This window comes from Candoia aspera, chromosome 2 (genome assembly GCF_035149785.1).
Source record: "Candoia aspera isolate rCanAsp1 chromosome 2, rCanAsp1.hap2, whole genome shotgun sequence".
In the NCBI taxonomy this organism is placed as follows: domain Eukaryota; kingdom Metazoa; phylum Chordata; class Lepidosauria; order Squamata; family Boidae; genus Candoia; species Candoia aspera.
In genome coordinates this window covers 254,735,800-254,800,107 of record NC_086154.1, presented here as the reverse complement: position 1 = coordinate 254,800,107, position 64,308 = coordinate 254,735,800, and the positions used below count along the sequence as shown (strand labels likewise).

Here is a 64,308-nt window from a genome sequence, read left to right as displayed (position 1 = left end):
TCAGAAAATCGAAATTCTGAAATAGAAATATGTTTTGCGCTGAGGCTGGCACCTCTCTATCTGGCACACATTTTAAGAATTACATCATAATGGTTTCCCGGAATTACTCAAAACCAAACTTTTGCTCTTTTGCCACAATTGTTTTGTACTGAGGTGCAGTTATAAGGTAAAGGAATCAATTAGAATTTTCAAAGGAACTTACATAATTAAACATGCAATGAATCTGTTTCATTCACATTTCTCTGCACCTTATTAATTGGTTGAGTTTAATGCATATATTGAAAAAAGTTGTTTATTTCTGCTTAATCTCTTGATAATTAAAAAAAATACTGAAAATCTGTAAATAGTATGCACTTTGCTTTAAAAAAAATTATTTGCATCTTTTCAAAAATTGATTTAATGTCTTCTGTTCAAATGAAAAATGTATCCTGCTGATTATTTAGCTTTTAAAAGGCTCAGTTATTACTTCTGCTGGATCCACAGTTGAGAAAATATCTTTTATCAGGAATGCTCAAAATACGGTATGATTTCACACATCATTAGAACAGTGGCAGAAAGGAATAATATATTTTGCTTGTACTGTGACTTTTTTATACTGTGGAACTGACATGGCTATCAAAAACATTCTTTCCTTTAAAAGCAAGGGAGAACATTTCATTTTTTGTTGTGAGAAAGAAGGAATGTGTATAAATGAAGGAAAACTAATAAGAAAGCAATGTATGATGTTTTATATTAATAACCAATATTTCTAGCATCAGCCATCTTCAAATATGGTTACAATTTTAGCTTTGTGGCCTGGGTTGTGACTGCATGTAGTATTTATTGGGCAGGAGTAAAAACATTATTTTGCAGCTGAACTGCATGTTCAGAAAAATATATATAATATAACACAATTGCTGAAAAAAAGATGCAGATTTAGAGATGTCAGTACTTTCCTTTTGTTCTGCATTGCTAGCTTTAAGTAGAGATGACACAGAGGAACAGTTGAAGAAAATATATTCAATACTTTCAGGTATTTAGGACATGGTCTGGAAACAGCAAAATGAAAAAAATTGGGAACAAATGTTCTGAAGTATTAATATACCTCAATCATAGCAGAAAAATGTAAACAAAAAAACTTCTTGAGCCTAATTCAGAATTTGATAAAATGGGCACAGTATCTATCAGTTTATGATTTCCTTTGCTTTGGCAATTTGTATTTATATCCTTGAATAATTTAGTAACAAAATTAACCAAATTATTATTTATGCATGTATTGCTCTGGAGGAATTTTCTGTCAACCAGTGGAACAGGTTGCCATATGGTGGCTAGTTCTCCTTCACTGGAGGTCTTCAAACAGAGGCTGGAGGGTCATTGATCAGAGATGTTCTGGTGGGTCCCGCACTGAGCAGAGGGTTGGACCAGATGACCTGTGAGGTCCTTTCCAATTCTAATGATTCTATTAGCTCTGTTGGCTCTGTTGTTTGTCTTCTTTGCTCTCATAGCTTTGTCACTGATTCCCTGACTATATCAGCCAGCTTTCTACAGTACCACACTTTTCAGATATACCGGATGTCAAGGCCCATCACTTCCACACTGAGCAAGCGTAATGGAAGCTGAAATCTAACAGCAGGAAGATTGACAAAGAGTGGTGTGAGAAGGTGGGACAGATCCTTCAGCTGAATTCTGGATATATATGCTGATTAAGTAGGCTGACCATATTTCCTTGAGACAAAAACAGGACATTGGGATGGCAAAACGGGACAGGGCTGGGCGACAGGCTGGATCGGCAGTCAGGAACTTCTCCGGTTTTCTTGGGCTGGGAATCTTCGGATTCCTTCGTTTGCAAGAGGCAAGGCTGGGCTGGAGAGTCTAGCGAACGGTTGTCCCAGACAAGCCGTTCCTCCTCTGGCTGTGCTTTTACTTTCTTTTCTTCCCGCCCTTTCAAGGCAGGAACCAATCGGATCGCCCTTTGATCACCGCCTATCAGCTGATCCTGTTTTTTTCTTTTTAGGTTTCCCGCCGGGTTGAGCTCTGTGGCTTTTTTCCCACCGTTTCTGCTGAGTTCCCCCTCCTTCCACTCAAAGTCAGACTGCATTCTGACAGGTTTGCGGGAACTTTCAAATTTTTAAGTAAGGTTTTTAAGAAAATGGGACAAAATGGACATTCATATTAAAATGACGGGATGGTCTGGAAATGTTAAAAGAACGGGACTGTCCCATTCAAAATGGGACGTATGGTCAGCCTATGATTAATCCCAACCCTAAGGAAGGAGCCAGAGGAAAGCAGGAGGTGGTCCCATTCAAAGAAAAGAGTCAAGTAAGGTCCTTCATTTGGTGGAGCTGTGATAGTAGTTAGTGTTGATCCACCATTCCAAAAGCTGCTCAGGCCATTGGGCTGATAACACTTATAGCTTTCTGTCTAAAATAGACAACAGAATTGGAGATTGATAAGGCATTAAAAGTTAAAATCTCCTTTAAGTACAGCTTGACTTTTGATAACTTTATGGACAAGCCCATATAGTTTCCTTGGCTGGAAAACAGAAGTAGTTAGCTACTGCAATCTTCAGGGATTTTTTGTTAAACTTCTTCTTTTTAAACTTATGGTCTCCCATCCAAATACTGATCTTGCATAGCTTTTGAGCCTGAACAAGGCCATTCATGTCCAGCCACTCCTTAGTGGGTCATAATTGAGGGTTGGGGGAAAACTGCATTTAACTTAGTTACAAATTGTGTACTGTAGGCTACTTGAAATGAAAGTCTTAATGTGAGGAGGAAGTAACAAAACATTAATTTGCACACCCAGCTTCCTCCAGAGAATTCTGTCTTTCATTTTAGGGGGAAATTCCCTCCTTGGGAGGGGGATGAGAGACATGTGTGTAAGCACATTGTTGACTTGTCAAATGCAGAAATAGAGATTCATAAATTGGGAATCCAGTCCTTGGAGGTAGTGGCCAACCTTATTGGGATCAGAAATGTTTAGTTTTGGGATGGGAGACCCCAGGAAATCCCAGGCTGTAGATTATATTAGGGAGTCAAGAAACATTCCAGAAGAAGGCAATTACCAACCAATTTCATAGGGTTGCCAAGAGAAATGCACGGAGGTATGTTCATGAAGTTACCCATCACTAAGCTTGATTCAAAGGAAACGGCTTTCTTATTCTTGCTACCTTCTGTTGGCGTTGGCTACATCATCCTTGGTTACTTGTGCATTTAAATCACCAGCTGTCTGTTAACTACATATCAATGGGATTTCCGCGACCCATCAGGCTAAGCTGATGGGGTTGCTAGCATTGAAATGACTTCAGCGCTTGCCTCCAGCTTCAGACACACACAGAGTTGATTTATAAATCATTTTATTTGGAAACAGAGTCCATGAGGAGGGTCTTCTTTATCCTGCAAGCACCCTGAGGCTCACTTTGGTTGGGCAGCCTTCCAACATGTTGGCATTGAGACATCCAACTTTCCCTATGCTGTGGTAATGCCAACACATCTAGAAGGTGCTAAATCAAAGTAGACTGGCTGGTGAGTCTAAAGCTTCCTGCATGATTGCGGAATTGAACTGTATCAATTGGGGTAACTCTGATTGCTGTACTGTGATCAGAGTTAGCCCAAATAGATACAGTTCAATTCTACTGTAACTACTACACCACACTACCCTGTTTCTTTTTTAAAAAGCAATGAAATAAAAACAGAATTCACTCTCTTCAATAGAAAGGTGTTCTCAGTTTGCTTTGTTATGATGGATAACTTGACACACTAGAAGCCTAATCTGAAGATGGGCGAAGACCTCCACTTCCATTTACCTTCAAAGAGTTTTGACTCCTCTATGCATCCCTTCTCTGGCTCATGTACTGAAAAACAGAGATGGAGAGAGAAGCATCTCCAAAGACGGGATCTGGCTCCAGAATTTTCCTGTAAGAGCAGGTCAGATGATACTTGCATTTGTGATGAGCACTTGAACCTTCTGGATGTGTTATGTCCCTCTCTATTACATTTTGTAATCATACTGTAGTTGAATCCTGGAAAAAATAATAAATCAGACATGAAGTTGTGGGCATTTAAAATGAATAAGTGACACTGCTTTGTACAAATCAAAATATATATGTTCTTAATTAAAATATTATTGTAAATACGTATATGCATCATCACTACCTTAAATGTTTATATACTGCCTTCAGACCAAGTTCTCCAAGTAGACTTTTCTAGGAATGCTCTGAAAGCTTTGAAGTTTCAGTTTAAATCTTGTTCATAGAACACACAATACACTATTCTTGAACCGAGAAATCAGTTGCATGTCAGCACTTTATAGGTTCAAAACTTTCAAATGCCAATAATTGACAGAATGTGTGGCATTTTGTTTCAGCTCAGAAGAAAAGCATCTCATTTTACCAGATGATACTGATTTGTAGGTTTAACATGTCTCCTGAAATGGCTGCAGTCCCAAAATAACTGATTTAAGTATTTCTCTTTCAACAAAGCCTTTGCCCTTTTAGTCTAAAATATGTGTTCATATGCAGCCTGGCCACTTAGCTTTTACACATTGTTCTTGTCTTTCTGTTGGATTCTGTCTCTCTCAGGAAGTATAAATTCTGGACTGCAAAATTATATCCCTTTATACCAGTATGGTTTCTGTCATGGAACTCTGAGAAATGCAGTTTGTAGAGTTCTTTTGGAATTCCCTGTTTGAAATTTCTGGGCTTGACTTCGTTGGACTTGCCCTCTGCTTGTGTGGAATGATGGCTAAAATAATTATAGAAGCTTCTGCCTGCTTACAATATATATTTCATATTGCAACACAGCATATTTTGCAACCATTAGGTGTTACAGTGAAAGGCAATGCATTGTATACAGTCATCCAATGTGCATGGGTCCATGAGTTCAATTCCCGGTAGAAGGTTTGAATTCCATAGTAAGATCTGGCTGTGCACATCCGACCAAGTTCCATATAGAACAAAACTGGTCATGAACTGCCTTCTGCTGGTCAGTGTAAGTACATTTTACAACACATCACATTTTGCAACAGTTACTATTTATTTATTTAAATGTATTGGCCATCCAGCTCAAAATGCAGCATGCACAGATTTTAGACTGTAGATACTTTTAGACTGTAATATGTGCACTTTCAGACAATATATTTTCTTAGCTGAGCATTTTAAGTTCTTTTTTTAACTGATTTTAAGGAAGGAAAAAGAAAACATTTACAATAATGCTACTGAGTGGAAATCTTTCTATCAGGAACCAGAATTGTAGAATGGGAAAGAATCACAATGATAATCTAGTCCAGGGTTCCTCAGCAACTTTAAGATGTGTGGACGTCAACTCCCAGAATTCTGGGAGTTGACGTCCACACATCTTAAAGTTTCTAAGGTTGAAGAACCCTGATCTAGTCCAATTCCAATTAAACCTACACCTTCATTTCTCTGCATGTATGTAATGACTGCCTATCCAAAACAACTATCAGACTCACACAGGACTTCTGTGGAAATCTAATTTAGTGATGAATAGTATGCAGGATCACAGGCAAAGCTGTGAATACCAAAAGCACAGGATTTCTCCCAATTAACCTACAGGCAATCCCCCTAAAGTCAGTACAATTCCATTCCCTTGCAGGCGTTCCTAACGGTTGCTGGCTGTCTTCTGGTAATGTCCTTGACCAGTTAAGATAGCCCAAACATGCATTCCTCTAGACTCCCATCATCCAGCTTGCTGCCTGGCACCAAGGAGGAGTAGCAGCCCCCTCTTGGAGAACAACATGTGTCAGCACCAGCATGGCATGGGAACTTGTTGCGATGTTTCAGTAACATTGGAACAGGAACCATGACAATGTATTCATCAGCCCCATTCTTAAAATCAGACCACCTTCATTCAGATCTCTTACATCCTTCCCCTTTCTCTTAGTTTCACAGTCATTCAACATACCATATTGCTTTTTCTTCCTTGCTTTCATTTATTCATTAATTCATACTCTTTACCCTTTACTTCTCTTAGATTTCAAATCTAAGCAATTTTCTATATACTGTGGTCAGCACCAGATGGACCCACTGATTTTGACTTCTGTTGTTCATCATGGCTTTGATCACCTGAGCCTTTCATAAAATATTTTTTATGGCTGTATTTTTAATTGCATTTTTAAACAGTATGAATAACAGCAACCAAGAACAAAATGGAGACCCATCATTCTACATTTTGCAAGGAAAGTTCTATACTTCAAAAGCTAAAGAACGCAAACTAAAAACAACAAAAACATAGAGTAAAACAATGCATTTACAATGCACTATTTTTCTAGAGTAGCAAAGTAGTAGTTACCATATTTATATGTACGATTGCAGTTCGGTTTTTCAACAACAAATCAAGTACTTGTACAGGGTCACACTGTCCAGTTGCCTCTCTGTTCAAAAGCTGAGAGTTGACACATCTGGTTAACCAACCTTTATAGTCTTTAAGAGAGCCAGTTTGGTGTAGTGGTTAAGGCATCAGGCTAGAAACTGGGAGACTGGGAGTTCTAGTCCCGCCTTAGGTACAAAGCCAGCTGGGTGATCTTGGGCCAGTCGCTTTCTCTCAGCCCTAGGAAAGAGGCAATGGCAAACCACTTCTGAAAAGCCTTGCCAAGAAAACAGGGATTTATCCAGGCAGTCTCTGAGAATTGGACACGTCTGAATGGATTAAATAATGGATCAGAAGACAGCGGTGGTGATAGATGTAGCGGTGCCAAGTGACAGCAACATCAGGAAGGAGTATGAGAAGCTGGAGAAGTACCAGGGCCTGAAGGAGGAACTAGAGAGGATGTGGAAAGTGAAGGCCAAAGGGGTCCCAGTGGTGGTAGGGGCACTTGGGGCTGTGACTCCCAGACTGGGAGAGGGGCTCCAACAGATCCCAAGAACAACATCAGAGCTCTCTGTCCAGAAGAGTGCAGTGCTAGGAACAGCTAAGATCCTGTGCAGAACCCTCAAACTCCCAGGCCTCTGGTGGAAGACCCAAGGCTGAGGAAGACACATACCACCCATAGGGGTGAGAAGGGTTTTTATAGTCTTAAGAGACCCACAGTATTATTTGCACTGTAGCTTTGGCATAGCTCCTGCTGTGTCAAGGGGCTGTAAATGTTTCCCCCATTGCACTTCATTGCAGTTTAAAACTGCAACTGTGCCTGGACTGTATAGTTTACTCCGAAGTACGTTCCACACCGTGGAGGCTCCTGCTGGACTAGCATGAATAAGACTTTGAATGGGCACCATCCAGTCTTTTCTGATGGCAAAGAACCACTATCAGAAATGTTTCATGGGGAATGGTTGCCTATTCTAAAACACCATCAGACTCATGAGTGTGAATTCAAAGATACCTGATGTATTAAAGAATAGTGTGCAGGATCACAGAGAAAGCTGAGAATGATGAACGCGCACCAAATTCAAACTAAAAGCCCTCGGTGCAAACGAGATCCCTCCCCCTGTAGAATCTTCTCAAGTCCACAATCCCAGGCGCTCCTAACGGTTTCTGATGGTCTGAGGGAAAAGGCCTTGAACAGAGAACATAACCCAAACACATTCCATTGTCCTGATTTCACATACAGAGCTTGGCACAAGGCCTCACAGCAGCTCCCTCCCAAACAGAAACGCGCGTCAGCGCCATGGCTTGTGAAACGTTACGATGTATGAACTACATCGGATCAGTGAACATGACAGTAAGACTGTCAAGCACAACGAAGATGAAGATGTATATGGAAAGAGGGTAGAGGGGGAAGCTGCTGGCGTTTATGGGGGTTTGTGAACATTTTCCTGTAGGAGAGCATTTTCTTCTGTTTCATATATGGAGGGAGACGCTGCTGGCCTTATGGGGCAACAGCGGTGCTTCAAAGTTTGAAATTTGAAATGGCGATAGTTCTGCATAAATGTGACCTAAAACATGATCTGTTCTCCACACACATCCTAGAACTAGATATAGAGAACCCCATTAAACAAATGAGTCAAAACCATGATATTTGTTTAACATTCCACCATCAACTTCACGCCCTGAAACAATTGCACTACCTTCACCAGACACAGATGGTGTATAAAGTGTTGGCGGTGGCACAATTACTCTGACCGAAAAGTCATTGGTAGTATGAACTCTTACCCGGACATTGCAAATACATAAAGCGAGATTTATGGTTTAAAGCAGTGTTTCTCAACCTTGGCAACTTCAAGCTGTGTGGACTTCAACTCCCAGAATTCCCCAGCCAGCATGGCTGGCTGGGGAATTCTGGGAGTTGAAGTCCACACAGCTTGAAGTTGCCAAGGTTGAGAAACACTGCTTTAAAGTCTCTCGCAGATCGAGTCAAATGCAGTTGAAGCCAACTATAGCTGAAGCCAACTACAGCCTATACAGGACACGTGCCAAGCTTCTTTCCTGTTCATCTGAAGGACTGCATTCATCATCCGCGAATCTTCTCATCCCCTCACACGGCATTTTCGTAACCCTCCAATCAGAGGCCTCCATTCCGCCCGCTTCCCCGGTGGTCCTATCCCAAAGTAGGGGTTTTTAGAACAGGCCGTGGATTGGCTGTTTCGACAATCCGTGATTAGCGTATTCAAAATCTTCTGTCCGCTCCGTCTCAGATCTCCGGGACAGAGACCGGAGCGCCGGGATTGGCGAAAGGCGACGACTCGCTGACGTTGCCCGTTGGCCAAGCCTCCTTGTCACTCAGCTAGGAGTGGACCGCCTCCTGAGGTGTCCCTCCCTGCCTCGACCTCGAGCTCTTCATTCGGCGCTGGGGCGTGGATTGAGGCAGTCAGTGGCAAGGTATCAGTAGGTCTGGTTGGGAACAGCCTCGCTAAAGCCCAGCGCTGGAACAAAGAGGTGGATGAGGAGGTGTTAACTCACTGTCTGGTAATTATTTGTACGATTACAATCAAAATTCCTACCTTGCGATGGCTCTTTTAAATATTACCGCATGTGTTTGCATCCTGATTAACTTCCTTTTCAGCATTTCTTTCTCCCGAAGGCCGTCGTTTGGCGTCTAGCATCCGTTTGGGGCAAAGGATGTAAGGGGAAAAGGTCCTTCTGCTTTTTAGGCTGCGGATTTCAGCTTGGCCCTAAGGTCCAACCCAGGCTGGGATTAGTTAGGCTTGTCCTAACAGTCACCTGATGACTTTCAGCAGGCTTAAAATGGCATTTGGTTGGTGGTGACTTGCTTTCTCTTTCTGAATCCTGGCACTGCTGCTCAAGAAGCCCAGTGATGTAGAAAGCAGGTTGGGTCTCCCGGTTAGCCTTTCCCCACAGATGGGACTACAGCTCCTATCCCTTCAGCCAGCTTTTGGTTGTGATTACTATGGTGATGGGAGTTGTGGTCCTACACAGCTGGGGCTGTTATTAGATTGGGGAGGTTGTTGTAACCATCAGTGCTCAGGAAGGCTTATCTTCTCCAGGATTTTAATTTTTTTGTAGGGAGCTCATCTCAAAAAAGTAGGCTATGTTGGACTTGGTTAGTGCCGGGAGTGGAGGCCACCAGGAAATCCAGACTGGGAAGCCACTTATGTATTATTACCAAGAGAAATACATGGATGTGTCCATGAAATGCCAAGTTCAGTTCAAATAATATTTTTATTCAAATAAGAGTTCATATTGTTAGAGAATAATGGGTGCTACGTTTAGGATAATTGGTGGTAGGATTAGATTAGACTTTAATTTTCTCTTGGGGAAGGCCTGTTCAGCATGGTATTTTGCGCTCTCCTTTAAAAACCAAGAAATAATTCCATGATGGGGATCAATTGCATTCTTGCAGGCCACTTATCGATAATCTAATATACTTCCTTGGCTTGGCACATCTTCCTAAATTTATTTATTTATTTTATTTTTATCCCGCCTTTATTATTTTTACAAATAACTCAAGGTGGCGAACATACCTAATGCTCCTTCCTCCTCCTATTTTCCCCACAACAGCAACCCTGTGAGGTGGGTTGGGCTGAGCGAGAGGGACTGGCCCCAGGTCACCCAGCCGGCTTTCACGCCTAAGGTGGGACTAGAACTCATAGCCTCCTGGTTTCTAGCCCAGCACCTTGACCACTAGACCAGACTATCTTCTTTAGGAAAAAGAGAGAAGCCTTTTTTTTTTTAGTCATATGGCATAGCAGTCTGGTTTTCATGCTGCTTTTTTTCTTGCTGGGAAATCCTTGTGAGGTCCAGCAGCCAGATGTGTAGACTGTTTAGCTATGACAAGTCACGTTGCCCAGGGTGCACCACAAGGAGGCTGGACTACATTGCGCTGAGTTGGGCTGAGAGAAAGTGACTGGCCCAAGGTCACCCAGCCGGCTTTCATGCCTAGGGCGGGACTAGAACTCTCCTACTACGCCTGATTGGCTCTTGGGCTGGGAGGGAGGGACTGGCCCCGGGTCACCCAGCCGGCTTTCAGGCCTAAGGCTGGACTAGAACTCACAGACTCCTGGTTTCTAGCCCAGTGCCTTAACCACTAGACCAAACTGGCTGTCAGAGACAATACTATATGATGTAGATAAGTGAGAATGAGAAAGGCTCCCTGTCTGTAAATAAACAAGTTTTATGGGAGTTTCACTTAGTTTAAGAAATAATCTGAAGTATCATGTAGAGTTGATGGCAATTGTTTTTGAAATGTTGTCGTTGCTATGAAGTGGTTTGCTTATTTTTGCATGTACAGCTCTGTCCGTTAGCAGTTTTATGTCCCAGCTTTTGTCCTGAAATGAACCCATATTTCAGTGTAAACACCAGGAAAGCAGATTTCAAACTCGGAAACCGTTCCTTTGAGAATGCTGTGCTGGATGCAGTCATATATTTTCTTTCAGAGTACAGTAACTTTAAGAATATTTGTAAATTCAAGAATTCAGTGTCTTATTTGCATTAGTGCAATGGAAGGAATGAAAGAGAAAGAGAAAGAATTAAACTTTAAGAAACCATTACAGAATGATAGTCGCATAATATTCTGTGGAAGTGTGATGTCTGCATAAGAACAGTAATTTAAAAAATTTTTTTAAATAATTTTTAAAAAATCCTTGTGGCTTACTGGGATATAATTCTCCATCATACCCTATACAGTATGATTATTGCAGTGTTTCTGGCAACTTTAAGATATGTGGACTTCAACTCCCAGGATTTCCTAGCCAGCCATGGTTGCACTGAATCTTTGGTTCGACGTCTCAGATCTGTTGTCGTACCTTTTGGTAGAGATTTCTAGTTTTGGACCTGTGATCTTCTGCAGACAGAGGTTTTGCTGTCCTTCTCTGCTGCAGTCACTTCCTATAGCCCAAAGGAGTTTCTTCACGTATGAGATGGTGGGCTGCTATTTCTGTATTTTGGTTGGGGGGTCCAGTCTCTTTCTTAGACTTCGTTGCTTGGCTTGTTTGCTGGAGCCACCTACCAACTGATCCATTTGCCATCTGGTAGGGGCAGAGAGCTTTTAAAGCATGTAAGCTGGTTGGCTTGTGGTTGGCGTGGAGAATTCCATGCGGTGATAACAAGTCAGGCTTATTACATAGCTTAGCTACCACATTGCTTCCTCTTCCATCTCCCACTCTGGGCATTGGAAAGAAATTTGATATGACATGGGTAGCTATTAGGACTGCCCTTCATGAGACATTCGGCCTCCTATTTTTATTTTCAGGATATTTGTTTCTTTACCCCCATTTGAAAAGATGCATTCAAGGACTCTCTTATTGGAAGAAAAGCAATTGCGGCAGAAAAAGGAATGAAAGGAAAACCTTGCCCTTTGATGTATAGTCTCATCTACAATTTGTAAAGAATAAAAAATGAAAAGTGACAGCCAGCTTCACGGGTCAGGCCATATTTGCACTTAATAAGCCTTGATTCCTCAGGATTACAGTCCAGTGTGAATGCAGATTCATTTTCCAGATGTGTTTTTCCCCACTTACTTTAGTAGATAACTAAATCAAATTGGGATAGCTTTATATGTTATCCAGCCTGGAATTACGGAATACTTTGTCACCACAAGGATTCATATGACAACAAAACACCTTGTTTTAAAGCAGCCAAAGGTGTTTTTTTTTACCCCTGAAAGGAAAAATGCTTTCTTCCTCGTGCCTGTAATGTATTTTGCTCATCACAGGAACTCAGGCTGTTGAAAGCCAGAATGAAGGGCAGTGCTGGATTTAGATGGTGTCTTTGTGATCCTCCTTAATCCAAATGCAAGCAGGTGGTAGATGGATTGGATTATGTGTTCCTTTGTCTGACACATCTGGAGGCTGAAGCAGTAATTTGAAACATCACAACTGAAAAAGGCAATTACCAGTCTGCAGATTTGTTCATCTGTTCAATGGAAAATGACACACAGAAGAGACAGTCTCCTAAATTATGGAGTTGTTTGCAGTACTATATATTTACTATATAAATATACTATATATTTCTGATGTGATCCTCAGTCTTGGATATCCATATCTGTGTTAGGGACTCTCTTCTGCTTTCTTTTAGAGGCAAATGTTTGAAGGAGTTGCAACGATCATCCCTAATACCCAGAGATAAATCATGTGTGCCTGTGTGCTTTTGAAATGAGCCATAAAGTGGTAACCGATACCTGCTTGGAAATTGTCCATTTAATAAATTACAGCCTGTTTTATCTCTGCTTAAGTGCTGAGCCACTATAGCTGGGGCCTGTTTCTTCTCTGGCTTGTGAAGGTCCATTTATTTTAATAAAAAGAGAGGGCACTCCGTTCTGTGTCTCAAGCTGCTTGTTCCAAAAAGCGTGAAGTCATTCCTCATGGGCGTTTCTGGTGTCTGTCGAGTAGGCCAAATTCTGCCTAAGTCTAGGTTTCACACTGCAGTCGGGAGATCCCATGTGTGACTACTGTAATAGAAACATTAAAAGGCCCTCCGGATAGAAATGTAATCTGTTTGGAAAAATCGTTTACCTTTTCCCTGACAAACTAGTTTTCTGCATGAAGGGAATGATTGGTTTGTTTCCTCAGAGAAAAGGGCTTATTTGCTCACTGGTTGCCTCTGTGAGGAATTATTTCAAGAGGGAGCATCTGATTGTGTGAGCCCCCATTACAGACCAAAAGTCGGAGTGGGACAGATGGGTTCTCTTCTCAAAGGACATGGGAGAAGGTGAAGGATTTTGTTTTGTTTTTTTGCACACACACAATGTTGCGCGTGAACAGAGCTTTCTTTCTCCTCTGGGGCTTTCAAAGAGCTGGAAAAGCTAAACAAGTTACCTACTGGCTTGGCTCCTGGTTGGGAGGGAACCTCGTGAGTTTAGCAGCATTTCTCAGGGTGAGCAATTTGGTGGGAATTTCTGCCTTGTTCTACCTGCTTCGGGTTGCCCTGCTATGCTTTGCCCTCTTCTCTCTGCTTGAAGTTTTAACCCTGAAAGAAACCCAGCCTTTGGCAGGTGGAAGTTCTCACTTTCTGAAGCTGGCTGTTGACCGCACACGACCTTTTTACCTACTATTTTATCCGTTCAGTCGAGTCTGATTCTTGAAGATTGCCTGGACAAGTCCCTGCAGTTTTCTTGGCAAGGTTTTTCAAAAGTGGTTTGCCATTGCCTGCTTCCTAGGGCTGAGAGAAAGTGACTGGCCCAAGCTCACCCAGCTGGCTTTGTGCCCAAGGCAGGACTAGAATGCACGGCCACTTGCAATTTCCTTCTAACACATTTTATCAAAATGTATCAGCTTTTGTGGGTTGTTGTATAGACATGACATTTTTACCGACTCAACAAGTTGCAATTGCAAAAACCCAGGAGTTTGGTAGCACCTTCTCCGACTAAGAAATGTTATTAAAAGGCATTTAATAACATTTCTTAGTCGGAGAAGGTGCTACCAGGCTCCTGTTTTTTTGCCACTGTAGACCAGTGTTTCTCAACCTTGGCAACTTGAAGATGTGTGGACTTCAACTCCCAGAGTTCCCTAGCCAGCCATCTTCAAGTTGCCAAGGTTGAGAAACGCTGCTGTAGACTAACACAGCTCTCCTGTAATGTCTTGCAATTACAAAGCAATTGTATGTTAAATTCTCTGCATGCAGGACAAGAATGAATTTAGAAGCTCGGGCACAGTTCTAGTGATTTGTGTAGAAGCCCCAGATGTAGCTATGTGATGCAACTTGCATGTGGCGTCCCACTGTGGGGAAACATTTGCTTCTAGATAAGTGTCTTTATATAGTGCTCCTGATGAGTTTGAATTGGCTAGCTGCCTCCTTGATAAGAGATTTTTCTCATGGAAACTAGCTATCGTTCTTGCTACGGGCTCTAAAGGAAGACGGTCTTCTGAATGCCAAAAAGTATAGGCTGTGGGAAACCCAGAGATGAATCCTGACTCCAGTGAAACCACTAGTGTAATAGAAAGGATGTTGTTTTTGTGGGCCTGCTATGTGGCAAGATCTAACTAGTGTCAGCTGATTTTGGAAAGCCAAGCAGGGTCGCACCTGCTTATACTATCATCCCAGGATTGTAACCTGGATTGTAAAGTAAAAAAAAAAATACTGCATTACACCAGAAGACAATACAAACCAGCTCCATATTGTTGGCCAGTGTTGGGCTTCAGGGTTTAGTGACCCTGAGCAGTTGGAGATGCCAGCCACATTTGCTGGCATATCATCAGGAAATCTAGACCACAGTCACTAAACCCTGAAGGCCATCACTGACAACAGAAGCTGTGAAAGCCTACACCAATATTTGGTTCCTTTTTTAAAAATTACTTTTTATTAAAAATTTTAACAATGGTAAAAGAGCTTCTTTCCCATTTCTTCAAAAAGCCTTCGAAATTTCTCCAGTGTAATACCTTTGTCTGTTGTTTTTGCAAGTTTCACTGCTGGTCATCAAATTTAAAAGCAAGAAAGAAGCTTTTCTTTTCTTTCTTTCTTCTACCTGGAATCTTTAGTCCCCTCTAGTGTGTCCTTTCTGAGAAGATGTACGGTTACTGTGGCCTTAAATGTGGAGCTTCTTTGCCCCCCAAAAGGAAACATCAAGGTGCATTGTGGGTAGGCATTGTGGCTTTATGCTAACTTTCCTTAACTTGATGCTATGCTGGGAGGTTTGGAAGGTTGGAGAAAGCTCTTCCATGCTTGGCTTTGACACTCCCACTGTTGAACATGCCCCTCCCCAACTCTACTTATGCCTCAGTTTCCTCTTCATGGTCTTAAAAAAGATCAACATCACTTCCCTTGGCAAGTGCTGTCAGTCTCTGTCTTCTCCCTCAAAAGAGGAACCCTTCTTTTGAAGCAGAATCTGGATTTTTTTTCCTTGCATCAGCCTGAAGGTGGAAGACTTGGTTGGAGGAGGGTGGTGTGGGGATGATCTGGTTACCCCGCCTTTCCTCAGCAGCACCCCACTCTTGCATGGGAAGAGGGCTTGTGGAAAGCCTCTGGGGTACCTGTGGATGAGACTGAGAAGAAAAGCTGCAAGCTGGATGGAGAAGCCTCCTAGGCCATGTGGGACTTGCAAATTCTGAACCTCTTGGTGACTGCTAGGCTCCCTAGCCTACTTTATTTTTCTGAAATTTGCTTTGTTTTAAAGAAATGAATGGGAAGCCAGTATGTTAAGCACCAGCCTAATTTCTGGATCCCAGGAAGGTTGCCCAGGTATTCTTGAAAATTACAATAGTGGGTGGCTCAGCCCAGTGCTTTATTTGAGGATGAGCCTACCTATTAAAAAGGGGGTACATGGATTGGAAGCAAAAATAAACTGGGTTGGCTAGGGAGTGGCAGCAGAGAGACACCTCATGAGTTTTCCTTTTGGTCAGGAGTGTGATATATGCATTCCCTCTCCACACTGCATAGCAACTATATTGTGAGAATACCCATTACATGCTCTGGACATAACAAATTCATTCATCAGCCCCAAATGGTCGCCTTCCCTTCTGCTAGTGAATCTCCACCAAATCAGTGTTGTTTAATAACTCCAACAGTGGTTGTGTAAACGTTGATTGATTATCTGCCATCAAGTTGTTTTCAACTCCTAGTAACCACATAGATAGATTTTCTTCATGATAATCTAACCCTAACCTGGTCTTTCAGGTGTTCCAACAGTGTACCCATCACCACTGTAACTGAGTCCCTTCACCTAGCTGCTGGTCACACTCTTCTCTTTCCTTCCACCTGTCCCAGCATAGAGCCTTTTCCGGAGAGCTAAGTCTTTGCGTAATGTGCCCAGAGTAGGATAATTTGAGCCTGGTCATTTGTGCCTCAAGTGAGAACTCTGGGTTGATTTGTTTGATGATCTGTTGGTTTGTTTTCTTGACAGTCTTCTTGAACACCAAAATTTAAAAGAGTCAACACTCTTCCTATCCTCCTCCTTCAGAGTCCCATGTGCAAGCACACAGCGGTAGAAATATTGTCAATGCCAGGATATATGAGGTGGGTCAGGGCCCCATCTTCTTGAAAATCTGCTTTTTCCAGATAAAGAGATTCCTTCCATTTGCACAAACGTTATTTCTCATGGCTGCTCCACAACCACATTCAGTGGAAGGAGCGAGGACCTCATGCCTATGGACCCTCCTCCTCATAGTGGTTAGACATTCCTCAGATATTTCATGGCTGTAGAAAACCCTGTATTCCTTATGAAGACAGTAGAAGTCTATGGCCTACCCCTTGTACCCTCTTCCCTGTTCCAGTTGTTCTCTGTGCAGCCCACCAAGTAGTTAATCAGAGACAAAAGGTAACAGTGACAGCTTGGGTGCCCACTTGGGCTACATGGAAAATTTCAGAGGGCTGCGGATTGCCTGTAGATGTTTTATCCATGGAGCATACTAGGGCAATGCGAGGCCTTTGAAAAGAGTGCTTCATAAAAACTGTTAGCATGAGCAGAAGATCCCCAACCTGCCAATGGTATGGTAGAGACGTGTAGGGAGTAAAGAAGATGATCATGACAGAGTTATTCAGGATCCACTGTCTAAGCCAGGGTTTTTCAACCTGGGCCTCTTTAAGATGTGTGAACTGCAACTCCCAGAATTCCTCAGCCAGCATCTAACCCTAATCTATTAAGTCCAGAGCAATGAGAGAACATTTGGAAGTGGCTTAGGCAGAAGCCTCCCTAATTCACTGAAATATAAGGAGGTGCAGGAGCCCAATCAGATTTGCAAGTTTCTGTTATTATAGCCAATCTCAATAAAAGTAGTTTTAGCCTACCTGTGGAGTTGATTTCCTGGCCTGGTTTAGCTAGTGGGGCCGACAAGATGCTTCCTTGACCAACCCACAAGTGTTCACCATGTCTTTTTGACCACAGCTTTCTCCCAACTTCCCCTAAGTGTGAACATCAACTCTGAGAATTTCCAGCCAGAGAATTCTGGCAGTTGAAGTCCACAGAAGATGCTAAAAAACCAAGAGTAATTAAGATTTAATGAAAAAATTTCTCCACAGAGCTTGCTGAACACTGCACTTTTAGGAAGGCAGAGTTGGGCATGCAACCCTGGCAAGATTAACCAGACATTGCATAGTGAAGATTAAGATGGGGTTGGGGAGGTCTAATCAACTGAACATTGGCAGCAGGCATTAACGTTCTCCCACAGAGTGAATTGGGTAGCTCTTAGGTGGGCAGCAGATGGCAAAGCACTTGTGTTCTTTTTCCCCCAGTCCCAACTTGGGTACCAACTATTCCAAAGTGAAGGTGCTCATTAAAGCATTTTGATCCTAAAGAAGTGTGTGTGGAGAGGTGCTAAGATACTGAAATAAAACACATTTTTACCAATTACTGTAGAAGTAATTGATCTGATTTCCTTGTGTGGCCAAAACAACAACTGAAAATTAATTTTGATGCTCAGTAAATTGGCCAGATTCATTATTGTTTAAACAGCATTTATTTTAAAAGGGAGATGGAAAGAACACTGATGGTTAATTAGATCTACAATAATGGTAGATTAGATCATCCCGGAGCCAGATGGCGCTTGAACCATTTCCTTTGTGCTCTCCTCTGCAGGACAGAAAAGCAGTTTGGATCCAGAGATGGTTTATTAATGGGAGAAAAGTTCAAATTAATTTATGAGCAAGAATACCTTTTGTGGGCTTTATATCTCGGCTAAATACACTGGAAGGATTAATTCATGCCACCGAGTAACGCAAAACAGATAATTGCTGTCAGAGAGAACTATTACCATAGTAATAGAATAATACTATTACACTGTAATACAATACTATAGAATAAAACTATATAACTATGCAGTAATTAGTTTTCTGCTTCTAACTTCCGATTAAGAAGGAATATCTCTGTTTCTCTACAATTTTTGCATGTTTATTCACAAGTTCGTTCCTTCATGTTTCTGCATCCGTTTACCGGTGTTTTGAAATGTCTGAAAGGGTGTGGAAAGTTTTATCCACGTCTCTCCCTGAGACAGCCACTTTTGCAAATCCTATTTTGCAATACATACTTTTTAAGATGCAATTTATTGTAATGTATGATTTTTTAAAATCTAGTTTTCCTCAGACTCATTTCTGAACATCTTTTCTTACATTTTCAAATAAATGTGAAAATAGATAGATAATGTTTATTTCGATGAATGACCAGGGTAAAACAAAACATGTATAAACTAATTACAGCAGACAGAGAGGAGAAGACAAATATATATATCCACATAGCCATAAGATGAATGAATCAGGTGTGAATCTGTCAGCCATGTGCAGTAGTCAGCTGTTTGCGCACATTCACGGCAGCTATACAGAACTTTGCCATGGTATGGGAGGTAGCACTTTTCTTGCTTGATAAGAGAGAGTTGATAAGTTCCTCAGGTTAATTCGGTGCATGCCGCCGGAGTGGGAAGATGAGTCTTCTTCAAACATCATTGTAAAAGGAGCAGTGCAGCAGCATGTGGAGAGTGGATTCAACTGAAGCATCGCCACACAGGCAGGTTTGGTTAATCGTGGGGAAATGTATAGTATCACAATGTTTTAAGAAGTGAAAAAACCACATGATAATTAGGTTGCTTATTGCCATTGTTTGTAGGCTGTCTCCAGCCAAGATTCACCAGGGTGCATAACAGAACAGGGAAGCAGTAAACACAATCATGCAAAAATCATCACATCGTGAAGACAAACCTCATCCATCATGGAGCAGTGAACCAGTTTTGAAACCAAACATGTTCTAGACATCTACTTCCATTGTCTGGCACCTTTTGCTCCAGAGACTCTAAGATGGAGCATCCTGTTCACAGTCCTCCTCCATGTCAGCAGGAAGGGAGGCATCATGACTGGTCAGAAAGGGTGGGTGTCAGTGTGCCAGAGCAAGGGGGCCGCAGCCAAAAAGGCCTGCCTCTGGATCCCCATCCTTTCTGACAATTATTGAATTGGCCTCATATATTTCAGGCCTGGCTGATGTAACACTTCAAATTGCAATGTAGTTTGTGCATCATCCAGCTTGGGTTTATTCAATAAACTACAAATACACCACAATCTATTCAGTAAACCATGGTTAAACAGATCATGGTGGAGTGCCAACAATCTAGCTGTAATGTGTTGACAAGCCCTGAACACAATTTAAACTTCCTATGATTCTCCCTGTCTACCAACAACATCTCAATTTGCAAAATGGATTTGAAACAGTTTTCTGCTGCAGCACCTGTCCGGTCTGCTGCTGCTTAATTTGCTCTGAAACAATTAATTCCCACAGGCCAGCTGGGTTTTCTCTGCATCCACCAAGTTTATCATGGTACAGAATCCTTCTACGCAAAGCTGCTTTTGTTTTCTAATACAGTACCCAGCTTCCATTTGGTTGGGTTGCTAAGCACTGAATGAATAAACTTGGCCACAAGTCTGTCTGAACTAGGCTGGTTCAGACTCAAAGTAATAGTTAAGCAGCCATACAGAGATGTGAGTCAGAGTTGTGATTTGGGAGGCAAAGTTGATTCTGCCCCCACGCACAGGTTTTAGTGGGCGACTAAGCATTGTGACAGCAAAAAGAATTTAAAAAAAAAAAACAGGCACGTTAGCTTCCTTTGTTCTTATAAAAAATGTCCAAAGGACCGTCAAGTCATTGACATCAAATGAGAATTAAAGTTTATGAGAGTATCTTTGGTATATATAATGCGGAACAAAATCTGATTTCAAAGCCAGAGTGTATAACTTTGCCCCAGCGCACTATTTCATAATTGGTTAACATAATATCGCATCTAGAATTTTAGTGTTTATAAAGTTAATAAATAACCTAAACCCTGGAACACTGTGATACCTCGGAGCAACTTGCAAAGAGTTTAATTTGTTTAATTTATAAAGTATTACACCTCTTACCTCTCTGCATTTATATAGAGTGAGTTTCTGATTATTTTGTTTTGTTGGAAACGTACAGTACACTCGACTACCTTTGATGGTCAGGGGCCACAGTTAATATTTCAGGGAGGACCAAGGACTACAGTGGGTAGAGGCTGGAGTTGTGTCACATGTGTTTTGTTTGGGGTAGATAAGAGTTTTCCCATTACGTTTTAGAGTCTACACACTCAATGGAAGAAGGTCTTCTCCTTTCTTCAAGAAGGAAAGGAGAATCTCTCTCTCCGCTGGGCCCATTGTTATCCATTGTAGACATGAAGATCTTAGTGCAAGGGAGGTATTACAGTTAAGGCACTGAATGACCGTGGCCAGGCATTATGACTCCAACCAACTCAACTTATGGAGTTGTCACTGTGGGGAGAACTTGGAGGAAGGGGACCTATCCACACAGCCTTGAATGCCTGGATGAAAAAACAGGTTGTAAATCTAATAAATAAATACTGTACAACTTTAATGATGTCCTCGCGTGTTTGATGCTGAGCGAACCTCTTTCCTTAATTCCTACCACACTATAGGGTTGGGTCACTCACTCTGTATCAGATGTCAGTGGTCATTAGGAGGATCATGAGTCTCTCTTTAGCATACTTTTGACTTTCCCAAGAATGTGGCCTTGAGGAGTGTCGTACTGTAGTTCCCAAGTAGGAATGGTGCCACAGCTGACTGGGAATGGGGAATGATGGCAACTGTAGCCCAATTTATCTCAAAGGTGTTAGGTTTGGGAAGGGTACTGTATAACCCAAGAAAAGGGAACAGCTCATTTGCCCCTTTGCAAGATGCTATTTCAGACTCAGTTCCAGTAAACACTTCTTTTGCTTTGCATTGTTCTACAACAATTGCTAAAAGGTACTTGAAGTACTGGCATAGTTGTTTTACTGCAGAGCGAAAGCCAAGGGAAGCAGCTAGAAAACATGAGATTTATAGCCAACCATGGATAACACAGTTCACAGTTAGCAAGCTTTTTTGGTTCAGTGGCTGAAGGAGTAGGCAAAAAGAGGAGGTCCCAATTCAGGATTTTCACACCTGCAACTGAACTCACAAGAGAGATTCATGTGATGCTTAGAGAAGCATCTCAGGTGCAAGCAACATGAAGGGAGGTGAAAGGGCAAGCCTAAATCTGTTGCAACCAAGCATCTCCTCCCACCCATGTTGCCCAATTCTGCTGCCAACGAAGTCCAGACCCTGCCAGTTCTTAATTCAGGTGCTGACTGTGTCGTCACTCAAGCGACCTTAGATGCAGTTGCTCTCTTGAGCCAGGATGAGGAACAATCCCAACAAGTCATCCTCTTCAGCTCTAGGGAAAATGGCTGTCTCAAGTTCTTCCCTGACAACTAGCTGGGACATGACCCTCTCCTGCAGGTCCCAGTCTTCAAGAGATCTTGTATCCTCTTCGGCAGAGGCAGGCCCCAGAACATCAATCATGACTAGCCCAAAGCCATTGTCTGCAAAGGCGTTGAGGTTTAGAGGATACCTATAAATAGCAGCTGGATGCCAACAGCAGGCAACAATTGTCTAGCCTAAGGTCACTCCTGGCAAAGTCTTCCTAGGGCTGCTTGCTGTGTTTGTCACCTGTTCTGAAACATCCTCTTTCAAATGACAAAGGGTGAGCATCGGCAGAAGTTCCTGAGGCTGGGTCAGCCCCGTTGCTTAGTCCATGCTACCTTACCATCCAGGTCAACTTCTCCACTGGGGAGAGAGCCTCACAGTTAAAAGACAGCGGTATTAAAAGGGTTATTTCTCTGCAATATCATTTATCCTTCCTTCTCAAATACTGTCCAGTCCTAGTGCCATTGGTTAGTCCCAACTCTGTCTTGGAACTAAAATAACGTGGAACCGAACAGAATAACATATCATTACGTTCTCTGTAGGAGAAGGATTTTTCATAGCGCTTAAGAAGATGCCTTAAATCCCACCTGCACAGCCTTCTACCAGAAATAATACACGAATCTTGAGTTCGTCTTTCTCTGAATCATTTAAATCCCTCAGAGAAGCCTTCATGCCTTATTTATAGACAGACTTTCTTTTAAAACAGTCATATATTATTTAACTAGAATTGGAAAATCTTGCTCTTTCTATACATCTGCTTGTATCTATACATGTTGAAACAGACATCACCATCCCCTTTGCCCCTTTTCCCCTCTCTTAGGCAAGCTATACAAAATGTTCTCCCGGTTAAGAATAGCTGTTTCTCCCTGCATGTTGGCACACCGTGGCGTGCATACGAGAGGAAAAGGCAAGCTCTTGATGCTGAACCCCAGGACAAACAAGGTAAGTCTCTTGGGTGTGTTATATGCCAAGTCTTGAGTTTGCAGTAGTGCTGTGAAGCTTAACACTAATAGACTACTGCAATGTGCTCTACATGGGGCTACCCTTGAAGAGTATCCGGAAGCTTCAGCTGGTCCAAAATGCAGCCGCGCGGGCTATTTTTGGTGCCCCTAGGTGGGCACACACAACACCGTTGCTGCGCGAGCTGCACTGGGTGCCAGTTTGTTTCTGGGTCCAATTCAAGGTGTTGGTTGTTACCTTTAAAGCCCTACACGCCATGGGTCCAGGTTACCTGAGGGACCGTCTCATCCCCATTACATCGGCCCGCCCCACCCAATCATCTAGAGGGGGCATGTTACGGACCCCATCCATAAGAGAACTTCATCTGGCGGGGTCCAGGAAGCGGGCCTTCTCTGTGGTGGCCCACGCTCTCTGGAATATCTTGCCCCCGGAGGTGAGGCAGGCCCCTTCACTCCCGACCTTCCGGAAGGCCCTGAAGACCTGGTTCTGCCGTCTTGCCTGGGGTGGGAAAGTGAATAACCATTCTTGGGGGTGGCTCGCACCCTAGAGTCGCTCCCACCAGCCTGGATTTTACATCTCTCTTGGATTTTATTTATTTATTGTGTTGAATCATAATTGTTTTATGTGATTTTAACGTTTATGTTTCGTGTGGGATTTTATTGTAAACCACCCAGAGTCCCTCTACTGGGGGAGATGGGCGGTGGCTAAATTTGAGTAATAAATAAATAAAAAATAAATAAATAACACAAGGCTGAAAACTGCTGCAAGAGCTTTGTGTTTGGACATAAGGCAGTGCCATGTGTGTATGTATGTATGTGTATGTGTGTGTGTGTATACACACACACACACACATACATGCACGCACATGCATACATACACACAGACACACAGTATATATATATTCATAGTCATATGTTTTATATATGTGGAGATATATATATTCATATATATGTTTTTATATATGTGGAGATATATATTCATATGTATATTTTTATATATATGGAGATGTGTTTGTGTCTGTGTGTGTGTGTGTGTGTGTATATATATATAAATAGAGAAAAGTTGAATATTGAGCAAAGCCAGAATGACTACGATCTGTTGGTAGTTAGTTACTTAACTGAAGAGTTGCAATGTGGACAATTGTAATAAATCCCCCTTTTGCTGTATCATTGTATCCCTTTTCATGGCCCTAATGCAGCCTTTCTCAATCATTGACCCTGGAGGAACCCTTGAAATATTTTTCAGGCCCCGGGGAACCCCTGCATCTTCAGGCTCAAATATAGGCCACAAGTTACAAAACAATTATATGTGTTTCATGGGTAGGCCTGTATATATGCATTAACAGTGTTCTTAAACTAAAAATAAAGAATGAAAAGTACCTCTTTAATGTGAAGTTGCCCAAATTTGAATTTTTTTTTAAATAAATTGTGATCTCCCAGGGAACCCCTAGGGACATCTCGCGGAACCCTGGCTGAGAAACCCTGCCCTAGTGGGTAATATATGGTGTGTACAGTAATCAAGGCTGTGATTGGCTAAACTTGTGTCATGTTATGGAATGTTTAGTCCAAGAAGAGGGTGGTTTTATAGAACAACAACCATACCTTAAGAGAATGTTGGCCATTTTGGTGGGTTTAAAAACTTGTGTAGAAAAGGTCAGGACCCTAGGAAGCTGAAGGACAAGGAATCCTAAATAGAAGATGATTGACAGAAATGTGAAAGGTATGCAGTGGATTGGGAACAGGTAATCTCCAGAAGCTTGAAAAACAGTCTTGAGAAAAATGCAAAAAGGTAGTGAATGGAGGCAAAGAAGAGCTAATTAACTGAAGAAGCTCTGAGAAATTCATCTTATGTAGCATCATCACATTGATACTTGTTTGGGGATGAGTGGAAATGGAACATGGTTTTCTCACCAGATGCTTTTGCTCAATGGGTTAATGCTTTAGCTTTGCTGCAAGCAGTCTTCTAGAATGGAAAATGGAAAGGGTGAGGCAGCTTCACTAAAACCCAGGTAAGCTCTTTATGAGGGTTTGAGCTGGCCTACACATCACACGAAGCCATTGTTTATCTAACTGTGGATTGCAGAATAAGCCACAGTTTGGCTGGTTTCACACAATATACTACAATAGAAGTGCATGGCCTGTATCCAGGGCTTCGATCATTTTGGATGTGAGAGAAGGGAAAAACGGGAAATCAGGGTTTACCCAGGGAAAGGTAAGACAGAACAGATGTTTGATCAACTGATTCCCTAAGATTCTTTTGGTGAGAAAAATAAGTGTCTTTGAACCTAAAGTTCAGGCTTGGCTTGTGGCTCAATCAGACATTTATTTCACTGAAGCTGAGCCATTAGAGCAGTGTTTCTCAACCTTGGCAACTTTAAGATATCTGGACTTTAATTCCCAGAATTCCCCAGCCAGCATGGCTGGGGAATTCTGGGAGTTGAAGTCCACATATCGTAAAGTTGCCAAGGTTGAGAAACACTGCATTAAAGGATGAAGCATGCTAAGCAAACATCAGGGCTAAGAATTTCAGCCATAGGTAGAGGGGCAACCAAAGGGATATATGGGAGGGCCAGACTTTCTACTCATCCCAGATGTCTGTCCCTTTTGACCAATATACAGAGTAGTTTTACCCCTTAATTGCAAGTTCAGCAAACATCTGGATAAACTTAGAATAGATTAAGGGCAAAGGAAGGAATCGTATTTCTGATGAAGGGCAGGTAGGGTCCCACTAAGATCATTTGGCCTAAGGCAGTGTTTCTCAACCTTGGGCATTTTAAGATGTGTGGACTCCAACCCCCAGAACAGGGGAGTTTTGGGAGTTGAAGTCCGCACTTCTTAAAACGCCCAAGGTTGAGAAACACTGGCCTAAGAACTTCCCCAGACCTGGAATTGGAGCTAATTTTATCTTTTCCTCTTACTGTCTCTATTCAGGGGATGGCTTTTACCTTAAAAGAACGGCAGATACTTGGACTTCAAGGACTCTTACCTCCGAAGTTTGAGACACAGGACGTCCAAGCTTTACGTTTCCATAAGAACATAGCCAAAATGACGGATCCCTTAGAGAAGTAAGCGTGCATTGGAAGAGCCTTACTCTTTCGGAGATGATTCTCTGCACCTTGCTGGGATTGGATTCCAGTTATGATTTGCAGGAGAGCTGTTGTGAGATGACCTAGATACACTGAGGGGGGGGATGCTAGTTGGTGGGATTGTCCTTCAAAAGGGGCCAGATGGGTGCTCAAATCCCTTATCTCCATGTCTTACTTTTTGCAAGCCACCTCTTCCATTCTTTGCAAATCTTGAGAATATTCTGAAAATGGCATTTGTTACTAGTTTTAATACGATGTGGCTGGGTTGGCGGGCCACCTCCAGCACCCCAATCCTGTGTTTGCAACTTCCCCAGTGCCCACCAAGATAACCCTACCAACATTCAAAGGCAATTTGATTTTTAATAGCCTGTTTAACATGAATTCTGCCCCCAAATAGGTCACCCTGGGTTAGGTTTAATTCATCTATTCTGAGTGAAATTCCAAAATTACCTCTCAGTATGGCTGAAAATGTAAGTCCTGCCCCTCTGGTGAAGCTGTGACATGCTCCCCTGGACTTTGAAAGTCTGTATATGTATGTGTGCCTGTGCATACATATGTCTTACCCATCTATGTTGTATACTGTCTTTTTAAGTCACAGCAAACTTCTGTTTTAGCATTCTTTTTCTCTTCCCCATCCAACTGGAAGCATAGTTTATGACTTGAGTGTTAATATATAATCCTCCTGGACGCAATACCAGAAAGCTGGTTAATTGACCATAAAGTGAAAGAATACTTGAAAGAATACTTAACCAAAAGAGCACTGTACCCATTGTACAAATGTTGACTAATTAGAGTTGCATTCATTTTTTCCCCTGACACGAAAATTTCTGCAGCCTAATCCAGGGCATGTTTTTTCTGGGAAGTAAATTGAGGTTCATGAGGTTCATTTCTGAATAATTGTGCACAGCTTTTGGGCTGAGGTCCAAGGTCATTTTTACAACCACCTATTAAATGCACAAGAGCTAAAGTTTGCAGCCGGCATACCTGTAATGCTGAATGTGGAATCTGAAACCGACATTGATTAGAATGTGCATTCTGTTTTAAAAATAGCTCTTGTCACCTGTTTTATTTTCCACAGTGGCTTTCATTTTCCTATCTTCTCCAACTTTCAGTCCAGCAAGCAAGTCACCCATCATGGCTTAGCCAATGGCAAGATTAATTGCTTCATTTGTTCTCCCAGATTCTGGAGTCTTCTCTCCAGAAAGCCAAAAATGACATCTGGCTGTATTATACACAGACACACACACACACACACAGAGTTATTTTCTGTTGGATGTTAAGTTCATTTGGTTTGTTTCCTTGGTTTCTACCCCATCTTTCTGCTCAAGCAAATACTCAAGATTGCTAGCAACCATGTTTTAAGAAATCTGAAAAGTTAAGCCATAAATGAAAACAAATAGTAAGTGGATTAGCAATTAATAGCTTGGCAAAGATGTTGGGTCTTTACAGATTTCCTTATTGTCAGTGGAGATCAATGCCGAGGGAGTTGCATTTCATAACCTGCATGCACTTTTCACGGGTGACCCCAGGTAGGGTATATTGCAGGCGTCAAGACAAGATGTGAATCGCAGTTCTCAAATTTGACTGGCTCAGGAATTTAAGGGTAGAAGACATATGAATCACTACATCTTGTTCAGCTCCAGTTCCCATAAGGTCTTCCTGCTTGGCCAGTAGGAATTGCAACCCCAGAACCTCAGAAGACCACACTTCGTTTCTCTTTCTTTCACAGGCAGAGGACTTAAAGGTTGCATGTTTCATTGGAGTGGGACAAGAAAAAGGGGGTTGCTTAGTCTTCCCATTCTGTTCATTTTCTTGCTGAGCTTCTAAACCCTGGATCCCACCTTTAAAATGTCTGGGTGCCTGTGGCCCCATAGAATTTTCATTGGTGCTTGCCATGTTCTACCAGACATGGCTTAGAATCTTCTCCTAAAAATAAATGAATAAATAACTGAAGTGGGAGGCTAGCTTTTGGCATAATATTTATTTCCATGAATAGCTATTTTTGTGAATGCTTCTGGGACTTGCACATATTCCCAGCCACCATATTTGGAAAATAAAATTGATAGCAGACAGTAAGCTAATACTGTGTTTGAAAGTAGGGCCCTCTTCTTAGAAAAGAGGTGGAAATGCTGAGGAAGTAGAGAGGATCAGGTAAATCTGCTGAGAAGGCTGGGGGCAGCCTTACCACTTTGTGTCCTGCTAAATGGTTATTTTGTTGAAGGCCTTGCCATCATGGCTGCTATTTTGTGAGATTCCCAATAGCCTGCTCTTAAGATCCCCAGATTTGGGGGACTCCTGATCTCACTCTTTGTCAGACCGGTTTTTGCTCCACTGGGAAAAATAATACAAGCAGATATATGGATTTCTTAAGGTGTGTAAATAAGTTTGGGGGGTATGCATAGAGGGAAGAAGGCAGACAAAGAGCATCATAAAAGTCTGTTTCACTTAGATACACACACACCATTGTAATCTGGAAAGAGTCCCAGAACTTACTGTTTTTGCTTTAACATTTCCTACCTCTTTATTTATGGCCGTTCACATTGCTTGGAAACTGTTTTGGTAGCATTTGTACCAAGAAACAGGATAGAGCTTGTTGTAATAAACCATACAGATTTTAAGTAATGAAATGATGTGTTTATGTATGCCCTTGAGTCAGTCTGGACCGCTGGCGGCTGCCTGGACAAGTCCCTGCAGTTTTCTTGGCAAGATTGTTTGAAAGTGGTTTGCCCTTGTCATCAGCTTCCTGGGGCTGAGAGAGAGGGACTGGCCCAAGGTCACCCAGCTGGCTTCATGCCTAAGGCGGGACTAGAAGTCACGGTCTCCCAGTTTCTAGGCCACTGTCTTTAACCACTGCACCAAACTGGCTCTCAGGGAAATTGATAGGAAGGAGAGGGAAAAAAGAAAGACAATCCTTTTTCTTCATCTCTCACCTCATTGTTCCTGTGTTGAAACAGAAGTTGCTATTGAATAGGAAACATTGGAGAATATTTTGGTGAGTGCAATTTGTGGTTTGAGTTGCGCAGAAGCAGCCTGGGAGAAAGAAAGTTCTTTTTTCCCCCCTTGATAGTCACCTTCAGGGTAAAAATAAAAAGGGAAAGATTCCTGGAAGCCTGTCAAAAATATTTTATGATCGTTGATGTTTTGGAATTAACTCCTTTTTTAAAGGTGCTCTAAAAAAACAATTCGCAAATAAGACTGCATCGTCTTGCTTAGCGCATTATGCATTTACATGTTATTTTCATATTCTCAACAAATATGCATAAATAAACAGTATGATACTGTTTGTCTTTACTTTTTATACAAATTTCATACACATCAACACATAATGTGCTTAGCAAGATGCTGTGTTTCTCTCAGTGTATGAATTGTGTTACGTTCTTAGAGTGCCTTTAAAAAAGGAATAAAATGTGTCAAGCCAACAATAAAAAAATCTTGCAGGTTTTCTTCTCGTCATTCACTGCCTCTTCTTCCTTATTGTTCTCCTTCAGAGCGATCTTCAGTAGCAAATGATTCCCATCTCTGTTCTTTGGACAGTCCTGAGTCATAGGAGGCATAATCCTCCCTATGATTTGGACTACAACTCCAATGGTTCCTTGCCTTTGGCATTGTGTATGAAGCTGATGGGTCCTGGAGTCCAAAACATGAGTCCTAAATCCTCCTCTATTTTCTATTTCATTGTTTATCAATTAAATTTACATCTTGCTGTCTTTCTAGAAGCTCAGGATGGGAATACCTAGCACAGCACACTTCCTTCTCTAATAGTGTTTTAATTGAATTGGAACGGATGCTGGATTTTTGTGTTGGGGGACAATATGCCTTATCCGCACCTTTTATTTATTTTGGTATTTATTGCTGTATAACTGTTTTTTTCTGCCCAGGGAAAGTTTGTAACTCCAAAAGGGAAGGCAGTCTAAATACATTGTAAATATACAACTACAGGCACACGAACTTCCTATTTTTTCCATTTCTTTGCTCACAGATACATCTATGTGATGGGAATTCAGGAAAGAAATGAGAAGCTGTTTTACAGGATTCTACAAGATGATATTGAACAATTAATGCCGATTGTCTATACACCAACAGTAGGCCTTGCATGTTCCCAGTATGGGCATATTTTTAGAAGGCCAAAGTAAGGACACCTTTATAATTTCTTTATTTAATTGTCACTGAAGTTTCTGCTCTTTCATACTGAAACTCAAAAGCAGATGTACTGTTGTCTTTAATTTTACGTTCATGCTTGCGTTCCTTAATAAAGCACTATCACTATTTCTGCTGGCTGGCGGTAGGTAAAGAATCCAAAAGCTCACCATCAGTTAATGAGTTTATTTTCTGTCAGTTCACATTAGAAATGTAGCTCCCCCTTGTCTTATCGCCCTGTTCTTTATTTCTTCTTCCTCACACACTTTTTGTTTCTGCTTTAGAGTCCACTTTCTATTCTCTCCCGCCCAGGGAGTTGTTAACTTGAGAAGGGCTGTGCAAACGCTCTAAATAAAATTATTTGTGTTTTACTTTACCACCCCTTAGGTCTGCCTCACTTCCTGGAATAAATGCTCATTTCCTGGCCCTCCTCACAAAAGCTTTTGTTTATTTGTAGGAGCCAAAGGGAAGTGGGATTTGTTTCGTTTTTAAAGCTCAGTCCTGCTGACAATTTTGACTTCCCTAAAGAAGCTAGTCCAGCCTTTCTCAACCTTTTGACCCTGGAGGAACCCTTGAAATATCTTTCAGGCCTCGGGGAACCCCTGCACGTTCAGGCTCAAAGATAGGCCAGAAGTTACTAAATTATGATCTTCGTTTCATTGGTAGGCCTGTGTATAGTTTAAGAACTAAAGATAAAGAATGAAACTTAGCTCTTTAATGTGAAGTTGCCCGAATTTGAAATAATTTTTAAAATAAATAGTGATCTCCCAGGGAACCCCTAGTGACCTCTCGGAGAATCCTAGGGTGCCACAGAACCCTGGCGAAGAAACCCTAGACTGTAAATGTTGTAATAATTTTTTTCTTGAGCTGCTTGAATGCCGATAAACTTTGCATATATGACCAGGCTAGTTGAGTGAATCTAATTCAAAACACCAGTGCCACAATATAGATAACCCAAGTCACCCTGGAGTTGGGTGGCATCTAAATCTAATAAAATAAATAAATAAAATGGACTGATAATATGAAACCATCTACATAAAACTTTCCCCGTTTGGAGCTCTCTAGTTGAGTTGGACCAAGTTGTGGAAGGGTGATAAAGATGTTTTTTTCCCTTGTTATTAACATAGAATTTTGCACTGCTGTTTCTAGTCATAGAGAATAATTGGGAAAAAGAGAACATCCATTCAAGTATTTTGAATCTTCCTCTCCTTCCTGAATTGTACTTGTGTCATTATTGTTGCTTGTTCAGGGATATTTTTTTCTGCTTCATTTCACATGACAAAATGAAGTTGATATGAATGATAAGATCAGATTAACCTTGCATTTTCAAATTCTGTAAGCTTTTAACTGATATAGTTCTCAAGTGCTTAGTTTCGCTCTATTTTTTTAAGGTATCATGTTTAACTTTTTTAAATGATTAAGAAGGAGAACATATATTACGCTGACTCTTGCAAACACAAAAGCAACTTAAATTAATTGGTGGTAAAAGCATTTCTGTCTTCTTTGCAGAGGATTATTCATTGCCATAACAGATAGGGGCCATATCCGATCTATTGTGAACAACTGGCCAGAAAATGATGTGAAGGTATTGACTATATTGTGCTTTCTTCTTTCATGTGGATTTTCCATAGTACCAGATAGACTTCCTTGAGAGCAGCTAACAAATAGATAGGGGGTATGCTTGCAAGCTAAACTATGAATTCATTGTGAACTTTACAGTACCATTGCATCCTGTGGCATGCTTCCAACTGCTGCACTTGTGGGTGTCCTAGCATAAAAGTGGAGACCTCCTAGATATGGATTGTAATGATTTTATGACATCTCTCTGTATAAATACCAAAGGTGTCTAAAATTTGAGATCTAAGTTTTCTTGCATGCTGTTATCAGTGGTGAATGGAAAGCATAACATTTCCCCTTCCCATTCTATTTTCTGGGATCATGCAGATTACAGCTTCACACATTATACCAAGTTGAGCTGTAGTTTGTTGATTGTGGCTTAGTTTGTTGCACTGACCTAGCTATTACGATTTATGATGATGATGGTTTATTCCGGGAATTAGAGCCTCATGTGGCACAGAGTGGTAGGCAGCAGTATTGCAACTGAAACTCTCCCCATGACCCAGGTTCAATCCCAGCGGAAGCTGGTTTCTCAGGTAGCTGGCTCAGGTCGACTCAGCCTTCCATCCTTCCGAGGTTGGTAAAACGAGTACCCAGCTTGCTGGGGAAGGTGGCGACTGGGGAAGGCAATGGCAAACCACCTCGCTATAGTCTGCCAAGAAAACATTGCGAAAGCGGCGTCCCCCCAAAGGGTCAGACATGACTCGGTGCATGCACAGGGGACCTTTCACAGAACTGAGCAACCCATAGCTTGCACACAGCAGATATCAAGTAGTGAACTGCCACTTTTTAGGTGCACAATTTTAACTTTTTAAAAAGCCAAACAAGCCCTGAATTAAGCATGTTCAGACTCTTTTAAGTACCTCCAGTCTTGGGAAAAACAAGCTGAACATTTCAGCCCTTCTCCCTCTGGTAAGGCCATTGTGTCACCACTGCAGCTCTTTGAGGCCTTTGAAGGCTTAACTTAAAAAAAAAAAGTGTGCAGGTCTCTTTTTGTAGGAGACAGAAGGAGAGAGAATTGGGGATATGACTGAGTTCATTGCAAAAAATCTTCTAAAATGAGGGAAAAAGATGGAGTGAGTCCAAGATTGTCAAAGCCAAAGAGAACATCTGCCAATTCAGAGCCTCTGACTTTACAGGTAAACCTCGCTTAACAACCATTCATTTAGTGGCAGTTCGGACTTACAATGGTGCTGAAAAACAGACTTCCGACCGGTCCTCATGCTTACGACCGTTGCAGCATCCCCATGGTCACATGATCACGATTTGGGCACATGGTGACTGGTTCGCATTTATGACCGTCACAGTGTCCCATGGTCACATGATCACCATTTTCTGGCAAGCAAAAGCATTGGGGAGCTATGTGATTCACTTAATGACCATGTGGTTCACTTAATGCCCATGGTGATTCACTTCACCACCACCAGAAAAAGGTTGTAAAATAGGGTTGGATTTGCTTAATGACCACTTTGCTTAGCAATGGAAATGCTGGTCTCACTTGTGGTCATTAAGCGAGGACTACCTGTATAGCAGTTCTGCCTTGCCCATTTTTCCCTTTTCATGTGTTCTTTCTGGGATTTGTAGTTTAACCAAACTACAAATGCTGCACATTCTAAGAGTTTCTCACTCTCCCCCTGAATTATTAATCTCAGGATTCTCTGATGAAACAGCATAAAATCTATAATGGGGGGTGTGTGTTTCCTTCCTCCCTTCCCTTCCCTTCCCTTCCCTCTTCACATGACCTGATGCAGTTCCATATCCACTTTTGTCCTTCAAGGCTGTTGTCGTCACAGATGGAGAACGTATCTTGGGCCTTGGGGATCTGGGAGTCTATGGCATGGGAATCCCCGTTGGCAAGCTCTGTTTATACACAGCCTGTGCTGGGATACGCCCTGATAAGTGCCTTCCTGTATGTATTGATGTGGGAACTGACAATCAGGTGAGCTGTTATGTGTCCCACACCCATCAGATGCCAGTTGCCTGTCTGTGGAATTCATTGGTAGGGTGAGATGTCACAGAGTGGGGGTTAGGCTAGATGACCCCTGAGGCTCCTTCCAGCTCTTGCTACTATGATATTTACATTCTTCAGCAATTGTGTTTGTCTTGGCCAAGGAGTGACTCAGTGGGAAAAAGAGGCAGGGAAGGTTTTCTTAGTGTTCTTTTGGTTCTGCCACCCAGAACATCTGATCCAAACAAGCCCACTGGGGCCGTGGCCAGAATTGTAAAATGTTGACAGGATCTTTGTGAACACAATCTCAGTACCTCTCTCTTAAATGCAAATTTCTTTGCACCCTTCCCTTGTAGCATTTGTAGAATATTTTTTAATAGATTACTAAGTGTTTAAAATTCCACTACAGTGAAAGGCTTCTCAGTATGTCCTGCAAAGATCCATCTTCCTGGAGAGTGGCAGGATATATCTGACTCAGTGTCAGAGACTAATACAGTGACTTCCTTTGTTTTTGCATTTTCCTAGACACTTTTGCAAGATCCATTTTATATGGGATTGTATCAGAAACGAGACCGTTCACTGCTTTATGATGAGATAATTGATGAATTCATGGAAGCCATTGTAGACAGGTATAAATCCTGAATCACTTTTCTTTCCCTTATTCCAATGCAAGCATGGAAGGAGTCTGCACATGTCAGCAACCAACCTTTCCTGTATATCCAAGAAGAATTTTATGAATCAAAGAATATCTGTTTAACAAAGACGATGTTGGCAGCTGGCATCCCAAGAGATGAATATGGTCACAGACTCCCCTTTTGTGGACCAAGGAGGGTTTTCTAACTCTGCAGTTGAAATTTATCAGTAGAATTCCCTAAAAATGAGCAGTGCGGCTTCCTGACCTCCTGAAACAGGAAAACTGCAAGGTGTGCCCTAAAGCAAAATTAGTGTAGTAAAAAAAAGGAACAAAAATCTTCCAGTGGTATATCCATGCTGCACTTTGCTGCTGGATGTCCTCTTCTTCTCTTTCGTTCTACCTTTCCCAGCATTAGAGCCTTTTCCCGAGAGCTAGATCTTTGCATAACCTGTCCAAAGTAGGATAATTTCAGCCTGGTCATTTGTGCCTTGAATGACAACTCTGGGTTGATTTGTTCGATTGTTTTCTTGGCTGTCCACAGTATTCTCAGGAGTCTTCTCCAACACCAAAAGCCTCAATACTCTTCATTCCTGCTTCTTCAAAGTCCAACTTTCACTTCTGTAGAGTGTCACAGGGAATTCTGATGTTTGTAGGTATAAAAACATCACCTGCCTAAAGTTGTCCTGCTTGAATAGTAAATAAGCGATTGGGCATGATAGGTCTGTTGATAAGGCTCATAAGGATTAAAAAAAAATCCTAGATGTTAGAAGAAATATGAGAAAATTGGGTTCTTATCTTAAATGATAGAAAAACAAAGTGGGGTCTGAAGACCTTGAGCAAAGCCCCCCACAGGGTCTAGAAAAGTGGAGAACTTGTCATACTTGCCACAGTCACAGATAGGAAGTGCCTGTGTCAGCACCTGGGACACAGGGAGCTGAGGGATTTTCTCCGACCCAGGTCTACTTCGTAGCTTGCTGTACAGCTGTGTTGCTCATCTCAAAATAGTTGGAAACTGTGCCATCAGGGAAGGGCAGAAATGGGGATTTGAAGGCTGCTGGTTGCTCACTGCTTGGCCTAGAACAAGGAGGTATAAGCTGTGGGCAAAGAAAGGAATAATCCAAGAGAACTTTAAGTTACTAGGCCCAGAGATCTAGAGAAGAAGGCTGCTCCTGTTTCAAGCTTGTATTATATCAGAATAATATACAGATAATCAGATTTGGTGCCATGTTGGCTCAGGGCACTTAAATTAGAGAGGTGCAGAATCTAAAAGTACAGTGTGTAAAATGTGGAATGACTAGAATGCTTTGCTGTTCATTTTATATTTCTACCTGTGCCTTCCAAGGTATGGCCAAAACACCCTCATTCAGTTCGAAGACTTCGGCAACCATAACGCCTTCCGCTTTTTGAGGAAATACCGAGAGAAATACTGCACTTTCAATGATGACATACAGGGTGAGCAGTCAGCCTTGGGCTTTTAGCATATCCCCACAAGCCCATTTGGGCTCCGTTTTTCTTGCGTCTGGATTTCTACGTGCATCTTTCTAGCCCCTGAGAAATGTGTGTCCTCTCTTAGGGACGGCGGCAGTTGCTCTGGCGGGATTATTGGCAACACAGAAGGTCATTGGAAAGCCCCTCACTGAACACCGGATCCTCTTCCTCGGGGCGGGAGAAGTGAGTTGCATGGCTGTTGGGCCTGTCTTTGTGGTTTGCATTTAGTTGTCAATTGCGACAGTTGTTGAGCCAATCGGAGCTGGGAGCAGCATTCTGTGCTGAGAATAGGTTACGACAAGACCGCTGCAAAGCCCTCTGTGTAAGGCTACCCTTGAGTGTTTAAAGCAGTATTTTTCAAACTTGGCAACTTTAAGATGTCTGGATTTCAACTCCCAGAATTCCCCAGCCAGCCTTGCTGACTGGGGAATTCTGGGAGATGAAGTCCACACATCTTAAAGTTGCCAAGTTTGAAAAACATTGCCCTAGATGGTATTGCAGGGTTGGGCATTGGCAATCCTAGAGCCACATATCATCCTTAAACCCCTTTTTTTGGGTCCCAGCTCCCCGCCCCCAGTTACGTTATTGAATTTCAGCAGTGTCATAAATTAGTGGCATAGTGCCCCCACGGACACAACAAATGTGGTGTAAGCCTTAGCATTTAACCATTTGCTTTCAGAAAGCAGTTCATGGTGCACCTTCTTTTGCTCTTGCCTTTTGAATGGCTTAATCATGATTTCCACCAAATTATTTTATCAAGCATTATTATCATTATTATTATTATTACTTTAGTTCCATTTTAAATTTCTGCATGGCATTTGTCTTTATAGTTTGTAGCCTCGAATGCTATTTCTCCTTGGTGGAAAAGTGGAATAGCCATTCAGTAAGCAAATAAAAAACTTCAGAGAGATTTACCGAGTATTTTTTTCCCTTAATGATTGTTTTAGTGCCCTCTGGAAACTGAACCCCAATACTTCTTTATTGCTGCCAACACCAGGGGTTAACAGCTCTCTCAAATCATAATTCTTCCTCTGTTTCTCTTCTCTGTCAGGCCGCCCTCGGAATTGCAAATCTCATAGTCATGGCTATGGTGGAAAACGGCCTTTCTACAGAAGAAGCTTATAAGAAAATCTGGATGTTTGATAAATACGGCTTATTGGTTCAGGTACAGCACCTGTGGAGTTTGTAAAGACACAATTCAATGTTACGTCCATTTCGGTTTTGTTTTTCCAACCGGCTATTCTTTATTTCATGATCTTCTAGGGCCGGGAACAAGCAGGGGATGTCAACCAGGAGCCCTTTACTCACCCAGCTCCAGAGCATGTACCGAAGTCTTTCGTCGATGCAGTGAACTTGCTTCAGCCTTCTGCCATTATTGGTGAGAGTTTCAGACATTTCCTAAGTACTCATCTGATGGTTTTGCTGCTTCTACTTCTAAATTCAAAGATTTCTGATACTGGAATTTCCCAATGTCTAAAGCAGTGTTTTTCCAACTTGGCAACTTTCAGATGCGTGGACTTCAACTCCCAGAATTCCCTAGCCAGCATGTCTTTGAACCTAAAGTTCAGGCTTGGCTTTGTGGCTTAATCGGGCATTTTTTTCACTGAAGCTGAGCCATTAGAGCAGTGTTTCTGAACCTTGGCAACTTTGAGATATGTGGACTTTGATTCCCCATGGCTGGCTGGGGAATTCTGGGAGTTGAACTCCATGCATATTAAAGTTTCCAAGTTGGAAAAACACTGGTCTAAAGCATTGCTGACTGGAGCTCAGAAAAATGGGGCTTCTTTTCATTTTGTTTTTTCTCTTGCCATGTGTAGTACAACAGGCAGGAGCTTGGACACGGTTCAAGGAATGTGTGTGGCTTCATTCCAGAATTATATTCATTCCATTACTTTCTGTCCATGTTGCTCAACACTGCAGGCCCAGAGAGAGTTGTAGCGTGCCACACTCTTAGGACAATTCCCAGCCCACCTCCCTGAAAATAATTTGTGTTATTTCCTTTGAGCCGTGGTTTTATTTCCACTTTCAGGGGTAGCAGGAGCTGGGCACCTTTTTTCTCATGATGTCATCAAAGCAATGGCCGACATCAATCAAAGGCCCATTATATTTGCACTGAGCAACCCTACCGCAAAAGCAGAATGTACTGCCGAAGAGGCCTACACACTAACAGAGGTAAGCTAAAGTTCTGAAAGGTCTTAGGCCATACTGTTTCCTCTCCTGGGCTTTACAGCTTGGCTCACTTGTTGGAGCTGCCTGAAGGAAGTCCCTCTTTGTAAGGCCCTAAAGACCTGGTTCTGCGCCTGGGGCCCTGAGTGTGTGCAGGGACCTGTTTCTTGTTTGTGTTATGGGATATGATATTTTTTCAGCTGCTTCGTAGTTCAATTTTTGTACGGTTGCAATTGTTTTTACTTTTTGTTCGCCGCCCAGAATCACTTGTTGAGAGAAGCTATACAAATTGAATGAGTGAATGAGTGAGTGAGTGGGTGACACAGACCCAGATGTTGGCTCACGGCCCCAAACCCAGCTGTTTGCTCCACCAGTCTTCTTCAGTCTGATGGCCTGCAAAGCAGATGCTGAAATCCAATACTGGATTTTGGTTTTCTTTTAGGTGTTCCTGTTGATTTTTCACAGAGTACCTCATCAACTTGCAGATTGTAGAATTTCATTCATTTCATGAAGCCACAATATACAAACTCCATATGTGTTGCCTGAGAAAAGAGATAAGATGGGGGTTGGCTGTCTGGGTTTGATTCAGTTCCAGAGTGCATAGACAATCCATGATCCCTGTTCACACAACTTGGGAGACTAGGCTTTGATGAAGTTGGGTAGTTTATGGTTAAATCTGGTTATAGAAACCCAGACATTGCCTTAGTATGGTTTGTGAACCAGGTCATTAAATTAAATCACAGTGATCTTGCCTGTAAGGCCCACCAGGTGGCCATTTATTAAATATAATAATAATAGTAGTATATAGGCTAGACATGGTACATTTTCTTCCTTACATTTTCTTTCCTGTGTTTTGCAAACTAATGTTGAAGCAGATTAGGCTGAAAGCCACCACTGAATTCCTGACCTGTAAGGTCTTCTGGAAAGGTGTCCAAAATATGACTTTGGGGTAAGGTGCCTAGTGGGCAGATTTTGCTCTTATGCAGCTGATGGTACTAACTTACAGCAGCTGTGTCCAAATCCCCCATATTATAGGAAAAAGCGCTTTGGTCACCAAGGGGCCGAATAATGGGACATTTTGGCTGGTAGTCAGCATTATTTCCCTATCCCTGCCATGTTGCAAGTGCCAAATGTCATTGCAAAGTGACTTCTAGAAGTATCTTGACCAGTTTCTCTGTCTGACAGGGGCGGTGCCTGTTTGCGAGCGGCAGTCCATTTGGGCCCGTGAAGCTGAGCGATGGCCGGTCCTTCAAACCAGGCCAGGGAAACAACGCCTACATATTTCCAGGTAAAGCCTGGAAGTCATGCCTAGTTGGTTTGTTTTGTTCAAATTCCCTGTCAGCCTTGCGAGGTAGTCCAGACAAGAAGCACACCCAAAAGTACCAGCTCTACATTATTAGCTGTACTTTGTACTTTATTTAGGTTTTAGTAACAGAATCTTGCAAGTCTGAAAGCACATCCCCCCCCATTACCTTTACAACCCAAGAAACTAGGGAGGGTCCCTTCTGAGACATTTGCCACACCCCATTGCTTCTGCAGGCTAAGCTGCTTCTTATCTGACTGTTGCCCTGGCTGTGGCTCTTCCCCGTCTCCCAAGGTCATTCCCACATACCATTCCATTCCCACTGCTTTGAACAAGTTGGTGCAGAGCACAGACCAGAGTTATCTTTCCATAGAGATGCCTGCCTCAACGTTCAGGGAACATAGCCCTGGGAAATTTACCTTCTTGTGTTGTTCCATATTTCCTTCCTCCCTCCCTCCCTCCCTCCCTTCCTTCCTTCCCAATATAGCCGCCCATCTCACAAGTGTGACTCTGACTCTGATGTACAATAAATTATGACTTGTGTGTACCACTGACATGGCTGTGGAACCTGCAGCCTGGGACCCTGTGTGGTTCCTGATTGTAAAAAGTGCAGCCCCCAGCAGGGAGCCCTGCCCACCTGCACAAACCATCTGGCCAGTAAGAAGCACAGTGCTGATTTCCTGGCTGAGAACCAAGGTCCCTGCATCCTGGCAGCAAGCAGGTTATCTGTTCAGGTGACTGGCAGGGACAATCCCATCACGACTGGTTCCATATGGCCGCCCTTCCCTTTGGACCAAATGCTTCCCATTGGTCTGTCTGATATTTGGCATTGGTGTTTCCCTTGGAAATGGCTATTATCCCTGTACATTTCATTGAGTTCTCTTCCAAAGCACTTGCACTGCAGGCCTTTCTTTTTGAAAATGAGATTTTAAAAGAACGCAGCTCAAAAGCCCTTGTGATTGCAGTAAAACGTGGCATGCTTAATCTCATCCTCAAGATCTAGTTAGTTTGCAAATTTTATCCGACTCCATTTGTGCCTTTCTCATAGCAGGTACTAGGACAAACCACTTTCTGTTTTAATAAATAATGTGCAGTGGATCGGGCAACTTGTAGGATCAGACAGTGTGTGGTTTGGTCCAGAATGAATTCAGCATGGTGTCAGGTAGGGCAAATAACAAAAGCTTTGTCATCCTGACGGAATACAAGACCCAACCCTTTTGTACATGTGTTGTGACATCAGACACATGTATGAAAGGGGTGGAGCTTGAATTGCGGTGGCACAACACTGCTTTTGGTCATCTGGAATTGCCAGATTAGGTTCTCTGGCTGAATCATCTGGTCTGAAACGCTAGGGAACGTAAGCTTACTGCAGAATCAGAGATAGTAAGCCTCTGAATTCCAGATAGTGGGAAGCCAGAGCAGAGAGGCAGTGTGCCTGTGCCCTCTTGGTCGGCTCCCCAAGGCATTGGATTGACTCCTGTGGTAGACAGTGCTGGACCAGAGCAGCTTTGGCTATAATCCTGCAGGGTAGCTCTTCCCTGCCTGATGCCACATTGTGCTCACTTTCATTTTTAGGTATCGTGGTTACGTTCTTGTTGTTGTTTGCTGTGCCCCCGTTTTCTAAAAGTTTTACCCCATGCATCTTTGGTATGAACCATAAAAGTGATTTTGCAGGGTTACTTAGAATCCTTCTCTGCATGTTGCAGGGGTGGCCCTTGCTGTTGTTCTGAGTAGTGTTCGGCACATCAGTGATAAAGTCTTCTTGGAAGCTGCAAAGGTAAATGAAGTGGTTGGTCGGGATACCAAGCATGATCTTTTCTGCTGTGGTTGTTAATCATGGGAGTGATAGTCCTAGACCAGCATTGCTGGCTGGGGAATCCTGGGAGTTGAAGTCCACACATCTTAAAGCTGCTGAGGTTGAGAAACACTGGTCTAGACATTCAAGATATCCCCCAGGTTGGGGGAAAGCTATTTGGAGTATGGACATATATTGCAATTTCTGGTTATCTGGGAGAGATTTGGGGTGACAGATTGAATGTAGATCCAAACTGACATTGCCGTCCTGACTGGGGCCGGTGAGAACCCTGAGCCTCTATTCTTGAGGGAACATGCATTTATGATACCTCAGGGAGGCCCTGCTTCGTACTCCAAGAACAGAGGTTTATCTTGGGTGCAGTTTTGTATAGGACGTGCCATGACAGTTCAGGACAACCATAACTGGGCTTCATGGTAGTCATGGAAACTGTCTTCCCCAAATGACTTTCATACACCGAATGGGATAAAACACTAAGAGAAACAGAACTAAAATCACTGTATAAAAGTTACAGTACTTCTTCAACTTAAGAAAACCAGCTTTAGTTCCACTGCCTGATCCTGGGAAGGGTTTGTTTTCTGATACTGGGTGCCCTAACTCTGTTGCTACAAGGCCAGTTTGGAAGGTTTAAGCCTGGATAAAATGCCTTCTTTTCCTCTTCCTCCCTCCTCCCTTTGTGTGTGTGTGTGTGTGTGTGTGTTAAAGGCGTTGACGGAGCAGCTGAGCGAGGAAGAGCTGGCAGAGGGAAGACTTTATCCTGCACTCTCCAACATCAGAGAAGTTTCCATTAACATTGCTATAAAGGTAAGGGCCCATTTCAGGAAAAGGCGGGAAAAGCAAAAAACACCCGCTCCGAAAGATTGCCGAGGCAGCCAGTTTGATACTCCAGGAACCGGAAAGGTGTGTTTGGAACAAGCACAAAACGGTCTCCGGTAGCTGAGCAAGGGCTGGGTGATAAGGCGGAGGACTGCCACGTGGAAATTCCCATGTCGGAAGGCAGTCTGGCTATAGGTTCTAGGGATGAGTGACATCTTGAAGGCCTGCTTGTGCGTCTCTGAAAGTTGGGTGGGGGTCCCTGCTGGATCTTGGGCTCCTCTAAAAGAGCCGTGGGCCACTCATCTCTGGCAAGAGCCATTACTCTGGTGGGAAGGTTCTGGAAACTGCAGGGATGTTGGGATGAGCCAACAATATCGCTGGAGTAACTCGGCCAACCTTTCCATTGGGATTTGGAGACATTTGCTCCAGATAGCATTGCATTTCCTGCTTTTAGATAGAAAAAAGGCTGTATGCCTGAAACTTGCTCTTTCCCTGTTGAATTTTTGGTGCGGAGATTTTTTAAATGTCTGAAGAGCTGTCGGTGCCCACCTCTTCAGTAAAGCAAAGGCAAGAGATACTGAGAATTAGAATCCTGTAGTTGGAAAGGATCATGTGTAGACTGTCAAGACCAGCCTTCTGCTCCACGCAGGGATTCTTACTGCAGTTCAGCAAGATCGCGGAGGGCCCAGGTCCCCATTCTTGTCTCTCTCGGGCTTGTCTGATGCATTATGCTCCCGAAAGCTGTTGCCCTGGCCATGAGGTTGATGGGAGTTGTAGTTCAGCACATCCACAAGACTTCGGTTGGAGACAGCTGCTGTAATTTAAACTTTTCTTTTTCTTCCCTAGGTCATGGAATATTTATATGCCAACCACATGGCGTTCTATTACCCAGAGCCTGCAGACAAGGCTCAGCATGTACGATCGAGAATCTGGAGTTATGAGTATGAATCCTTTTTACCAGATCTGTATGACTGGCCAGCATCTACATCCTACTCATCGGACACATTCTGACCTGCTCAGAGGATGCGAGATCCCCAAGGGGTATCTGAAATTCTGCTGGGAGCCCCTTGCCAGAACAAAATTTGAAGTAGGACAGCCTGAGACTTAAAATTCTCGTTTTGTGCTAAACAACTGAGCTGGGCGCAGCACCATCACTTGGTTTATTCACTGTGTTGGATTTCCTCTCTTCTGAGGTGCATTCCTAGGGGCAATTTGGTTGCCTGAAACAGAATTGAATACATTTTTTCTATTCTCCCCAGGAAGCTAACTGAACAAAAAATGGGAAAACCCTTGATTCTTTTTATCTTTTGTTACTGTTCTGCTGCGTGCTAAAGCTTTTTTCTGTACTATCCCATTTCAGACTGTAAGCCGCAGGGGTTTACATAACTGGATGCTTCCCCTGAGATAGGTTTATTGAGAACAGAACATTAACAAGTCAAGGAGGGAGGGTTGGCCTTGTCTTCTTCTTGCTATTTATTTATTTTTTTACTTGCAGAACTGTCTTTTTTCATGGGAGAAGCGTCCAGAAATGCTGTCTTCCTTTTGTAGTCTAGGGGGAAAAAATCACCTCTTCATTCTGCTGGAAGCATAAATCAATGACCAAATCACTCCATTTTTGTACTGATTCTGTCTTTTTGCAACCTTGGCAGCTCCTGCATCTGTCCTCCGTGCTGACTTCTGTAGCATGAATTGCACGAAGCCAGGTTTGCTGACAAGAGAGGCTTTCCTGCTTCCTTGCTGTCTGCAGAGCTGCTCCTCCCCAGATTCAGACATAGAATTCTGTCCTTAGCTCTACAAAGGTTTTTTTGCTCCGGGAAATATCAATCATTGTCAGCAAGCAATGCTGCCTTCTCCAGGATCTGTGCGTGTTTGTGTGCTGGAGTCTCTGAATTCTGCAGTGAATAATGCAACTTTTGTATTGGCACTTGCTACATATCACCTCCCTGACATTTGTTATATAAATGGGGTATTTCCCCCCCTCTATTTTGTCTTTTCAAGTAATTTTTTTTTGTTCTGCATGCTTAGATTGTAACACACCTAATCTGAACCCTGCTTTCCCCCCAGGTCTCTGTCCCATTGATCTAATAATTGGAGGGAACATGGGCTTCATTACCCCAGTCCTATTCCCGAAACAAAGCAGACCCCACTCCAGTGAAAAATATTTCTTTTTACCTCCAGCTAACCTTGCTTTGTCATAGGCATATATATGTTAGATCTGGGACCTTTTCCCATTTATTTATTTATTTATTTGTCCAGTTACCTTACTCTGTTTCTGGGAATCCATTAAGAACGTAAAAGCTGCCCTCTTGGATAAGTCAATCTTCAAATTGCCAATCCAATAACAATGACAATAATAACAACATCTCCATTTCCTCCAATTCAATTCTAAAGGCTGTGTTGTCTGCTAGGTAGCCAGTTGGATAGGAGGGTGCAGCATGAAAAGGTGGACGGTTTGCTTTTTATTTTATTCATCACCGAATGAGTGCCTCAGCCTCTTTTTTTCTCAAGGAAGCATGGAGCCACAAAGAGCACAGAGCAAATGTCACCGACAGAAATGTCACCAAAGTATCTTCCTTAAAATGACAATGAAGGAAGATGGTCTCGAAATGTCACTGCTTCTCGTAATTAAATCCCTTTGCTACCTCTAAGAACTGTCTGTTGAGCAAAAGGGTTTCTGTGTGTGTTTTGACATTTTCCTGCCATAATTCCACCATAATTGCAAGGCCTGTTAGATGTGTTGTGCCTCTTAAAGTAAGAACTGGTGCACTGCAATCTTTTCAGGCATCGGGATGAATTTTCACATTAACTTGGCATCAGCAACATTCCCAGGAGGGTGACTGAGATTCCTGTGTCTCGATTTAGCTCAGCTGAGAGTCTTGGAATTGTATTCCCAACGCATTTAGGACAGCAGGTTGGGGAAGTCTACAGTTCAACTCTGTGTGGTAACTATTTAGAAACTTTGCAATCTTTTGTTTTACAGGGCTGGACTGAAACATTTTGTATAGAAGTATACTTGGACACACACCCCTTTTTTTTTCAATTTGGTTAATTGGGAAGGGACTGAATGGGGTCTTTGTACCCTGTTTTCTTGCAGACTCTTTCAACAAAGTGTCCTGCACTGTGAGCAATTTTCCTCTGCTTTCCTCTTCCAGACAGTGTAGAAATACTGGTGAAACTGGCATTTTATATATGGCCCTTCAAAGGCTCCATACTATACTTACATCAGTTGTAACTGCCCAAAGGGACGTTGTCTATTTGTCAATGAAGAAATCGTAAGAAATAACATGGGATACTTTTTTTGGAGAACTTTACCATTCTCAGAAGACTTCAAGTATCTGAGAAGTAACTGGGAAAGAATATTCTTGAACTCAGTTTTGGATTGGCGTTATGCTCAGCTCTCTCCCTACCTACATGGCTTTGCAATCCTATACTTATGGAGGGTGCTTTGTGCCCTCTTAAGAAAACGTTTTGTAGTGATCCAAGAAATGAACATGAATGGTGTGGTTGACCAGTGCCTGGGTCAACTACATTGGGTCATGTTGTTCTTGAGGACAGCACATATCATTTAGATGAATTCATAATGACTTTCCAGTAGTGGATGGGAATCCATACTAGAAAGGTCTGGCAATATTTGTTAGACTGCATACTTCAGTATAAACTCAAGCACCATGATATTTTATCCCATAAGCACCTACGAAGTTCACAGGTTGTCCCAGCCTGGACTGTGCCACCAATTAATGCTGGTTCTGGGGTTTTAAGAGTCAAAGTCCAGTCCATCTAAAGGAGATTGAAGTTTAAGAAAGGCCCTGAATGTTTTAAGTTGAAAGCTCAAAACTTCTAAAGCAGAACATAGCTATCTGCAGTGTTTAATTGGCATAGCTTGCTTTGAACATACAATCTGTTAACACTCTAAAATATGTAGTTGGCTGAATTTGAGCTAAGTATGTGAATGAAATATTTTTGTCATAATATAGGTTCAGATGATATATTTCTTGTTGACTGATACTTCTTGAGATACAAAAATCCCTACAGGGAGAAAAGGCTGCCTTGAACTGTTCATTCCAGATCTGCATATGCTGGGAAGTTGTTGTTGTTACTGTTATTGTTGTTGTTATTATTAATAGGGGATTTTCAAATTCAAGGTACTCAGAAACAATTGTGAATGTGTGTTGGAAAAGTAGACCAATTCTTAATCATAAGATCTTCCTTTTGGGGGCACTTAAGCCTGAATGAGCTTCTTCTAGCCAAATTTACAGTAATAATTTCATGAGCAAATATAACTCTTTTTCTCTCCCCCCCCCCTCCCTGCCCCAATTTAAGTAGAGGTACTGTAATTTAGAAAATAACCTAATGTCACATTGAGGAAGCTTGCTGGCAAATTCTGCATTTCTTTCCTGGTGTACACCTTAGGAGAAAGTTTATGCTGTTTAAAAATCTTTTTAATTTAAAACATGTCCCTTGCAATGTGTTATTATTTGGAAAATAGACATCTTGTCTATTTCATTCAGATTGTTTTGTTTTGTTTGGGCCTCAAACATGGTTTTATTCATAGCAATTTTCTACTCTCTGATTCACATTTAATTTTTTTTTTAAGTGATGTCAATTTATGTTGCAAGTTGCTTTAACAGCTGTGTTGAATGATCCCTCTTTGTGAGTGTGATGGAAAATGAACACCATTTCAGAGCGATAGATTGTTTTTAGTAAAGATCACAATTCCTTGGGTTGTACTGGATTTCTGAATCCAAGAAGCCTGGGTGGAATTGGAACTTAGCTGATTAGTAAACTTGGCCCAAGTCTCCTTTAACATCACATACCTAGTTCAGCAGAGAACTTGTTCACACAAGCTGGAAACGAATAAGGCCGTGTGTCTGAAGTTCCTGGTATGGTCCTTGGAATCGGCCCTAATTTGAGGACATTGTATACTGGAAAAAGGGACCTGTTTCTTATAGGTGAAATAAAGACAAATAAGGGGTAGGGCTTCAGATCTCTTGCCTGTAATCTTGAAAGTTTGAATGGGGAATGATGGCATCATCTGAATCAAAGTTAATGATTAAGTAATACGTGTAGATTCCATTGATTGTTCTATTACATAAAAAAAATTCCTAACCTGGTTCTGCTGGATGTGTTTGGACTGTGACTTTCAGAATGTGACTTCCTGCAGAACTGCTGGCTAGAGGAAGCTGGTATAAAGACTCTTGGGGCAGTTTAAAGCAAATTATGCCTTGTTGGGAGTATTTCTCCCAGAACCAAAATAACTCTCAGGATCTAACTTTTTTCCTAGAATATTGTTTATTGCAAAGGGAGCCTTTGAAAACGAACACTGTGTTTCTAAGCTGCAAGTTTGTTTTTTCTCTTTTGCTAATGTTGTAATTGTACTGAGAGATGGACTATGGGTTGTCTATTTTCATAGTAAAAGCTTTTCCTTTTTGCCTACAGTTACGTGTCCAGTTGTTTTATTTTGCTGAGTTGCGCAAAAGTCTCTCCACATCTACAGCAAGCATATCCACTGGAGTTGGTGGGCTGTGTAGTCCAACAGCTCTGGAAAAGCATGAAGTTAGGAAGGTTGCATTAATGAAACTTCCTGATAGCTGTGCAGCTTCTTCTGATACCCCACGTGCTGAGCCAGCACAAAGCAAAGGATACTGAAGCCCAGACGGATTGCAGACTGGCAGGAAAGGGATACAGGGAAATGCTGATTGATCAGAGGAGGAGTTTGGGACAAGGGAATTCTGGGCTAGGCTGAACATCCTGGGAGAAAACAGTGGAAAACCTCTTCATAATGTTATCAGGAAAACAGCAGGGACAAAGTCCTTGAGAGCCAAGTTCATCTTGATGCATCTTTATCTTTTTATAAAGGAACTGTATGAACAAAAACTACTGTACGCTGGTTCGGTTATACCTAAACACGGGAAGTCTGCTGAGAGACGGTGGTGGTATGGAGCCCTAGTGTGGCAATTGTAATGTTTTATCCATGTCTTTGGATGAGATCATTTTTGGGAATCTCTCAGGCCAACAAATTTAATACCTATGCAAGCTATTTCTTGAAGTCTCATCCAAGCAGAAACTTGCATCCAACCTTCTGTGTGTTGGCCATGTTTTACGGTGCAGCACTGTGCAAGCAAATGTCCAAGATGTGGAGTGTTTGGGTAGCACACACTTTTTTAGATGTGCACACAAGAGGTTTTAAGTATAAACCTTAAAAGGTAAAGGGTGAATGTGATAAGACACATGAGTTCAATGGCTCCATTTCTGAAGTTTGTGTTGGACCTGAGGAACTGGACAGGGTTCTTGGAGCTGTGAGCTTGGCCATCTATGTATTAGATCCACCTATGTATTAGATTTAAGGCTGCCCAGGAGGTGATGTGGCTGGGTCCAGGTGGAGGTAAAGTCATCCTTGAGAGACCAGTCCTTCCAGTGGTCCACCCCACCTTCAAGGAACTGTATTGGACCATTTTTATCTTTTTAGGGAAGATACATTTCACTTTTTAGGGAAGGTTGTTGAGAAGGTGATCACACTGTAGCTGCAGAGAACTCTGGAGGAAGCCGATTGTTTGGATCCTTCCAGCCAGGCCTGGGCATAGGACCATGCCTGTGGATGACCTCTGGCAGGAGGGGGATGGGGTGGTGCATCCATCCATGTTTTTCTGATCTCTTGGCAGCTTTCAATGCCTTCAATCATGATCTTCTGGACTGGCTCAGGAAGTTAGCAGTGGAGGCACAGTGTTATGGTGGGAGAAAGCCTTCCGATGGCTTCAGGCATGTTAAAGGAAAAACTGTGTAAGGGAAACAAAGGCTTGTAGGGAAATATATTTTGAAAAATGAAGCTAAAGTAACTCAGCCAGTTTGGTGTAGTGGTGAAGGCACCAGGCTAGAAACAGGAGACTGTGGGTTCTAGCCCTGCCTTAGGCGCAAAGCCAGCTGGGTGACCTTGGGCCAGTCACACACACTCAGCTATAGGAAGGAGGCAATGGCAAACCACTTCCAAAAAACCTTGCCAAGAAAACTGCAGTTGCCAGGAGTCAACAGAGACTTGAAGGCACACATACAAGGTAACTCAGGTGCAAACAACCACTAGATGGCAGCAGATAATTTAAGGGTCTTCTCTATCTGTGCTGCCACCTAGTGGACATCTGATACTTGTAGTCCTGGAATTGAAGAGCCAGTATGTACAGGTGATAGTTTGTTGGGGAGAGCTTGTTGAGTCTGCCTGGCAATTATGCTCCTCTCCTGACAGGAGATGCCATAAATTGAACTGGAACCTTCTCGGTGCAAAGGAGGGGTTCTACCACTGAGTATCTGACAGGGCTTCAGATTCGTATCCCCTGAACAGCAGGCCTTACCCCAGGCTATCTGGCAAATCACAACTGAGACTGGCAGAAGCCCCAAAAAGCAGATTATGATAAAACCGGCTGTTTGAAATACTGTAGTGAATGCCCGGTTTATCAGATCAAAATTCCAGATGACCATGAGATGGTGGCAAAGGACCTTTCCTGTATCTCTTTGCTGCCATCTGCTGGTAGTTCCAATTTTTGCAGTCCTGATAATGGTAGCCATAGCTGTGTTTCCCAACCTGAGCAACTTCAAGAGGTGTGGACTTCACCTCCAGGAATTCCCCAGCCAACATGGCCATTGCTAAGCATTCTGGGAATTGAAGTCCACAGGTCTCAAAATTGCCCAGGTTGGGAAACGCTGCCCAAGCTTAAGGTACTGCCATTTTTAAGGACAAGGCAGCCAAGTGGGTAGTAGTGAGCATGTAGGGATTGCTTCATTAATTTCATATCCCTTTTCCACTCGAAATAATGCTCAAGAGGATTAAGTGAAATACATGTAAGTTATATCGAAACACTGATGATCATAAAACCCTCTCAGGAATAATACGAGCACCAAGGAGATTTAAACTTATTTCAGCAATTTACCCCATTCCAGCAGCAGCGGTAGCAGTTTTATTACGTATTTATAGCTAACCATGGTAAATAAGACAATTCATACAATAATGCATTACATTCATTATTCCCTCATAATATGAGCTTCTAAAATAAAAGGTGCATGACATGTAATATTAACCTCTATTTATTCAACGTGACAGGTAAAACATTAAAAGTCCCATGCTCTGTCAAAAGCAGAAATTCAATCTTTTTTCATTTCCACTGTAATTGCATTTTGAAATTGGAAATAGGTACTGACATTTTTCTGACATTCGCACTATTCCCCTTCCAACTACGTTGCTGTCTCACCTCATTTTCATGCCCACTTACCCCTTGGGTGGGAGGAAAGAGCTGTGATGGCATGAACAGAAGTGAATTAACAGGAACAGCCTGGCTCCTTGCATCTAAAATCTGCACCTGTTGGTTTCTGGCCTGTTGTGACACTCTATGAAGTGAAAGTTTTGGATTCTGAAACAGCAGGATAGAAAATGTATTGACTGTTCTGAATTTTGGAATTGGAGAAGACTCCTGAGAATACCATGGACAGCCAAGAAAACAAACCTACGGATCATCGAACACATCAACCCAGAGTTGTCACTCAAGGCACAAATGACCAGGCTCACATTATCCTACTTCAGACACATTAGGTGAAGACCCAGCTCTCTGGAGAAGGCTCTGATGCTGGGAAGGGTGGAAGGAAAGAGAAGAAGCGGACGACCAGCAGCCAGGTAGATGGACTCAGTTACAACGGTGATGAGTGCATCATTGGAAGACCTGAAGGACCAGGTTAGGAACAGATCATCATGGAGAAAATCTATCTATGTGGTCACTAGGAGTCGAAAATGACTTGATGGCAATCAACCAATCAATCAATCTTCCCTCCCTTCCCCCCCCCCAATTTAAATCCTCTATCAGCCAAACCACTCTAGGCATCTCATGAAGGGAGCTGCAGCTCACCAAAGCTCACGCCTTTTCATAAAACTAGAAAAGGTGCTGCCAGATTTTTTGCCCCCATTGACCAACACGTCAAGCGTGAACAGCGGCGCTTGCGGACTCCCTGCTGTGAGAGGTAAAGATTTTAATGTGTAAATAAGTTCAAGCTAGTGAGCAAAAGCAACGCCATGTTAAATACTTAAACCAACATGAAGTCAGGAGGAGATAGTGGGGAAAACTCATCAAATGATAAGGGCTAAACTCATCACTTATCATGGCAATGGCTAAACTCATCATCTGGTAATGGTTAAACTTATCAGGGCAACCGCTAAACACATCACCTAATATGATAATGGTTTAAAACAAAGGCGGCCGGAAGATTGTAAGTCTGGGAGTACCCAGCCAATGGCGAAACGGATAAAGAGGAGCGACCGGACAGGAAAATGTATAAAAATAAACTTGAAATATTGTATGGGGTGGCTTTTCTTTTGGACACGTTGCATCGTGCTCCTGGAAAGTCCACCACGCTTTGCAAACCGTAGAAGCTCAGAGAGCGAGCGAAATAAAGTCTTTTTCTATTTCTAAACTCAAAGACTGTTGGAGTCTAATTTGTTTCGAGTTTTGTCGCTAACACTGCCAACCCCTTTCCTTGCATGGCCATAGCAGGCTCAGAATTTTACTGCTGGGTGACGAGACACGGGTTCATCCGAGCGTGTGTGAACGTGTGTCTAAAGTGGGGGCACAGCGGGGGGGGGAGTCGGGGCGGCGGCGGGGGGGGTTCTGCAAGATTTCTTTCTCCGCCGCCCCTCGCGGGATCCCGCCCCAAGGCCCCCCTCCTCCCGCCCAGTTTGCGGGGGGGGGGTTTCTCCCGCGGACCAACCAGCCCAGAGCCCTTGGCGTCATTTCTTTCCAGCATTCCAGCTCAGAAAGAATAAAAAAGGGCAATCCCCCCCCATATCCCCCCCACCTCTTCTCACTCCCGCCCCCCAAAGCGTGCGGTTAGCGATAGGTTGCATTTCCGCCTGATGTGCAGGTATTAAAGGGACGGGATCCTGCCAGGGCAAGAAAAAAAACCCCATGAACTTCGACAGTTTCCTTTCCTCTCCTCCTATCACGAATGCAACTGAGTGCAACCCTCCTTCCTCCCGCAAACACCTCAACCCCGGAACCTGAATTGCTTTTCCTTCCTTGTTCTTTCACCGCCGGACTCGATCTGGGGAACCGGCTTTCCTGGGCCACGCGGGTGAGCTTCCTCTCCAAGGATTATTCTTTGCTGCTACATTTCCACGCAGTTTAGGCATCGTGGGTGGCGGAGACGTCGCGCGTGGCGAGTCCCGGTGGGGAGGAAACATCCTGGAGCGAGTGGATTTTTAATTGTTTTGCTTGTTTTGATGAATTGGAAGAAGAGGGAGAGAAAAGGAAAAAAAAAATAACCCACGACAACGAAGCTAGGTTCGCATAGAGAGTTAAGCAGGTCGCACAAGTTAATCGTTAACGTTTAAGTCGGTTTTATTTTAGAGTAGGGGAAAGAAAAGAAAATAGGCATAAAAGCTGGGATACCAGTGCAAATTTCTGAACAGCCTTCCCCCTCAAGCCTCCCATGTGCTGAAATGCTAGTGGAAAGATAGGAAGAGGAATGAGTTCTTTAGGCCGTTGTCTAATTGCAAGAAAAAGGGGGGGCTTCCATCCTTGTATCAACGTTTTTGTCCCCCTAAAAAAGTTCAGTGTACATTTCTATCTCTTGTTACTTTCCAGACAAACATTGTGGCTTTAATATTTTTCATTTATAGATTCTGAGGATAATCTGCTGCAATGTTTCTCAACTTCAGCAACTTTGAACTGTGTGGACTTCAATTCCCAGAATCCCCCAGCCAGCCGTGCTGGCTGGGGAATTCTGGGTTGAAGTCTACACATCTTCAAGTTGCCGAGGTTGAGAAACATTGTGGTAGAGCCTAATTGGAATATTTGCGCTTTTCTCCAGCATGTTCAGCGTATAACTAAATGTGAATACATCTAGGCTTTGTGCTGCTTTTGCTGTTTTTCTCTGCCACTGGACATCCTTTGCTTTGTTTTCATCTTGCTGGACAAAGAGATCTGCAGAACCTGAAAACTATTTATTGGGCATACTTGCATTAAGTTTAATAAAAGAATTGGCCTAATGTAAGATTTGGTATTTATCCGCAAATCAAATTCTGCTCATGTGCATACTTACTTATTTTTATTTACATATTCAGTTATTATTGAATGGTAAAAGTTTTTCTCTGGAATGTACCCAGAAGTTGCCTGGCCCAGATGCTGAAGATTTCCCTGCATGAAGAAACATTGCATCTCAGGGAAAAGTTAAGCTTACTTTCTACATACAAGCTATGTTTGCAGACGTGCTTAACAAGATCGAGTAAACACACAGCAGGTACATTTGCTTAGTATGCTAGTTTGATCAGTGCTAATCGTTTTGTTTTTGTGGAATAATATGTTGTGCAAATCCAGCCTTTGAGCTAATTTCTGGTCATTATGTTGTGCAAACCCAGAATACAGATTTATTCAATAACCAGGTTAAGTATATGGTGTGAATGTAGCGAGTTTTAAATCCTCCAATTTTAAAGCCTAATTCTGCTCCACTGTGTTGAAGCTAGTTCTTTGGATGTATTATGGTAGAAGTAGAAAAATACTGTTTTTAACCATAACCTTTATTAAGGGAAGGGTTACAATTGAGATGGCAAAATACATTTTGTAAGAATACCATTTTGCTGAGTGTAATGTGTGGGTGATTGGATCTAAGTTATTTTATTCCTAACTGAAAATGTCCCTGGAATGGCTTAGGTGAGATCAAGTAGTATAATAATAATAAAACCCTGGCTTATAATCTAAATTACTGGGTTCCCTTTTCTTGCACTCTCTAGTTGTTTTGGATTTGGCTTCCATAATTCACAACTTAGCCACAGTGGTTGAGAATTAGAGAAGATAAAGCCCCAGGGATCTAAGGAAGGCTGCCATGAGAAAAGATGGGAAAATAGAAAAAAGGGATGAGGAAGAGGATGGAAGAATGAATAGAATAGAATAATGGAAGAATAGAATAGAATAGAATGGAATGGAATGGAATGGAATGGAATGGAATGGAATACGATACGATACGATACGATACGATACGATACTTTATTGGCCAAGTATGATTAGACATGATTAGAATTTGACTTTGGTGGAAGAGCTCTCAATATATTTACATAATATCAAAAAATAAACAGTAATAAAGTAGTAATGTTATTTACTAAAACTATACAATCAAGGAAGAAAAAAAATTGAAGGAAAATAATACTACAGCTATTAGAGGGAAAACGTGGTCAATTCTTAAACTAATTAAATTGATTGATTGATTGATTAAACTCCTGGGCTGGGATCGCTACTCAGAAGGAAGTCCTGTTATGCACAATGGATCTTCATGTAGTGCACTTAGAACTGCAGCTTTGCTTGCTTGGGCCTTTTGACATCGAGTCAATTTATTTAAAAATCAAGCCAGGAGACCCCATCCAGATCTGATTTCCATGTATTGTTCTTTTTCTTTTAGTTGTTCTTGTGCCTTTGAGTAAAATGTCCATGGATGTAACATTTTTGGGGACAGGGGCTGCGTACCCATCTCCAATGAGAGGGGCCTCGGCAACAGTAATCCGTTTTGAAGGAGAATGCTGGTTGTTTGATTGTGGCGAGGGAACCCAGACGCAGTTCATGAAAAGTCATCTAAAAGCAGGTCAGTTTCAGACACTGTGAATAACTTTCCAGGTGCTGGTCAGTTGCAGAATTAGTGATTTTTCTTTTAGGCAAATCCTGCGAAAGGCTACGAGGTAAAGCTGGGCATGGGCAGGGTGGCATCAGTGTGCTTAAATGCATCCCCTTGAGACCCACTAAACTTCCTGCTGTATTTGACATTTATTTAAGAATTGTTCATTTGGAGAAAAAAAAAAAGAAGCAAATTGAAAAATGTGTGACCCTCTAGCAGAGGATTTCTCAACCTTGGCAACTTTCAGATGTGTGGACTTCAACTTCCAGAATTCCCCAGCCAGCCTTAAAGTTGCCAAGGCTGAGAAACTCCGCTCTAGCATCTTCTTTATTTACAGGCTGTTAGAAAAAAATCCCTCTGGCGCCTTTGTTCATCTGTCCAGAAAAAAAGACAAATGCAACCTTGGTTGTGTCCAGGGGTGATGTTGGTAAGAGAGCTACCTCATGATAAGTTGTTTTCTTGCCACTGGCTACACCCACATGGCAGCATTTTGTGAGAGTGCCCATTATCTGCTTCATTTAAAATGTGCCCATCAATCCACAAAGGTCACCTACCTCTGTGCTAAGGTGGGATGCTAGAAACAAGGTGGACAACATAGGGAATATCTTGACTCAGATTAGCTTTAGGACTTCCTCCTAAGGCCCTGGTCTGTTGCTTTTATCTCCCGTCTGTGCTTAGCGTTCATCCTGTGTTGCCCTTAATGTTCTCAATCTTATTTTATGACTGCTATATTGTTAGGAAAGATTACCAAGATTTTTATAACTCATCTGCACGGGGACCATTTCTTCGGCCTTCCTGGACTACTGTGCACCATCAGCCTGCAGTGCAGTCCTGACCCCAACAGGCAGCCGGTGGATATTTATGGGCCACTCGGGCTAAAGGATTTTCTCCGGAGAACCATGGCGCTCTCTCGTTCTCAACTGGTTTTCTCCTACATTGTCCATGAGCTGGTTCCCACTTCCAACCAGTGCCCTGCAGAAGAATGGAAGGAAGTGTTTTCCATGAACAGAGATGAGGTCAGCTCTCCAGAGCCACAGGGAGACCCTATTTATCTGAATCCTGCAGAGGACTCATACTTCTTGGTGGACAGTGGACCCATCGTGATAATGGCTTTCAGGTTGTTTCACCGTATACCTTCCTTCGGGTTTCTGGTGGAAGAGAAGCCACGGACTGGCAAACTCAACACTCATAAACTGAAGGAATTAGGTAGGAGCGACTCCAGCTACTGATCACTATAAAAGCTGATGTTTCCAGAAGGATAATGTTGTCAGCGTTTCGTAGCAGAAACGAGCTTTTGGGTTACCTTAACCAGCCTGAAATATGGTTGCATAGCTCAGAATTCAGTGCATGAGGGCAACATTACAAATGCACTTTGCTGCTGTTCTTGAGGGGGAGAAAGGAAATAATGAAAAGCCAGAGAGAAAATGACTGTATTGGTGATCAGACAAAGCAGGTGTTTGGTGTGACACAGACATTTTCCATTCCCTGTGGCTCCTTGTCATATCTTCCACTGTAACTATGCCCAGAAAAATAACCATGTAGTTTTTTGGCAGAAGGAATAATAAAGATCTTGCCGGCTAACAACAGGGACTACCCAATGTATGTGCTTTTGTGGATCACATCTTCAGATGCATGGAGTATATGGTCAGTACTTCATATATCTGTAATTAAAGCCACCCTACATAATAGATCAGTACAGGTAGTCCTCGTTTAGTGACCACAACTGGGACCAGCAGCTCAGCCATTAAATGAAGCAGTCACTAAGTGATACTGCGACTGTGCTGACGATCTGACTTTGTTTTATGGACCTGCAAAGGTCATAAATGCGAGGATCAATTGCAAAGTTACTTTTCCATCACTGTTGTAACAGCGAAAGGTTGCTAAATGAGGACTACCTGTATTCTACTCTGGGAAATTTCAAAAGAGAGTTTTGCAGTTCCATCTCTGTATCACTACCTGAATTGGATTGAAATCAGCACTTTTGCTGATACTTATGCTATGCCACGTGCCTTGATGACTAATAGCTTTCTGAGCAGATGAAAGTGCTTTTCCCCATAAAACTAAGTGTTAGTAGCTTTTTAGGGATTAAGTGTTTTATTACAGTGAGCTTTTTAAAAGTCTGCTTGTCTTCCATACAGGGTAGTTCTCGACCTACGACCGTTCGTTCAGCGACTGCAGTTACAACAGTGCTCAATGAATGGTGGTTACAACCGTCCTCAGAGTTCTGGCTGTCCCAGCACCACCGTGGTCACATGATCATGATCTGGGCTCTTGGCAACCAATTTGCACTTCACTTGCACGGTTGCAGTGCCCCATGATCATATGATTGCCTTTTGCAACCTTCCCTGCTGGCTTCCCCAGAAAGTCAGTGCCTCTCGCGCACCCCCTCGCACTCTTGTGCACCCGCCCCTGCGCGCCCTTGCTCTCTCCTCCACCTGGCAGCAGCCACTTACCTGCTTGCCAGCCTGGGACTTGCAACATCCTGCAGCTTCCCCACTGACTTTGGTTGTGGGAAGCCGGCAGGAAGCTGCCTCGCCTAACAACTGTGGGATTTGGTTACCAATGGCGATGGATTGCCATCGCTAAGTGATGCAGTTCTACTTTACGACCACATTGCTTAGCAGAGGAAATTCCGGTCCCAATTGCCGTCGTAAGTCGAAGACTACCTGGAATGAAGCAAGTCATTGACTCTGAAGGCTCCCGTCACACAGAACCAAGCAATTGTTAAAATGCTTCCATGCATTTTCCCTTTCAAACACCCTGGTAGCATTAGTGAATAGCTTTGAACTATTTTGGCAAATTCCATACAGAAAACAATTTCTTTTTCTATGTTACTTGAATGCCGGTCATATTATTTTGATGAGAAAATAAAGCTATGTATTACAGTACAGAATCATAGGGATGGATCATCAAGGTCAGTGTAGGAAATTGTCACATTCCATTATCTGCTTTAAAACCCACTTTAAGAGATAATCTATTAACTCAGTGAATAGTTTGTCCAGTTGTCCAGTTACTTCATCTGTTTAGGAGAATTCTTATAATGTGACTTTACTAGTCTTACTTCTTGGGCCAGTGTTTCCCAAAACTGGGTAAATTACCCAAAACCGGGTAAAAGTTATTTTTCTTTGGGTAATGACACATGAACCAATTACCCAACAGGGACATTTAAACTGACTTAAAGAGTTTTACCTACACTGGGTAAAAAGGACTTTCTGATAAGCAGTTTTGGGTAATGAAGGAAAAAGTTTGGGAAGCACTGTCTTGGGAAATCAAAAAAGGTGTTTTCCATGCACAGTTCATACCTGACCTCATTATTTTAGTATTTCTTTTAAAATATTAAAATTTTCAAAAAGGATACTAGAGGGAGGAGGAAAGGTTGTCGGTGAGGTGTCAAAAGTGAAAGCATGAGAGAAAAAGTGGTATAGATTTTGTTTGCACAGTTTCAAATACTAGTATTCATAAGGTCTAGAAACTTGATTGGTTTAAAAAGGGAAGGTCGGTGCAATTTAGGGGTATGGAGTTATTGTGCCACAGTTCTTGAAACCACATGTTTAAAAAAACACGGAAAATAAACTGCTCTAAAGTTAAATTTGTTCCTGTTCTTGAATTTCTAGGAATTCAACCTGGCCCATTATATGGAAAATTGAAAGAAGGTGTTCCAATTACTCTGGAAAATGGGACAATCATTTGTCCTATGGATGTCTTAGAAAGCCCTTTTCCTGGAAGAAAAATTTGTATTTTAGGAGATTGCTCTGGTGTTGTTGGGGACCGGGTGACAACTCTTTGCTCTGAAGCTGATCTCTTGGTTCACGAAGCCACGCTGGATGACAGCCAGATGGACAAAGCCAAGGAGCGTGGTCACAGCACCCCAAAAATGGCAGCAGAGTTTGCTAAACTGTGCAAAGCAAGGAAGTTGGTCCTCTCCCATTTCAGTCAAAGGTATAAGCCACCGAATCAGGCAGGTGAAGGAGACGCAGACATTACGGAGCTGAAGAAGCAAGCTGAACTAGTTTTGAATGGACAAGATGTTGTATTAGCAGAGGATTTTATGACTATTAGTATTCCAGTTAAAAAACAAAAATAGGACTACTGGACAACAAAAAAGAAATTAATTGGCCGGTAGGCTAAAACTCCAGCTGTGGCTTGCTTTCAGGTGATATTCTTGGAAGGGGCTGGTTGAAGTCCTGTTTGAATTGTGATGGGCCTCATTTTATGAACATCTGTTCTTTATTGCATCACATATTTCTAATGCATTTGTAATGTTAATACGGATTAAATGTGCCTTACATGCTAGGCCTTTGCAAGAGCAATGCCTTCCTTGTAATGCAAACTCTATATGTGTTACCTATTTGGAATTGAGGACCGTGAATGAAGGCTGCAGTTACATGCTTAGGAATACTTGGGAATAATTGAAGTTGTAGGTGGAAAACTTGCTTTGAGGAAACATGCACAGGACTCTATTCAGCTGAGGGAGTTGCCATCTTAATGCAAGGAGCGTATCAGTATGCTAGGAATTTAGCCAATTTTTTAAAAATTATCATTGCGACTGAATTTGAACAGTCAGCGTTTTCTAGAAGTGTGATAAACGCAGTACATTTATGCTGAAAATGCAAATGAATAAAATAGAGGGTTGACAAGCTTCTTAAAGCGGTCACAAAAGAACTCTACACTTTGTCTCTTCAACCAGGTCCTGACAACTCTTTAAGTCAAATTCCCACAAAATTATTCCTTCAATTTTGGCAGAAGTTGGAAGTCATATGGCGTCAAGCAGATGAGGTAAGATGAGGAGGCCCAAGTTTGCAGTTGGCTCTTGGGTGGCTTGTGAGGTGTGAACCTACTGTAGTGTTGCCACATTGCAAAAGAAATGTCCATCTTGTGCTTCAGAACTCTGCTTAATTGTTGCTTCAAAGTTCTGAGTATTGCGATATCACAAAATTTTGAGTAAAAGAGGTGGAAAGGACTGCCAAGGCCTGGCTGAAGGCAAAAGTGAAAGGTGGTCCATCACTGGCAGAAGGATGTAGGAAATGGTGATTACAGGTAGTCCTTGTTTAACGACCATTCATTCAGCGGCCGTTTGAAGTTACGACAGCGCTGGATGAATGGTAGCTACGGAGAGTCCTCAAAGCTATGGCTGTTGCAGCACCCCTGTGGTCATGTGATCAATATTGGGCACTTGGCAGCCTGCCTGCATTTACGATGGCAGTTCAACTCCCCCACTGCTTATCTCCCTGCATCTCCGCCCTTTTGGCCGCCCTGCACTCCACTGCCACCTACCCCTGCCGGCCCCAGCTGACCTTTGGTGTCGTCTTCCTCCCACTGCTGATGAAGCATGCCCGGCCAAGGCAGCTGCTGACCCTTCACAAAGCTGTGCAAGGCCTTGCACGGCCTGCACGAGGCCTCGCATGGTGTCAGGGAGGCCTCGCGAAGTGCCAGCAGCTGCCTTAGCCAGGCACGCCTCGTCCTCAGCGGGAGGAAGAAGTCGGCAAAGGTCAGCTGGGGACAGCAGGAGGCATCGGGTAGATGGCGGCAGAGTGCAGGGTGGCCAGATGGGCAGAGATGGGGGGAGATAGGCGGGGGGAGCTGAGGTGGAGGCGACCGTGGCAGAGCAGGAGAAGCATGAGGTCCTCGCCTAACGACTGCAACCGGGACTACCGTCACTAAGTGGTGGGGTCATGTGATGTTTTGCCTAATGACCATTTCACTTAGTGACGGAAATTCCGGTCCCAGTTAGGGACGTTAAGCGAGGGCTACCTGCATGTAGAGAAGTAAACACATGTAACAAAAGAGCTTAGTACAAGGATTATTGCCCTGTTTCGTTTATTAAAATATCCCTGTTTAAACTAAAGTTATGGAGGTGCGGGGATTACTTTTCCTTCAACCTATGTATTTATATTTGTGTCAAATAATTTGTAAATCACTAGTTGAGGCTGTTGGGGCTGTGGACCATTCAAAACTGGTTCTGGAAGTATATTTGATGTCTTACAGAAGCCAAAGTTTCACAGCATTATGCAGACAATTTATATGTAAGGAAAAAACTTTCAGTAAGATCTATGCAACAGCGGAACAGTGTCCTATAGAGGCTGTGGGTTCTCCATCTCTGGAGATTTTAAGGAGAGGCTGGACAGCCACCTCTCATGGATGGTGTAATTGGCTTGCTGCACAGGCCAGAGGGTTGGACTGGATGATCTTTGTGGTCCCACTCAACTCGATAATTCTACAATTCTGTGCTAGTACTTAAGCAGCAAGCTGCCTGGAGGGGAAATTCCTCGAGATCTAAAATGTTACATTCCTCATCCTGGTTTTACACCAAGTTGTGATTTTTATTGTCCTACACCTAGCTATAAGCACATGACAAAATACTACACGGTACTATTCTAAATGGATTAGCGAGGCTACCGTGCTTGTAGTTTTAAATAAGAGTGGGTTCACAAAATAACGCCCAGCCCTTGTTGGCTTTTTTAACTCACAGTGACTGGGTTCCATAGCAAGCTCTGTGGTTTGTTGCTTTTGGCCCAGTGTGTTATGTGACATACAGTTTAAAAGACATCAAAGTCCTTATAGCTATATTCTAAGTATTGGACACATCATATCGAATACATCATCCCCATCCACTAAATCAGTCCATTTATTTGTTTGTTTGTTTATTTCAATTTCTACAGCCGCCCATCTCGACCAAGTGGCTCTGGGTGGAGAACAATTTATAAAAATAATTAGCAGTTAAAATACAATACAAAAATATATATGGAAACCGAGAAAAATTAACAGCATAATTAACAGTATAGCCAAGAAATGGTGCAGAATAGGGTGCAGAATAGAGGAGGGATCACCTGGGGTCCTACTTTCCAATTGTATGCGGCTGCCATAAAGCTGAAATAACCAAAGGCTCCTCCCTTTGGGACGGTCTATGCTAATTACCCACAGTCTTGTTTCCAGAGTCTCTGGGAAGTTCTTACAACTTTTGATGTAATTATATGAATATAGAGACAGTGTAAATTCTTGCCCATTGCTCATCTCTCCCTGTTTTTGCCTGCCTTTTGCCTCATTTTTGTCAGTTAATTCCTTTTGACATTTGCTGAGTTTTAATAAATAAACATCAAACTCTATTTTTTATTAGCTGAGCTGAGTGGTGTGGATTGAGGGATTGAGTGGGAGGGTGCCGAATGCAAACTCATTTGGAACTTAATGGCAGTAATTTTCCAAAAACTCGGATGGTGGGGAAAAGAGGATGGAGGTAGAATATAGATTAGGGGCCAACACTAGGGAGACTGGATCCATTCAAAGATTGGACAGCTTGGGTTAGTTGATGCGATCCAGATGTGGAGAGACTTAACTGATTTCAGAAATAAATGCTACAGAAACCAGTTGTGGTTTTGAAATGCTTTGGTAGCATTTTTTATTTTGGTTTGCTTTTTTTTTTTGTGGCAAGAAGTGCAGGATTAGTCAACTAAGGGTGGGCGTTTCACTCACTGGGGCAATGCGGTCCATTTGCTGGCACAGCAAAAGAGCTTTGAGGAATCTGGAGACACACTGCGAAATACGGTTTATCCTCTTCTGAGATAACATGTGCTCGCCTCTTTTTTTGTTGTTCCATCCAAGTGCATCCAGAAGTTAAAAATGTCTCTACCACAGCTATGGTCCCACCCTAGCAAAAATACCCTTGATCTGATTTTATTCTCAGCAAGCACAGGAGGTACGAAGGCTGCGTCTTTCCCGTATTCAAATAAACAGTGTGATTTGGACGGAAGATTCTCACTATGTCCCTTCTCCCCTTTTTAAATAGCAGGGACTGAGTCAGTTGACCCAAGTTTTCCTTCTATTCAGTGCCATGAGCCAAATAAAATTTCCTGTAACCAATCATGGGGCGTTCTTCCTCTTCTCCTTACTGTGCAAGCTAGCCACTCATCCATGTTGATGCAGATCTTGGGGAAACAGTTTTTTGATGGTCATCTTAGAATTCTGGACTGTAAAATCTGAAAATTTGTCACGGGTTGTTGTTTATTCATTTAGTCGCTTCCAACTCTTCATGACTTCATGGACCAGCCCACGCCAGAGCTTCCTGTCGGTCGTGAACACCCCCAGCTCCCCCAGGGACGAGTCCGTCACCTCTAGAATATCATCCATCCACCTTGCCCTTGGTCGGCCCCTCATCCTTTTGCCCTCTATTCTCCCTAGCATCAGCATCTTCTCCAGGGTGTCCTGTCTTCTCATTATGTGGCCAAAGTACTTCAGTTTTGCCTTTAATATCATTCCCTCAAGTGAGCAGTCTGGCTTTATTTCCTGGAGGATGGACTGGTTTGATCTTCTTGCAGTCCAAGGCGCTCTCAGAATTTTCCTCCAACACCACAGTTCAAAAGCATCTATCTTCCTTCGCTCAGCCTTCCTTATGGTCCAGCTCTCGCAGCCATATGTTACTACGGGGAACACCATTGCTTTAACTATGCGGACCTTTGTTGTCAGTGTGATGTCATGGGTAAGCCCCCATTTTTCATCTGCCTTTTACTGCTCCGTGAACCAGTTGAAGGAGAGCAAGAGAAAGAGCTGGTAAGGATTTTGCATCACTTCAAGAACCTGCAGTCTTCTAACAGGATGCTTCCAGATGAGGAGGGTGAGAAAAAAAATGAGAAAAAAAGACAAGTGGATTTATTGTGAAGACAAATACAGGGATAGGCAAGCAGAAGTTCTTAGTGCTGAAGTACTTTGGCAGTTGGTAGGTTGAGACGTGATAAACTGTAACGTGGTGGTGGTGGTGGGTTTTTTTGGTTTAGCATGTTGTATAAACCCAGTCATTGTGGTTTGAAAACCATGACTGATGGCTTTGTGTGTTGTGCAGGCCTAGCCAACTGTGGTTCTGACAGCCATGGATAAGCAATACTATGGTTTAGCAAGTGGTGCAAACAAAACTGTTACTTGTGGCCTGTGAATGAGTTGGATGATTACAATGAAATATGGTCCTCTTTTACTGAAACTTATGTAAACTTCTTTGAATATGTGCCATCAAGTTGGTGTTGACTGTCAGCAACTGCACAGACTTTCTCCAGGATGATCTGTCCCCAACTTGGTCCTTCTGACAAGTGGATCCATCACTGCTGTAATTGAGTCCATACACCTTGATGCTGGTCATATTTTCTTTCCTTCCTTCCTTCCTTCCTTCCTTCCTTCCTTCCTTCCTTCCATCCATCCATCCATCCATCCATCCATCCAACACATACTTATATATACATATACACACAGAGTGTTGAACTGCTTTTTCCGTTTGTATGTTTTGCTTTTAATTTTCTTCTTGTTCTGTTTTATCAAGTGAAAGCAAACAAAAAACAGCAAAGCTGCGGTGCTGCATATGAGGAAGTCTGAGTGCCCTTGTAGTAAAAGAAATGTGTGAGCAGGCAGTTCCCGCTTAATCCTGGGCATCTCCAGTTTGAAAAGGCTTGAAGGGTGGGGAAGAAGCTTTTTTGCTTTTCTGCCTGAGACCCCAAAGCTCACCCCAGAGAATGGCAGAACTGGAGGGGGCTGCTGAGGTCAAGCAGCCCAGCCCCTTGCTGCATGCAGGAATCCCGGTTAAAGCCAGACTGGGCATCTTCTGCTCCAACAATTTTTTTTTAATAAATTATTGCAACATTCCATCAAGATCTGCTTTGCTGGAACTGAAATTCATTCAGGAACAACTGAGACTACGCGTGACTTTGTTCTCCTTTTGGGGATTGGAAGAGCGCTGTCCTAATCCGCTTCTGACTGCGGCCCTTCATCTTGACCGTGTGAATGCTGTGTGTCGGGGCCAATATCGGTATCAGTCCGTGGGAAGGAGGTGCAAAGCGTTCCCTGCTCGAACCGGAACAGCCAGTTCCGGGTGTGGGTGCAGGCATGGACCGCAGCACGCACGTTTGACCTGGGCAGGGTTGCAAAACACGTGGGATTGGGGAAACAAGTAGAGCCATCGTGATAGCGACTAAGGGGAGCCGGGGAAAGGCAGGCGTTGGGAGATGGGTGCGGGGAGAGGGGACCAGGCGCAGGACCCTTTCCCAATTCGCCCCTCCTCCAGATTTTGTTCTAGATGTTCCGGTTCTGCTGGGACGGGTGGTAGGGCTGTTTCGGGTCTAAACCACTTTCCCCAGCAGCTGTTTTGTGCACATCCTTACTTGCTGGATGGGACGGTAAATGCGACGGGCGTCGTGTGTGTATGTCTACACAGAGGTAGGTGCGTGGGTGGGTGAATTGAA

General features: G+C 42.7%; 2 protein-coding genes across 2 annotated transcripts; both read left to right on the top strand.

Moving 5' to 3' along the window:
* The first annotated feature begins 8,725 nt into the window (after positions 1-8,725).
* Positions 8,726-43,826, top strand: ME2 (malic enzyme 2). The gene is made up of 16 exons (XM_063295826.1): positions 8,726-8,840; positions 22,318-22,439; positions 25,388-25,521; positions 29,522-29,671; positions 31,189-31,264; positions 33,074-33,235; positions 33,770-33,873; positions 35,221-35,330; positions 35,452-35,549; positions 36,418-36,531; positions 36,630-36,744; positions 37,396-37,538; positions 38,718-38,820; positions 40,542-40,612; positions 41,354-41,452; positions 42,311-43,826. Exons 2-16 carry the CDS (start codon positions 22,332-22,334, stop codon positions 42,473-42,475), a joined length of 1,752 nt encoding a protein of 583 aa, XP_063151896.1. The 5' UTR covers positions 8,726-8,840; positions 22,318-22,331; the 3' UTR covers positions 42,476-43,826.
* A 9,825-nt stretch (positions 43,827-53,651) lies between these two features.
* On the top strand, positions 53,652-58,451 carry ELAC1 (elaC ribonuclease Z 1). Its single transcript, XM_063291140.1, has 3 exons — positions 53,652-54,064; positions 54,833-55,300; positions 57,709-58,451. Exons 1-3 carry the CDS (start codon positions 53,908-53,910, stop codon positions 58,176-58,178), a joined length of 1,095 nt encoding a protein of 364 aa, XP_063147210.1. The 5' UTR covers positions 53,652-53,907; the 3' UTR covers positions 58,179-58,451.
* Positions 58,452-64,308: the final 5,857 nt, after the last annotated feature.

What these genes read in the sequence shown, in the direction of transcription:
- ME2 (XM_063295826.1), top strand. Translation starts at nt 22,332, where the DNA reads ATGTTCTCCCGGTTAAGAATAGCTGTTTCTCCCTGCATGTTGGCACAC. An exon ending in ATGGAAGCCATTGTAGACAG is followed by an intron (nt 33,874 to 35,220) that starts GTATAAATCCTG and finishes GTGCCTTCCAAG; the next exon opens with GTATGGCCAAAACACCCTCA. An exon ending in AGGCCTACACACTAACAGAG is followed by an intron (nt 37,539 to 38,717) that starts GTAAGCTAAAGT and finishes TCTGTCTGACAG; the next exon opens with GGGCGGTGCCTGTTTGCGAG.
- ELAC1 (XM_063291140.1), top strand. Translation starts at nt 53,908, where the DNA reads ATGTCCATGGATGTAACATTTTTGGGGACAGGGGCTGCGTACCCATCT. An exon ending in GAAAAGTCATCTAAAAGCAG is followed by an intron (nt 54,065 to 54,832) that starts GTCAGTTTCAGA and finishes CTATATTGTTAG; the next exon opens with GAAAGATTACCAAGATTTTT. An exon ending in TCATAAACTGAAGGAATTAG is followed by an intron (nt 55,301 to 57,708) that starts GTAGGAGCGACT and finishes TTGAATTTCTAG; the next exon opens with GAATTCAACCTGGCCCATTA.